A 65,530-nucleotide genomic window follows, 5' to 3' on the forward strand; every position below is an offset into this window, starting at 1 on the left:
GTTTGCAACCTCACCGCTAGATGCTGCTAAAATTTACACATTAGCCTTGTCCAAATACCCCACACTTAACCACTTGTCTACTTACATGACGTATTTCCTGTATTTGGCTCAAGTGTTCGAGTGGGCGTGAAGTCCGCAAATGTGTGTAGAACTTTTGATTGATTGAAATTTTGATTTTTTTTTTAATTATTATTTTCAGTACTTTGCATTTTAAAATACACTTCTAAATGTCTGTTCAGTGGTCGCTATGTAACTAACAGAAGAGACTATTTTAAAAGTTGTGGTGCTTCAAGCGATAAACAGCAGTTGCAAATGTTGTACAAAATACACATGGCCTACTCATCTTTGCATCAATAAAATGCGCAACTCTTTATATTTTACTACCAAATTATATGTAATATACAATTAATTTAACTTACAGTCGAATGTTTTCCTTGATTTCAGGGCATGCGAGTTCCCGAACATAATGCACGCTTTACTTGAATTACCGCTCAGAAGCGGTATTCAAGATAATGTGGGTTTAGTGTGCATTAAGGGCACTGCACTTGGGCATTTTTAAGACATGGGACAGTCTTGTGCACTTCCTGTTGCGTGCACAAGCTCTCAAGTGGCCGAGACCGCAAGTGTGGGTATTTCGACAAGGAAAATGCATCTTTAAGCTAATTTTACCCCAATAAACTGTATTTTTATAAGTAAAATTTGCATTACATAATTGTAACATTACAAGTGACAAAAAAAAAAAAAAAAGTTCAGGAATCTCAGATCATTTTATTGACTCAGATCTTTAAGAATCGTTCAGCAATATGAATGAGGTAATTTCATTAATTTCGTTCACTTCAGCAGAACATAATTGAAATGTTAATAGACTAATTCTTCACCACATCAACTTATGAAAACGCTGATCTCATTTAGAATAAGAAATACTATAATGCAGCCAAATTGTGAGAAACAAATAATTCATTGCTTAGGGTCTTTCAACTATGCTGTGTTAGTTCACCTCACCTCCCAATCCGAGTCGTTCGTTCTTTTGTGAGGTCATATCCCCAAAGGCTGAAGCTATGCAGTGTGTACCCGAAACCAAAATGAGTAGTTTCCCCCTTGAGTCTTCGGGTCTGAGTCGTTTGACAGAAATCATGACAGAAATTCACAAATGTATAAACTGTAAGAAGTTTGAGACCAGAAATGAATCACGTAACTGTTTAAAAAAAAAAAAAAAACGATGCACTTGTTTGTAAAGACGGTTGGGTATTATTAACTAATGTCTGTATCAGATACGAATGAACGTTTTAGACCTAAAGAATCAAGAGATTAACTAATCATTTCTGTTTCCTGAACCTATGGGAAATGAACGAATCACTCGCTGAGACAACTCGTTGTTCCCAAGTCATGTTAAAGATTCGTTCAAAAAGAATGATTCGTTCCTGATCGACCTATCACTAGATGGCTGAGACATTACAAAAAGGTCAGAGGAATATCACTGGAAAAAGAAGGGTTATGATCAGGCAAGAGCTTTAGGACCCGGGTTAATTTTAGTTTAGCTTTCCAGTGCCGGAGAGACCCAAGCATGAAGGCCAGAATATGGATGCCAAGGTTGCGTTGTTTCTGCTCAATATGCAAGTAACACTGGCTTTGCTATGAAGCAATGAAGGGAAGGGGTGTGTTTTTTGGGGTTGATTTCAAATATCAACAGTGTTTCTCAGAAATCTCTTACTGCACCTTTAAGACTGGAAAGGAGAACGTTTTTTAACATTCAGAGTAGTGCTGTCAAATGATTAATCACATCCAAAATAAAAGTTTGTTAACATAATATGTTTGTGTACTGTGTATAATTAAAAAAAAAAAAAAAATATATATATATATATATATATATATATACATATACACACACACATGCATGTATACTATTTAAGAACAAAATGTTATATTTATATAGAAAATATTTATATATAATATAAATTATATATACACAGTACACACATGCAAATATTTCTTAAATATACATGTATGCATGTGTATTTACATATACACAATAAGTATACACAGTTCACATATATAATGTAAAAACAAACTTTTATTTTGAATGCAATAAATCATGATTAATCATTTGACAGCCCTAATTCAGAGCCACTCTTTTTCATTTTGTAAAAGTAATTTTGTTTATTATTATTATTATTATTATTATTATTATTTATTTTAGTAAACTAAAGTTAATTTACTGTGTTTATCCAACTGATTTGTCAAATGTAAAAACTTGTGAGAGGAAGTAAAAGGTTTTTTTTTTAACAGTGTGGCAAAAACCAAAACCCTGACAACTACACCAGTCACAGAAACTGTCTGCCACACCTTTAAGCATCAAAGACACGTTCAGGACAGTGTCACAGTGTTACTGTCTTTGCATTCACAGGCTTTTCTTTTCTGGGGCAGTATTCATGAGGGAAGGGTGAAAAGGGAAAGAGGCTATTTAAGAGACCTGAAACAGGGTTGATGAGTGAAAGCGTTCAGGTTTGGGGTCGCACTACCTTAAGTGCGCAACACAGCTTTGCTATGCCCACATGGCTGAGACAGACCACCACCACAACACTGTTCACAATAGTAAATATTACAATGAACTGTCAAATTTGAGAAGTAGGTAATTTTGTGCAGCAACTGATATTCCATGAAGAACAGTAAAGAATTGATTTCTCATGCTAAAAGTGAAGGTGTCATTATTCTATACAAATGTATCAAATCTGTTTCTTCTGTGTACCCAGATGGATACTGTCAAATCAGTAAAAATTAAAATAAACATTGAAGATCCAAACCTTTTGAGGGCGTTTTACATTAAATGAGATGCTCGAGATTCAATCATACATTCGGTTTTTAGACATCTGTATGCATGCAAAATCTGCTGTTTGTGCATGAACATACTTTTAGGATGAAATGAAGTTTCTCATGAAAACCCAGAACATTTTTTTTTTTTTTTTTTTACAAATTTAAAAAATTGTTATTTAAATTGTTACTCTAGGTACTTTAAAAGAAGTCCACAATGTCCATGTCTAAGGAAACACAAAGTACATTATTGATAGTATCATAATGTATTTTTGTAGAAAATATTTTTTTCCTCCTTTAAAAAAAGTATATCAATAATCCAGATACTTAAATCACATCCTAAGTTCTGCTGGCTACAACATGATAGTACATGCAGATCTGGCCCTTTAATGATTATTCACATGAAGGTTGTATAAATATGCAGTAGTTGGAATCTCTATGTAAACAAATAGGAGTGGGGGAAGGTAAGCCGCACTGTTTCTCAGAAGACCGTCTTGTGCACGTTAAGTCTACTAACACTGTGGCAAAAGGGTAGATGTGTCTCTCTGACCTCTCGCTCCCAATCACTTGACCTGGCTGTAAGTAAATATTGGATGACATAGCTCTGAGAGTGACAAGAATCTCAGGTATCTGATTGGTGTGACAAAGCCATCTAATCCTCAAGCCAATTAGACGTCACTCCCAGTGAAATGGGTCTGACATAATGCTGGATAAACCAGTCAGAAAGAGTGTGACAATGACTAACCTACTTTTCAAGTTAGACTATCCCTTTTGATTTTAAGAACCTATTATATGAAACATACAAAAGAAGCTTTTGCTTTTTATGCCATGTATGAACCAAACACCACATATACAGCTGAATGAAACTGCATGTGAGGACATTTGTGTAAATGAGCACCTACAAATTACAGCTGAATGTTAGAAACTACCTCAAAGAGTCTGCAAGCACTGAGACATACAATATGAATGCCTCTAGAATAATATTTTATTTCCATAATGTGGCACATTGCCATATGAAACATGATAATAAAGAAAACAGTTTAGGCTGAGACTTTTATCCATCAGGAATTAATTGTGAAAAGTGACAGGATGATATTATTATTATTTGTAATAATAATTATTATTACAGGAAATATTATCTGTAAATCTATGTTTGATTAAATATACAATTCTTTGGGTGGTCTATTAATGAACAAACTGAATTGTTGAAAAAAAAAAAAAAACTAAAATTGTCACACTGCTGTGAGGTTTTGCAAATTTGTACATATTAAAACGTAGGCTACTTTGTCACCCATGCATGCAATATAGAAACTTTATCTTTGTAGATAAAGTATCTCAGCATGTTCTGACGAAAGAGGGGAAGTCTATACACTTGTATTATCGCCCAAACAGACTCCAAAACTAACTTAAACCCGTTCTACTTAGAGAAAAAATATGGGAAATATTTCCCAACGTGTCAACAGCAGCATTGCGGAGCGTTTTCGCTCAAACAAACACACCTGCAGTCGCGCGCTTATAGCTGTGATCAAGCATACACAAACTGAATGTCTCATGAGTGTTTAGTAGTGCTATTCTAATCAATGTACATTACCATTTCGTCCTCGTCCCCGTCCCCTTCATTTTCTCCTTCATCTTGTTCATCCCCATTTCTTGCTTTTATGTCGTCGCTGCATTCATCAGAATCATTTCCTTTCACTTTTCCGTCTAGACCCACACAATCTGAGGAGTGACATTTAAATTCCTCAAATTGTAATTCGGGTTCATACGGCTCGGTTCGCGTCTCGCCTTCTGACAGCGTGTCGGAGCCTGATGAATTGTCTCCGCCGCCACCTCCAAATGTTTCTGACTGCTCACTCTCCATTGCCCTAAAACATCTCGTTAATTGTCTTAAACTAATGACATGCTGAAAAACAACTTATCTGAGCTCCAGCTAAGCGCCCGAGAGAACTTCCCTCACTGTGGTGCTGTAATTTTAACTGACATTAGTGTTAATCAGCCATTGAAAGTGAAGTTTGTAGTGCAGCACTGTAGCGCGTCCTGCTCAACTCATCGCTGCAGTGTCTTTAACTGAAGTCTGCGCTCATTGGCTAAGCAAGCCCCGCCTATCAGCCAATGAGGAAAGAGCGCGCTGGTCAAGTCCTTTTAAATCAGTGGCGCACTGCTGACCTTTGAGCTCTCAGAAAAAGGTTTGTCCAACATATGTCATTTACAGCGTCAGCGAGAACTTTTTATGAAAAAAGTGAAACTGTCACAGGCTACATCCGTTATCACATTGGAAGAAGAGGCGTGTCGACATGAAACTAATTACTTTCATAATTTTAAATTTAAATTTAAAATGTAATATGTAATTTTTGTACATATTTTACATATGTAATATGTAAATGTATTTTTTAGTTTTTCTCAATCGCTTTAGCTCATTATTATTAAAAAAAAAGAAAGAAAAGAAAAAGGGGGAAAAAAAAACATTTTTAACATTATCTAAATTATCTGTACTCAAATGTTTGGTTGGTCAACCTTGGAAATATATAATCTTTTTTAACACTGAGTGCTTACTATTATATACAATTAATATACTGAATGCTACTGTAAAAAAAAAAATCAAAAGTTGAGAAAACTTAAAAGTTTAAGACAACAAACTTCAGCAGATTTTTCAGTTTTCTCAACTTGTTTTTCTAGAAGATTTTTGAGTCACACTGAGCTTTTAGATACAGATTTCAATGGTAGGTAAAACTTTTGAAAAGTCAATAGTACAAAAAGAATGTTTAGAAGTTGTAAAGAGTGGCAACTTTACTCATAATTAACTCATCAGTTTTGATCAGCAAGCTATGTGCATTCAGTTATTGTGTAAATTGTATACAGTTGTATTAACTCTCTTGCACATATGCCACATGCAGTTTTTTGTTTGTTTGTTTGTTTTTTGTTTGAGCAAAAAGACAAAAAGTAACATACATAAGAGACAACAAAAAAAAAGAAGAAAACAAATAGTGACAGGTATATACGGAGAAGACATGAAGAGAGAGAGAGACAGAGAGTAGGCTAGACATATGGTTTTGGTAGTTTCAGCAGGTACAGGTACAGAGATAAGTTAAATCAACTTCATGAATTGCATTAGTAATTACTGTTTAGCTTTCCTTGCATTGTTGTAGGAAGGAAGAAAGAGAAAAAAAACTGGAAGTGACTGCACTAAGTGATATATAGACATTGATTCAATGTAATGCAACAACAATAATAATAAATAATAATAATAATAATGCCACATGCAGTTTGATTAAATTCATATCTGATGTAAAAGAATTGTTCAGTGATAGGAACTTAATGTTTTGAGAAAAGTGATTGAGAACTATTCTATGTAGCCTAGTCTCTAATTTTTAAAGGAGGTCACACACATTTGCATATTTTTGTATATATTTTTTTATATTATATGAGTTATGTAAGATATCAGTACAACATACAAATTAGTCTGAACAGATCTTGCCCACACACCACCCTATATAGCACATCCCACAGTGCCACAAGTATCTAAACATAAATAAACTAGTAAACTTTAATGACAAACTTTGATGTTGGCTTGACAAAGGCTTGTTGTCTGAAATAACTTTGAAAAGCTTGAACTTTGAAGATTTTACTCAGTCAATAAAATGTTATTTTTCTAACACATTGCTAACAAGTTGCTAACATGATTTAACATTGCTAGCATAATTTAGCACATTGCTAGCATGTTTTAAGATGTTGCCAACATGATTTAACACGTCAAGCCAACATAATTATACAAGAGGGCATAGATAATTAGATGAGGTTTATGTATTCTGTCCTGTTGTTACCCTACCCAGATAAGAGTACATATACTGTGGTCACTGCTTTATAAATGGAGTCTTGTGCTCTCAGATGATCATTTTTGTGATTATAACTACAAACCCGATTCCAAAAAAGTTGGGACACTGTACAAATTGTGAATAAAAACAGAATGCAATGATGTGGAAGTTTCAAATTTCAATTTTTTATTCAGAAAACATAGATGACATATCAAATGTTTAAACTGAGAAAATGTATCATTTTAAGGGAAAATAAGTTTTAAAGTTTTAAATAGATTTTAAATTTCATGGCATCAACACATCTCAAAAAAGTTGGGACAAGGCCCCCCCCCCTTTTTTATAACAGTCTGCAAACATCTGGGGACTGAGGAGACAAGTTGCTCAAGTTTAGGAATAGGAATGTTGTCCCATTCTTGTCTAATACAGGCTTCTAGTTGCTCAACTGTCTTAGGTCTTCTTTGTCTCATCTTCCTCTTTATGATGCGCCAAATGTTTTCTATGGGTGAAAGATCTGGACTGCAGGCTGGCTATTTCAGTACCCGGATCCCTCTTCTACGCAGCCATGATGTTGTAATTGATGCAGTATGTGGTCTGGCATTGTCATGTTGGAAAAAGGTCTTCCCTGAAAGAGACGACGTCTGGATGGGAGCATATGTTGTTCTAGAACTTGGATATACCTTTCAGCATTGATGGTGCCTTTCCAGATGTGTAAGCTGCCCATGCCACACGCACTCATGCAACCCCATACCATCAGAGATGCAGGCTTCTGAACTGAGCGCGGATAACAACTTGGGTTGTCTTTGTCCTCTTTAGTCCGGATGACATGGCGTCCCAGTTTTCCAAAAAGAACTTCAAATTTTGAAGAACATTTTTCTCAAAAACTTTGCCACAGTGCATTTTAAATGAGCCTTGGCGCAGAGAAAATGCCTGCGCTTCTGGATCATGTTTAGATATGGCCTCTTTTTTGACCTATTGTCACGGATTGCACAGAGACCAGAAGGTAAGATCAATGTGCAGCTTTAATGGGGTAATCCAGAAATGTAATCCACAAACAGGCAAGGGTCAAAATCCACAGAGACAGTCCATACAAAAAACAAGAAAAAGAAAACCAAAACGGAGAAAACCAGAAACATCCATGAAAACACCAGCTCTGGAGCGGACGCTCGGGCTGGAGCGGGCTCACGAGCTGGAGCGGACTCACTGGCTGGAGCGGACTCACTGGCTGGAGCGGACTCACTGGCTGGAGCGGACTCACTGGCTGGAGCGGACTCACTGGCTGGAGCGGACTCACTGGCTGGAGCGGACTCACTGGCTGGAGCGGACTCACTGGCTGGAGAGGGCTCACGGGCTGGAGAGGGCTCACGGGCTGGAGAGGGCTCACGGGCTGGAGAGGGCTCACGGGCTGGAGCGGACTCACTGGCTGGAGCGGACTCACAGGCTGGAGAGGGCTGACGGGCTGGAGCGGGCTCTGGAGCGGACTCCTTGGATTTCCTCTTTCTCCTCACCCTGTGCCTCCCAGTGGGATTTTGGAGACCAGTGTCTTGACTCATAGAGGGAAAGTCTCTAAGGTAGGGTTCTGATTGACCAGGTGTTGCCCACTTGCTTCTATGGTGGAGATATTTGACAAAGCCCCAAAAATCCAGGATCTGAAGCCCCTCCAACTCCCATTGAGGCAGAGGGTCATCCAGGCATTTATTAAAAATCTCCTTAAGAGTGACATCATTATAATTTAACCCCACCGCCATAGTCCAAAACGTCTGGGCGAAGCATCCTACCTCCCATCCCTCTTGATGTAGAGCCCTCAACGCCCGAAGTCGAGCCATTTGCTCCCTCGTGGTGGCTGGAGGAAGAATCCGGAGACTCATGCTGCTGGATCTATCGGTGATGGTGTTTTCTGTCACAGATTGCACAGAGACGAGAAGGTAAGATCCATGTGCAGCTTTAATGGGGTAATCCAGAAATGTAATCCACAAACAGGCAAGGGTCAAAATCCACAGAGACAGTCCATACAAAAAACAAGAAAACGCAAGAAAAAAACAAAAAACAAGAAAACCAGAAACATCCATGAAAACACCATAATAAAAGCAGAAACAAACCAGGTATAAATAGACAGACACTAATGAACAAACACAAAACAGCTGGGTGCAATGAACGGGATAATGAGTCCGGGAAGTGGGTTATGGGAATTGTAGTTCAAAAGTGTGGTGAGAAGTAGTCCGTGTTGGAGTGCCCTCAGGTGGCTAAACAGGGCACTCCAACTGGTGATCATGACACCTATAGAGATTTAGCTGGCAACGGCGAATGGCACGGTGGATTGTGTTTTCTGGAAGTATTCCTGAGCCCATGTTGTGATTTCCCTTACAGTAGCATTCCTGTATGTGATGCAGTGCCGTCTAAGGACCCGAAGATCACGGGCATCCAGTATGGTTTTCCGGCCTTGACCCTTACGCACAGAGATTGTTCCAGATTCTCTGAATCTTTGGACGATATTATGCACTGTAGATGATAATAACGTCAGACTCTTTGCAATTTTTCTCTGAGAAACTCCTTTCTGAAATTGCTCCACTATTTTTCACTGCAGCATTGGGGGAATTGGTGATCCTCTGCCCATCTTGACTTCTGAGAGACACTGCCACTCTGAGAGTCTCTTTTTATACCAATCATGTTGCCAACTGACCTAATAAGTTGCAAACTGGTCCTCTAGCTGTTCCTTATGTACATTTAACTTTTCCAGCCTCTTATTGCTACCTGTCCCAACTTTTTTGAAATGTGTAGCTCTCATGAAATCCAAAATGGGCCAATATCTGGCATGACATTTCAAAATGTCTTACTTTCAACATTTGATGTGTTATCTATATTATATTGTAAATAAAATAATATAGTAAATTATATAGTAAATTAATGCATTCCTTTTTTATTCACAATTTGTAAAGTGTCCCAACTTTTTTGGAATCGGGTTTGTAAAACCACAAGGTAATTGTAAAAAACAAATAAAAAAATGTAAAATTGTAGTCAAAACTTTTTTCATTTTTGCTCTATCATATCCTATCATCTTATTTGATTTAATATCCCCACAGTATTAAGAGAACCAAGTCCCTTGTACGTTTTAAAAAGCAATGGGAGGTGCTCTGCGATCTCTTAATCAGCAAGTGTTTGGTCTAATATTCATCAGGCAGCTGTACCACACCTGAAATTACTAACTAAAACTTATAAATCACTGAAAGATTTATAGATTCACTCTGTAGCTCTGTCAATCACATGCCAAGACATAAAACTCACATTTAAATACTTTATTTGGATTAAAATATATTTTAATACTTTATTTGGGTTCACAGTTAAAATCAGATAGTCATAATAGTATAAGAAAATAGGGACATTATAAAGGGCAAAAACTGCCAACATTATGCACATTAAATTCAAAGGATGCAACTGTATACTGTGACATTTTACACTACAAAAGTACAATAGCTAGTTAGTTACACTTACTTCACAACAGATGGCGCTCATCTACAATAGTTTGATTATATGACTGTAATGGCTTGTGCTATTCCAAATAATATGATCTAAAGTCCAACTTTTTGATAAGGATATAAAACACTGGGGGAAAACATTGAATTTACACAGTGGTGTGCAATTTAAATGATTTTTTTTTTTTTTTTTTTTTTTTTGCATTGGTTTAGGGTTTATTAAAAACAATTGATTTAACTTATGAGATATATCTGAAGCAGTTTGAGTGCACAGCATATTTACAGTGGATTCAGGAAGCTGTTAATGTTGATGCAGCCTTATGCTAAAATGCATAAAAAAAAAAAAAAAAAAAAAAAAAAAACTCAATCTACACTTCATACCCCATAATGACAAAGTAAAAACCACATTTTTGATAACTGCAGATTTACTGAAAATGTACTGGTCTGAATACTTTCAGAATTTTTTTCACTTTCATTATCATCTCACAATCATTGTACCATTCTGAAAAGATGTTGATTCAGCCTCGACCTTTACCAAAAACGAAATCAACTGAAATCAGCTAAACACACATCACAAAGAAAAAACAGCCCACACACTCTTATCTAAGACAGGGATCAAGACCATCGTCTTCCATTCGTCAGGTGATCAAAGAGATGAGTAGTAAAAATATAGATAAACATACAGGTGGGGGATTTTAAAACTGTGCTGTAAACCACTCTCAATATATGACCAGTTTCCTGTAAATGTCCCTTTGACTGAACTATATGTTTTTGTCAAGCACACTAACACAAATGGCTGACTCACATTTTGATGTTATACCAAGACGTCGGAACAAATTTGGAATATGTAAAGGAAATTTAATATTTCAATCTTGCTCACATCCATTTCTCAGAATGAAGTGTGCCATGTAAACAATATGAAAGGATGTTCATGGTTTCTACACATTTTTATCAAACTCCTTGATCATCGTGTGGTTGGCGTTGTTCGTGCTGTCACATGTTCCATGAGCTCTTAGCAACAAGTTGGGTAAAAACTCTCTTGACTCCTGTAATAGGTAACTTCTATATATAAACAACATTGCAGGCAGTTAGAAGTCCCCAACTTCTGCATAATGTATCTAACAGAAATTGTGAAACAGTGTAGATGTCATGGACATCAAGTTTTGCCTGGATGTCTTTTTGGTGTTAGTAACTGAAATGTGTAGATACTGTTAAGAAGTCACAAGCATTAAGTGTTACACTGCAATGTGTTTCCTACGCCGGGCCTCCCAACGTTGAAGTCTCTGAAGTGTGAACATGTCTCTTCCTGTATGTGTGTGTGTGTGTGTGTGTATGCATGTTGGAGAAAGAGAGATATTTAACATCTCACAGTTCCCACACCACATGTTCTCTAGTACAGTATCTAGTAACTGTATAACTGCCAAATGCATTATTTAGAAAGAACTGTTTGTTCATCCTGATTTTGTGCTGTTTTATAGACTGGATTTGTTTTTGTAAGAATATGTTCTTCTGATTTTAATTTGATTATTAATGATATTAACTGATATTAATAAGCTTGCAATAGGTCTATATTCACTTCACATATGCAGTTTTTTTTTTTTTTATAGAAACATTGCCTTTTAAATATAGAAAGGCATAAGATCTTTAGTCAACATTAGGATTTCTAACATCAAACTGAAAATGTTTCCTTGAAAGCTCTACAGAAGCAAAGAAGTGAACTTACTTCACAGTTCGTCTTAGATCTGTCATGTGAAACCGTTCACTCATTTCTCAAAAGGTTCAAGGGCCTTAGAGTAATCTAAGAAAAGTGCTTGTTCCCTTAAAAATACAAGTTCCCACCACACATTTTGCTCCCACCACACACTTGTTATGCTGCTTGTTCACAATGGTGAACATAGTAAACAACAACTGAACTTTTTCACAGAGATTATATATATAAATATGTCCCATTTAACTATTTAACAGAAGTATGTCCCATTTAACTATTTAATAGTCTCTACTTAGTGGTTATTTGGTGGGTACTGTAAAAAAAAAAAAGGGAACTATAAATGAAGGAACTATAAAAAGAAGTTCTGAAATAATGACGTTAATAGGTATATATTTGGCCCAGATCTGTAGTGATGGTTTCATGTTTCATGGGGACATTCCATAGGCATATTGAACAATCTATCTATCCCCTAACCATAAAGCTACCCATCACAGAAAACTTTCTGCATTTTTAAATTTTCAAGGACAAGGATTTTGGATAATACCATATTTGTGGGGACATCTTGTCCCCTTAACGTATGGTATACCTGAACCACACGTATGCACGCACGAACGCACACACACACACACACACACACAAACACACACACACACACAAACAGGCGCACCTATCTTAGTGGGGTCTCTCCATAGGCTTAATGGTTTTTATACTGTACAAACCGTACTTCCTATCCCCCTACCCTACCCCTATCCCTAAACCTAACCATCACAGGAAACATTCTGCATTTTTACATTTTCAAAAAAACATCTTTTAGTATGTTTATTAATCCATTTCCCTCGTGGGGACCGCTGGCTGGACCCCACAACGTAGGTGATCTCAGGTTTTTATTACATTGTGGGGCCACACAATGTAATATATGTCAGAACACACACACACAGACACACACAGACACACACACACACACACACACACACACACACACACACACACACACACACACACACACACACACACACACACACACACAGACTTAAAAGCAAATGTGTCACAACCCTCATCAGGTCTTCCCATACTGAAAAATCAGTCTGTACAATTCTGTACCTTTTGTTTCAAGTGATACCAGTCAACATTTTGTTATAAAAATGCTGTAAAATATGTTTTAGGGTTGACAAATCCACAGTTTAGTGAGAAAATTAAAGGGAAAGTGATTTCAAGTGTCAAGTTACATGCATCTAAAGTTCAAAATGTTACTTCTATTCTGAGTTTGCAGAAGTGAAACTGTTTTTCTGTAAAAGCTATATATGTCAAGAATATTTCAGACTTTTTTTGTAGAATTTCTCAGTGACTTTCATTGTGTGTGTATACATTATATATATATATATATATATATATATATATATATATATATATATATATATATATATATATATATATATATATATTTATTTATTTATTGATGACATTTATTCTGGTTCTGTGACGTACTTAAAAGAGCACATTAGCACGACCACATAAGCGGATGAACTTTGTGGTGAATCAGCTGAGGTTCTGCCGGGTGCCAGCATTGGGTTGGCGCCTATAATGACCAAAATTCCTCGCGCGTCTAAACGTTGTCAAGATATGCTGTCTAGGTAGGCAGTTCACTAGGTTCTAACTTCTGAAACAGCCTATGAGAGTTCAAGAGGACCTGTTGCGCTGCAGTTTCATGAGTGATGGGAATACCCCTCACTCTTCCGTGAGTTATGCGTGAGTACGATGAGCAGACTGTCAAGCGGCTCCGACAATGCGCAAGTGCTCAGCTACATTTTACTTCACTCTAGGTATGTGCTTTAGCTATATTTTCAAGCAAGTATTTATACGAAAATATGTCGTAGTATATAATTTAATTGATATCATTGCTAAAGTGATGTTATTTCAGTAGGTTTATTAATATTTCAGGTTTCATATATCTCTGTACAACCGAAGCGTCAACAGGTCAGTAAGTTGGACATTATTGCTGTGTGTTTATACTGGGTTTGAGTTCGAGACCACATTGATCCCACACATTGCTTTTTTTTTTCTGCTTAAACCTGTAAAAAAGAAACAACAACAACAATAACAACAAAAAAAACTACACATTCTGTTTTTAGAAATAAAACAGCGAAACGTTTTGACGTATAGATTCTGCAGTGTCAGTAATCAACAACATGTGAACTTTATACATAAGATCATTATATATATATATATATATATATATATATATATATATATATATATATATATATATATATATATATATTGTCTTGTTTCCATTTAAGCCCAATATGATCTTTAAAATATGATCTTTAAAACATTTAAAATCATTCTGGATTACACAAACATGTGGAGTGTGCAACATTAAAAAAAAAAAATCTGTGGAATTTCAAATATTCTCATTTATAGTCATTGTCCAGAAGATAAATAACAGCTTTTCATTTAAACTTAACAGGATCCTGTGACTGCCAAAACGTAAACTTATTGAAAGATAAATGTAACAACACAGAAGGTAAGAAATGACCATTTCCACAAATGATGTAAGCTATGTCTTGTTATTCAGTAGGCCTTCAGTATATTGGAGTAAACTAGAATACTTGTTCTTGGTATAACATAAATGTTACTTTATTTCTAATAAGTATACAATGACTCGTCGTTTGGTTTTATATCCCTGCTAAATTGTTGGAGAAAATGTTGTGAGTTTGGAAACATGGCAAAGCAAACATTTTAAAGGCCAGTGTTTCAATAAAACTTATTCAACTGTTCTTTGGATGAGTCATAGTTTAAGTTTCCACAATTGAAGGATCACTGTTTTCTTTTGTAGAGTGTCTGTTTACACTAAGGGCAAATAGCCTGTCTTGCTATTTACGCTAACTCCACACACCATTGTCTGATTGAGCCAGATGAAATTACAAAATAAACCCAAATGACAAATTTGACTGTTTTGTGGAGAGTATAAGGATGGTGGATATAGTTTTTGATGCGACAGAAGTTCGAATTTGCCTTTTTCTGATTCCATTCTTCTCCCCTTTTCCATTGCATATTAGCTTGGTGAAAATAAAGTGCCTAACAAGTATTTAATAGAGGAAATAAAATATCTACTGGGCATTTAATAGGCCTAAAGTAGAAATGCAAATAGCCTTTATAACATAAAATGAAACTAGTCCTTAACCTTAACTACCTTTATAGCTCAACATTCAGCTCAACATTCAGACCTGTTAATAGTTAAAAAAAAAAAAGTTCAAACAAATATTTTGATTTTAATCAATGGAAAACACAGGTGCTGGTCATTAGAATATCATCAAAAAGTTGATTTATTTTCATAATTCCATTAAAAAAGTGAAACTTGTATATTATATTCATTCATTACACAAAGATGGATATATTTCAAATGTTTATTTCTTTTAATTTTGATGATTATAACTGACAACTAAGGAAAATCCCAAATTCAGTATCTCAGAAAATTAGAATATTACTCAAGACCAATACAAAGAAAGGATTTTTAGAAATCTTGGCCAAATGAAAAGTATGAACATGAAAAGTATGAGCATGTACAGCACTCAATACTTAGTTGGGGCTCCTTTTGCCTGAATTACTGCAGCAATGCGGCGTGGCATGGAGTCGATCAGTCTGTGGCACTGCTCAGGTGTTATGAGAGCCCAGGTTGCTCTGATAGTGGCCTTCAGCTCTTCTGCATTGTTGGGTCTGGCATTAAGATCTTCCTCTTCACAATACCCCATAGATTTTCTATGGGGTTAAGGTCAGGCGAGTTTGCTGGCCAATTAAGAACAGGAATACCATGGTCCTTAAACCAGGTACTGGTAGCTTTGGCACTGTGTGCAGGTGCCAAATCCTGTTGGAAAATGAAATCTGCATCTCCATAAAGTTGGTAAGCAGCAGGAAGCATAAAGTGCTCTAAAACTTCCTTGTATATGGCTGCGTTGACCTTGGACCTCAGAAAACACAGTGGACCAACACCAGCAGATGACATGGCACCCCAAACCATCACTGACTGTGGAAACTTTACACTGGACCTCAAGCAACATGGATTGTGTGCCTCTCCTCTCTTCCTCCAGACTCTAGGACCCTGATTTCCAAAGAAAATGCAAAATTTACTTTTTTTTATCAGAGAACATAACTTTGGACCACTCAGCAGCAGTCCAGTCCTTTTTGTCTTTAGCCCAGGCGAGATGCTTCTGATGCTGTCTGTTGTTCAAGAGTGGCTTGACACAAGGAATGTGACAGCTGAAACCCATGTCTTGCATACGCCTGTGCGTAGTGGTTCTTGAAGCACTGACTCCAGCTGCAGTCTACTCTTTGTGAATCTCCCCACATATTTTAATGGGTTTTGTTTCACAATCCTCTCTAGGGTGCGGTTATCCCTATTGCTTGTACACTTTTTTTCTACCACATATTTTCCTTCCCTTCGCCTCTCTATTAATGTGCTTGGACACAGAGCTCTGTGAACAGCCAGCCTCTTTTGCAATGACCTTTTGTGTCTTGCCCTCCTTGTGCAATATTCTAATTTTCTGAGATACTGAATAAACATAAATCAATAAACATTTGAAATATATCAGTCTGTGTGTAATGAATTAATATAATATACAAGTTTCACTTTTTGAATGGAATTAGTGAAATAAATGGTGAAATTGATGATATTCTAATTATATGACCAGCACCTGTATAAGTAACTACAAACCAACATTTGTTGTCAATATAATTATCCTCTGTTGAGTTACAGTGTTTGTTTTGTTTTATTTTTTGGGGGGGAAATGCAAATCTAGAAAATGAATAGAAAATAAAACTACTGTTGGATGAACAATATTTTCCAAAAGTTAAGCACTTCTTTGTTTCATTTTTAAGAGTATCTGTTACACAAGTATCTGTAGAAAGTGACATTCATTTTTGTTTATATCAGTGAATATTTCTCATTTATTAGGAGTCTATGATTTGACATGCTTCATGAAACATACTAAATCTGATGGTGTGTACATCTGTGAATGGAAAAATGAAGGAAACATATCAACACTGTATGCACTACAGTAAGTGTATTTAAGAAGTGAGAAATAAGATGATTTCATCTTTATACTGTTTGCATTCTGAGGCATACTTGCTATTGTTACATACTTCCTAATATCAAATGTGAAAGTTAATGTACAACTTCTCCACTTGATAACCCACACTGTTTGTTTCTTTTGAAGGAGGAAATGTAGATGTGTAACTGTACATAAGAAGAATGCAACTGCATGGATTTCCGATACCTTTGATGCGATAGGTGGGAAATTAATAGCTTACGTAATTGCAAACACTGAAGATCAGAGCAGGTGCAGCTACAAATACTTCAGTGGAAATTCATCACAGATGAGTATGTTAATCAACAATATTAATATAAATAATTTTTAATTTATTAAGATTTTAAGTATTTCTAACTTCTGATCTTAAGTAGATTTGATTGATTGCGTAAAGTTACTCGGAAATTACTAGAAATGTTAATAGTAGTAAAAAACTGATTGACAATTCTGTTACCAGACAGAAATTTCCACAGGTTCGTATGTGATTCTGCATTAGAATATTTTATGTTTTCTTTCATTTCAGCAAGGTGCGGTCCTCCTTCAAAACAGAATGTAACTTTTAAAAGAAGCTCAGGCCATTTGTCTGTTGAAGTGGACTGGGGAGATGAAAGAACATATATTGAAAAATTCTCTGTAAAATATAGAGAATTCAGCGCTACAATGTGGAAAGAGGTCAGTAACAACTAACACAATCTTATGGCAATTTTACTGTTTTACATTTTGGTGAATTGGTGGCTAATCTGTTTACGCTCCAGTGATAGGTATGTTTAGGGGTGGGATTAGTGGTGGGCCTTCATGCTTACTTTTTTCTAATAATTGTGTGTTTTTGTATGAATTCATACAAAATCGACACCTATTTACATTTTCTCGTGAGATTGGTTTGATAATTGTACCCTGCCGTTTCAGAGTATTTCAGGATGCACTTTCTACAATCATTATGTCACTTTATTTTATCCTGCATATCCACATATTTAAAATAAGCTCATGTGCAACTTATTTTGTCAACTTAATAGCCCGGGGGAACAATATTCACATTGTGGAATTAATTTTCAGGGACATTTATTATTGTGACATCCATTTGTGTAAATTACTTGAAGTAAATTTTCATTATGAATAATTGTATATATATATATATATATATATATATATATATATATATATATATATATATATATATATATATATATATATATATAAAAAATCAAATCAATTACAATTGTATCTTAGCTATCACACATTAAATAATTGACCCGTCCTTATGTCAGATGGTGTAAAATGGTGATTTTTTTTTTGACCTCACACTTATGAATAACTTGGGTGTGTTTGTTCTCAGCACTGGTTAAGCCCTGATCCTGGAGATTACAGTAATAGAGTGTAGACCAGTGTAGAGCTGAGAAAGCACTGTATACTAGGGTGTGGTGTGGCTTTGTGGTTAAAGATCTGGGGCCACTTTTACAAACCTTTGTGTGGGTTTAAACCCCAAAAGAATGCGTAAGCACAAACTATACAATATGAGTATCTTATATTTTCTTTCATTTAGTTATAAGGATTATTACACCTGGATAAATTCTGATCTGAATTTATATTTATTTCCATCTATGAGCTACATTTGTATATTTATGAAATACCTCCACAACCTAATATATTTGACTACAACTTACAATGTAATGTGCTTTGCCTTCGTTTTAAGAGTGACGAATTAAATGAAATCTCTCATTATTCATGACTTGATTAGACTGCCACATTTTTGTATACTGTTTTTAGAAAATAGCATTCGGTATGTGTATTACTTGGTCACTGGAGTCACACACCTCAGTTGAAATGTGTGTATAGATAGTAATTTTATGCATAGAAAACATTTATACATTAGGCCCAAGGGCCTTCAGCTAGTACATTGCACATTCATCCATCCATCCATCATCCATCCATCCATACATCCATCCGACCTTTAAACCCTCAAACCTTTTACACTATATAGGGCTTATAGTAAAATTTGCTACTGTCAACTGACACTAGAGATGTAAATGCTTGTTTCTCCTAATTTTGTACTTCTGTTCTCTGCAGCAAGTGTCTAAAAACAACAGAGAATTTATTATATGGAATGTGACTTCTCTGTCCTACGAGTTGCAAATACATTGTGTTCACAATGCAAAGTGTGCACAGTGTCCTCTCAGTGAGGTCATCGTGGTCCCACAGGGTGAGTTGATGACAGGGGTTTACAAAGTGGCTAAATACAAATGTGTGTATTTACTGATTTCAGTATTTTATTGAAAATGTATACTTTTTGTAATAGTGAAATGTGTAATTTGGTTATGAAACAGATCAATTTACAAACACTTTTTCCATTCAAACACAAATCTTACATTGTTTAATTAAACAGGTAGAGCCACGCTAAACTCGCAGCATTAGTTGAGCCAGTGTTGTTCCCATCTGCTTCACTCAAACAAGCAATTCTGTTTTGTGCTGCTGGTGGCAGAGAAAATTGCATACTTTATCCTTTATATTTAATTGACCACTGTATTTTTAATGACTTTCCTCTCCAGAACTCACAGATGCACCATCAGTCAAATGGGAAATTCAAGACGATATACTAAACCATTTAATATCTGCAGGACAGAGAAAAGTGGTCGTGATGTGGGAGGTACTAAGATATTTAATTTCCCAAGGTCATCTATGGTGTCAATGTATATTTTAGATGCTGGTCAAACAGCTTTTTTTGTTTGTTTGTTTTTTCAAATTGCCTAATGTGTGACAAGATATTTTTGCTCTCAAGAAGACGATCAACTCAAGAAGATGATCAAAAAAACTTTTAATGAATACCAGGGAAAACAAAGAACTACACACTGTCACATAATGTTAACAATAGAAAAGGGACTAAGGAAAATGCATGCAACTATCCATTGTATAATTAGAGCCAATTACTATCCAAAGTTAGTAAATAGTTCTATAACAGAACTGATACAATGTACTAATAATTAACAACTTACCCAAATCATAAGTCTACTATTATATTATGTAAGTGGTTAAATATTAATTGAAGTACTGGTTAAAATTTTAATCTGTCCTCTATGTTATTGATTAGTTTCACATTAATTATGAAAGTGTTTATAGTTTCTTAGTAGTTCTCGGGTAGGTATGAAAAAGTAGTTACTGGTTAGCTGGTAGTGAACTACTGCATAAAACAGTGCTATTACTATTATTTTTTACAAATGCTTGGACCCAAAGGTTTTCACCTAACAAACACACTTTGACAAAAACAATAGCATTACACAACTAGACATGTATATTTTCTGAAGAAAATTTGAGAGGTGCTTGCAAAATTCTGCACTAGGCAGTTACTAGGATCTTTGCGTGATTGCTAGAAATCTAACTCCCAAGTCTGTGCAATGTTCTGATGCTGAGATATGGTATGTTTATGTTGCTAGATGGTTGCTAGCTTGCTCTAAGTGGTTGCTATGGTGTGACTATGCAGTTACTATTGGGATACCTACAGATTGGTTTACAACCATGCTTCCATACAGTTGCTAGCTATTTACAGTGCTGTAAATGGTTGCTAGAGTGTGCCTAGATTGTTACAAGGTTAAAAGTAATAGAATGGATGTGTGTCTGAATGAAAAAAGCCAATCCCTGTGTCTGTATGAGGTTCTGGTGCTAAGACATAGCTTATTCATGCTGCCATACAGTTGCCATGGTGCTCTAAATGTTTGCTACGGTGTGGCTAGAAAGTTTCCAGGGTGATATTTAAAGACTACTTGCCAGTCTGTGTGAAAAGAGGTCACCCAGTTGTCTCTATGATGTTCTGATCCACAGATAACCCTCACCCCTTTTCAATCGAAGTCTATGTGGTGGTTGCTTGGGTGCTGTAACTGGTTGTCAGGGCGTGGCTATGTAATTTTATATGTCACTGCTTATTGGCTGCTTGCTTGGTAAATGACTCCACCTACAAGTCTCTATGAAATTCTGATGTGGAGATAGAATTAACATTGTACAGAAGTTCCTGACATCCTATGTGATTTTTCGCCCACTGGATGAACATTATACGCCTGATTGCTTATAAGTCATAGCAGCGTTGTCCCCAATAAGCAGCATGATTTCACACCTCATTCATGGTCTGCGACAAACAGTGCAGGATGAGTTAGATGCCATAATATGTACGGAAGAACAAGAAGAATAAAAAGAAGTACATGAGATAATAATAGTGATGCTTGCTATACAAGCTCCACTAATTATTTCTGTTTTTGTAAAAATTTATTTACAAAACAAGAATGACACCTGTCTACAGTTTATCAGAAATCACTTAAGAATATGTTACATTAACATTGCAGAACAAAATTATTCCTGCTACCTGTTGTTAGTGTTTTTAGTGTCTTTAGGGATAAAGTGTGATTGTTGGGTGGGGAAAAAAGTGTGATTGTTGTTATGGAGGAGTTGAAGTGTTTTGGTAGTTTTAGTGTCTTTTGAATGTGAAATGCATTGCTGTGCCAAGCTGAAAGAAAACTGTACTAAAGAGAACTGTGAGAAGAGTTTTGGTGGTGTTCGTGTCTGAGTGAGAAATGACGTCATGCCATTTGAAATGCATTTTGTGCCAAAGATGAATGATAAATTACCCACAGTTTAGCTCACATATACTGCTGTTGTGCCGTGTGAAGAGTTTTGAAAAAGTAACCCAAGTTTTGAGAAATGTGTTCTAGAAATTGTAAAAGCAAACAAATGAATAAATAAATAAATAACTAATCAAGAGTTTCTTGTTTGTTAATATTAGTTGTTAGAATGAATAGGTGTAGCTTGACATTTGAGTCGATTTGGTCAGTCATACTTTTAAATACATTTTATTTTTTCTATAGTAAACGTACAAATTCATACTCTGTTCCATTCAAGTGGCTTTACTGATTGCATAGAGCAACAGCAAGCGCAAGGTTGTCGTGGCAACCAGATACATCGCACATGAATTACTTGCGCTATGTCTATTTTTTGCAGGGCTAGCAATAAACATGTCGAAAATAATGCATTATAAACATGTTTGTCAGCAGAATCTCAAAGTAGGCTTTTATGAAGCAAATTAAGTAGTGAATTTCTCACCCACTGCTTTAAAACAGATATCTGTTGGGCATGATTAAAGTTAAACTCACAATAGAAGGGACACAAATTCTTCATATTTAGTAAATCTTACTGAAAATGGCTGATTAAGCAGTTTATATTCTAAAATGTTTGAGGTTACTCATGTAACCCTGGTTCCCTGAGATAACAGGAACGGGCATTGCGGCAGTACACTGACGCTATGGGGAAAACTATGGGGAAAGTTGCCAGAAAAGGCAAGGTCGACTGCCTATAAAAGTCAAGCAGAGGTGCCATATCTTCAGAATCTTTCGAATGAAGAGTGGCTAGAATGACTCATTGTGCAGTGTAGTAGCATAGCAATAGCGGGGAGAATTCATCCTCCTAGCCCCTCTGAGAAACTTAATAACCAGGTCGTGTTTTCCAATCGATTGGCCAGCAATCAGGGCATGATTCACCACAATGGCTGCCACATACACCTCGGTTGGGGGTGCCAAATTGTCCTTCTCGCCTGGGAGAGAAGGTCTCTCTCGGTATGGGCCTTGGGGCTGCTGACAGCAGCTAGACCATTTTCTGGGAACCAAGGTGGCCAAGTGTGGTGCCACCAGAAGAACTGAACATACGTCTTCCCTGATCCGACTGATAACCTGTGGGAGCAGGGCTACAGGTGGTGCAGGGCTACAGGAGATGCATTAAGGCGCAGATGAGGCCACTTCTGGTCCATTTCCTTTGAAAACTATATCTGAAAGCGGGAGATATTACTTCCATCGTGAAGAGCTCCACATCTGTCTGACCATGTTGACCGCCTGGGGGTGGAGTCTCCATTCCCTGGGGGCGGTCAGCCACATGACAGCATGTCTGCCCCTATGTTTGAGGAGCCCAGCACCTGAACCCCTCTCACTGAGCGGAGGTTCATCTGTGCCCATAGGAGAAGACAGTTTGCCAGTCTGTGCAGAGGGCAAGACCTGAGATCTCCTTGGTGGTTTATAAAAGCAATCCCCATCCTGTTGTCTGAGGGGACTGGGACATAATTATCCCTGAGTTCCTACTGGAACTCCTTGAAGGCCAGAATCACTGTGATAATTTCTAGGTGGTTGATGTGCCATTCCAACATGAGGCGTCCCAGCCCATTTTGGAGGTATATGTCATGACCATCGAACCCAGCGTTATCCTGTTCTGATAAAAGCAGTGTGATTTCCAAAGGACCAAAGCCTTGACGCAGCCATGGGTCATCTTGAGAATGCCTTGGCCTGCGCACCACGCACGAGGTGGGACACGGACCTTGAACCATAGCTGCAGTGTTGGCATGTGGAGCAGGCCCAGTGGAATGACTGAAGAAGCTGCCGTCATGAGGTCCAACAGTTCCTGAAACCTGTTGAAGGGGAGAAGAGACCCTGCCTCAAACGAGGCCACCATGCTTCTGATTCTCAAGGCGCTCTCCTGAGAGAGCCAAACCTCCAGTCGAAAACTGCCCCCAAGAACGAAATTTGTTGGTTGGGGAGCAGTGAGATATTGCCAAAGTTGACCCTGAATCCCAAGTTCTCCAGATGGCTGAGGAGCAGGTACCTGTGGGTGCATAGCTCTCATTCAGATTGGGCTATAAGCTGTCAATCGTCAATGTAGTTGAGTATGCAGATTCCCATCTCAGTGCGGAAAGAGAAACATACATAGATCTACACACTTCGTTAAAGTATGCGGTGCTAGAGAGAGTCCGAATGGAAGGACTGTATATTGGTACGTTACCCCCTCAAATGCGAATCTCAAGAACAGTCTGTTATATGGGGGCTATCTGGATATGAAAGTAAGCGTCTTTCAGATCCACTGATATAAACCAATCCCTGGGGCATATTCTGCACGAGGATTTGTTTTATAGTTAGCATCCTGAAAAGATGTCTCATGAGGGCACGATTCAGATTGAGGATGGGCATGAAGCCGCCATCCTTCTTGGGGACAAGGAAATAGCAGCTGTAAAAGCCTGACTTGTTGCATTCTGTGGGAACTCTCTCCACAAAGCCTTTTTCCTGCAGAGACTCAACTTTGGCTCTTCTCAGCTGTTGGCTGAGACTGAAGTGTGAATCACACTCCTGAAGCCGGGTGGTCTGTGAGCGAAATTAGAGCTAGTAGCCTTGTTCTGTTATCACCAAAATCCAGGTTGACACTCTGGGAATGGGCTCCCACGCCTGGAGTTGAGTGGCAAATGGTTGAAGTACTACAGGCTGTGCCTTGCGCTGAAACAGAAGAACGGTGCCTGTTATAGCATTAAGAGGAGGAGAAATTTTGTTTGGTTCACTATAATAGTGAAAAGGGATTTGGATGTACAGACTGATGGGGCGGGCCCGGAACCGGCTAGATCGTCTGAGCTGAAGAGGGGACTGGAAGACAGGCACAATTTGAGGGTAGTTCGGCCTCTGTAGGACTTAACAGCTTCCTCCTCTGTCCTGAGGCATCAGGACTGCTTGTCCAGTCTTGGCTGAGCGGAGGCATGGCTTGACTTCGGCCTCCACTTTCAACTAGGGTGGGATGGGTGCTGAGGCTGGCGTGGGTTGCAGTTGAGTCAACTGGGACACCTTAAAGTGACTGGAGGCAGTGAAGTAGCTGGCTCTCTTCACCTGTCAGCATTCTTAATCTCAGTGATGGCTTTGGTAGGGTTGTAGGGTCAGGTCCAGACTCATCCATGTCATGGAGAAGCTTAGCCTGATGAACTTGAAGCACTGCTATTTTATGTAGTGCTGAGGCAGCCTTAGAGAAAGCGGTCCGCAAGCAATGTGAGGCAAAACTGTGGCATTTTGAAACAAACTCTGGTGAAAAGATGCTCTTGAAATATGCTATGCTATTAGTGTCACCTGAGAGTCACAAGGGAAAAGCGTCATTCTCAGCTGCAGAGCTGTCAGTGCAGTTATTGTTCTCAGTGCGAGCAGGTGGTCTCAGTGAGCGCAGCCACGGTGTGGGTGCTTCACCGCAAGTGATGTACTCGGGGTGCTCGTCCGAGCTACAGTCAGGACACAAAATTTTGCATCAAGCGTCGCTTCTCTTTTAGACAGAAATTGCTCTTTCTGAGCTTTCGCTGTTAAGCTGCAGGGGAGAGTCAGCTGTGAGACTTTCTCAGTTAGTCCGCTGCAGTAAAAAGGCTTCTGTGTTGTCTTCGTAGTCAGCGAGGAGATGATCTTTTTGGGCTGAAGGAGAAAGATTCTGATGATATGGCATTTCTGCATGACTTTTATAGGCAGTCAACCCTGTCTTTTCTGGTGGTCTGAAATGCCATTTGTCTGTGCAGTTGCACAGATGTGAACCAATCAGGCTTTAGGATTCAGAGAAAAAAGTTTTCCCCATAGCGTCAGCGAACTGACGCAGTGCAAGTGAACAGTATCGAAAGGGAATCTATTTTTAAGTTTTGTACTGTGCAAATTAAATTGCATTTACATGTAAATGGTCCTCTTCCTGACATAAATGCAAGAGCCGCTACATCAAAACATTCTTTATGAGATTGTCCAGTGTAACGAAATGTAGCGGTTATTAACCAATTTATGGATGAAATATGAATATTATAATTCATAAGATTATGCATAAATTATGATTCATATATCGACCCAACTGGGAATTAAACATATATTGTGAATCAATTACAACGAATTATAATCAATTACATATATGATTAGTTCTGGTTTAATAATTATTTAGAGAAACTGTTCGTTTGTCCAGCAAACTAAGTCCCTCACAGAATATTATAAACAGAGTTATTATCTGGCCATGAAAATAACTTGCTATTATAACATCAAAGCATAAAGCGATCGAAAAACGTTAAAGTGACTTGGTTTTCAGCTGAAAGAACAAACAGAACAATCGAGCCTGAATAACGTTTTAATATATATGCAAACTACAAATACAGAGGTTAAACATCTAAATATATATACAAGAAAATACACACCTATGTACAAGAGTGGAAGTAGAGAAGGAAAGAGAGAAGGCAAGTAGCAAACTCACAACCAGTCCTAAGCCAGCACGGAAATCAGTTTCATCATCTAAGATTGAGAAACGGCAGTATACTTGCATTGGTTGCGTGTGTCGAATTTCAGGTTAGCGCTGGTGCAGTTCGTTGACTTCCTCCGTTCCGCGGGAAAGTTTAAACTGAGGACTTGAGAGTGAGTTTCGCTGAAAGATGGCGGTCCCAGAGCTGAGCGCGATGGCAGCGCGTGGTCACCGGACATGTCCGGGAAAAACGTGCACGAGATGCTCGTGAGACAATCGGGAGAGAACACACAAGGAAATTGTGCGTCTTTGCTTTTATGACAGATAAGCCGACACACCTCCTTGAGGTGGGGTAGCCAATAACATGGGTGCAAAGTTGGCGGGAAAGCTTTCCCTTTGTTTGGCCTCACGACTTAATCCAATGATTTATGACTATCAGATCAGATCTCCAAAGGGAGTGTGTTCTTCACAGTATCATTAAACACATAGAAAAATGCATTTGTCAGCTGTGTGACATATCTCAGTGAATAGCTCGTGTCCGAAGCTTTACGGAGAGACCAAACTCGATAGGTCAGAAAGGCATAGGAGAGAAGTTATGGTTTACAGACTAAATTATATCGTTAAAATGCACACTAGCACAAATACACTCATTTAAACACTAGGAAACATGCATAGGCCCTAAAATATATGAAATATATATTTCAGCATAGTGGTAGTTTACAAATACAGTTCAAAATGTATGATTGTGGGTTTCTGTGTGTGTGTTTTTGTGTGTCCCTGTGTGTGGGGGGTGTTGGAATGTGGATCTGGTCAGTCTCTGGGGGGGGGTGTGCTCCTTTTGAAGTCACCAAAGTGAGGAAGTTGCCGTTTTCTGTTTACTCTCTCAGGTCCACAAACCTGCCGAAAGTCACAGTCGTCCGGAGCCGAGTTAGTGATTAACAAACAAAGTTCATCAGGTTAAAAGCGTTCTGAAAACTCCAAAGTTTGATTATCCTGATACGTGTGCATACGCTACACCAGTGGCATGAGCATTGGCATCTTCATCTGACTTTATTTTGGTTAGGAAGTCGGTTTTGATTTATTTTATTTATTTATTTTTTTACAAAACAACAATTTAAAATTTATTAAAATAACTACATTATATGCATATTTAATTCAGAGTTGAAAATATTATTAAAAAATATTAAGTAAAATACAAGCCCATGTTAGAATGTTGATAATGCTTACACATTTGTTCCTGTGCAGTTACTCATTAATAATGGAACTAAATTCTAAAGTTTTACCAAGATCCTTTAAGATTGGTTCCAAAAAAAAAAAAAACAACTTCCCATATGGAATCCTGTACATATAATGATTTTTTGTCAAGGGTGATCATCTTTTCTTCCAGTATGCAAACAGTGAGGCTGTGGCTGACTACAATGTGACAGTAAGGAAAGTATCCGGGGAACCCATTAATCAGAACAGTTTCAACATTAAAGATACATCTCTCAACCTGATCCTGTCTCACTCCGCATACAGCATCAGTGTCAAGGCTTTAAACAGTGCTGGATCGTCTCCCATTTCCAGCATAGCCATTGAGAAAATGGATGAATGGAGAGGTACATTGCTTTCATATTTTGTTGCATGCTACTCTGGTTAAGTTTACTCTATGTCCAATGAGTAAATGCTGTATATTTGAATATTTTATGAGGGTATTTGCCAAGCTGCTGAAAATGCTGTGTATTATTTACCTTTTTTTCTTTTCTTTTTTTAGATTCATTTGGAATGCTCAGTGTTAACATAACCAGAAACAACAGTTTCAGTCTCTCCTGGAGCAGCTCTGTCTCTAGCGTGTGTTATTCTGTGGAGTGGTGGGCCAAAGGACAGATACCAGCTTTCCGACCATTCTATGAGAAGCGGGCGCACAGAGAAATAACTGACATAACTGAGAGCAGTACTGTTCCCTTTTACTCTCCTATAAATAGGGTGAAATAACTTTATAACAGTATATTTGTATAATAGGACACTAAGGATGTCCAAAATTATGAAAAAAGTTCTTAGGAATGTAATCTTAGTTTTTATGTTGTAATCACTGATTTGAAAACTCTAAAACGTGCTATGGTATAAACAAAAGTGTATAAATATCTTGTAAAAAGTAATCAATATTTTAATACAAGATACTGTATATTTCTTAATCATTATCTTCGTAAATTTCCAAATATATTTCTCAAGGTTAAAAAGTGTTTTTAATTATTAATTCAAGATCATTTTGACCTAAACTTGTCTTTCTTACAGTCAATTTTTTATATTTGTAAAAGACTTGCTGACTTTGACACACAGTCATGATTATCTACAGGATTTCTTACCTCAAAATGTAAAACACAATGTACATAACTTTTTCAGTTTATATACCATTACATTGGAGCCTAGATATAACATTTTATAAATTTGTAATCCAACAGTCCCCCCCTTGAGAATTCTAATAACTCTCACAAAATACAAATTTAGACATTTATTTATTTCTTCTGTGACAGTTGGGTCTAGTTGTCTTTTAGAGGTTGTGGCTTCATATTCAGGTGAGGGGGTCAGTGTGTATGGGTCTCGGGACAGCCATCAAGTGGTATCTGCATAGAGTAAGAAAGAAAACAAAAGACAACAGAGCAGTATTTGTTGTAAGAGACTGCAAACACTAGGGATGTATCTTTTGTTCGATCTGAGTCTGCTATTGTTGTTCCTTCTTTCCCTATTTCTTAATTCCTGTGACACCTAAAGAGCAGTGAGGTAAGGATGGACAAGTGGATGGGGAAAGCCTATGAGGGAGTCTTCCCCGCAAGGTTGGCCCCTGAAGCCTGTTGCACTCGGTTCTTCCCTGGGCTCCTCACTTGTCCATGTGTCCTATCCTATCATTGTAGGTGGTGGAACAACTTTACAGTGTGACACATGAGTCCAGGTTTTCCTTCCCTGACACAGCACTGCAGCTGCTGTAATCAACATCACTTGATGTGGTCCGTGCCAATTATTTATATTTCCCCTTTTGAGCTAATAAATATCATTACATATGGCAGCAGTAATTCTGGAGCGACATACTTTCCCCCTTTGGTCCAGCAGCCAGATGAATCCACTGTGGCTCCTTTGTCTAACCAAGTCCATGCTTCATATAGAGCAGTGGTTTTCAACCTGTGGTCCGCAGCCCACTAGGGGGCCTCAGTGATCCTCCAGGTGGGCCGCGAGATAACTTAATGTTAATTTAAATATATTAATATAATTAATTAATTTTAATATTAATATGTTACATTAGAATAGATAAATTAAATAAATTAAAAAATACATTTAAAACAAACCTCCACCTCTCTCGTATGTATTTTGCAATTGTTTCGGATCAATCCAGGCCGTTTTTTTTAAAAATTTTTACTGCTGTGAAACTGACTGAATGGTGGCTCAGAACGCAAACTAAACTCTCTCAGTTGGAAAAATAAAACCAGTGTCGCTAAAAGGTTTTGATGGATGGCGGTTGTAAAGACGATTACAGTTTGACATACAGCAGTCGTACTTTGTGTGTGCTAGTCCGTTATTATTGATGAGCAAACAAACCGCACATTTGCGTTCTTGACTCACTGATCGCTATAACATCATATTTCTGTATGAACACAGTTCAATATATTCACGTAGTTTTCTAAATTAATGTACTAACGTGAGTGTTTTATAACGGATGCTCGCCGAACAAGCATGTTCTGGAGAAATGTGTGAGGATCAGTGGTGTTTATGTGCAGACGGACATCAGACGTGATTGCTTGTTCTGACAGAGGAACTATTCACTGATGACATCGAACCACCTTCAGATCGCTGTTCCCATGCATTTATAAAGTTTTTATTTTTCATTTGTATTTTGGTTTATTAATTTTGAGTGAATCCGTATAGTATCTAAATGCAGTTCTCTTGCATCTTGCTGTGGTCTTGTTTGGTATGGCATGTTGACTTGTGCTTATTTAAGTTACCGTATAACTGAGCAAAGTACATTTACATTTACATTTAGTCATTAAGCAGACGTTTTTCTCCATAGCGACTTACAAATGAGAATAGTAGAAGCAATCAAATCAACATGAGAACAACAATATGTAAGTGCTGTGTGAAGTCACAGTTTCGTCAGTAAAGTGCCACTGCTGATGAAAAAGATAAGTGTTTAGCATTTTTTGAAAATGGCTAAAGACTCAGCTGGTCGGATAGAGCGTGGCAGGTCATTCCACCAGCCAGGAACAGACCTGGAGAAGGTCTGTGAGAGTGATTTTGTGCCCCTTTGTGATAGCACCACAAGGCGCCGTTCACTTTCAGAACGCAAGTTTCTGGAGGGCGCATGAGTCTGATGTAGTGAGTTAAGGTATAGCGGTACCACAGCAAAATCTGTTGGAACTATTTTACTATTTTATATAGCCTATTTTAAAAACATTAAATATGATTTGGAGTGTGTGTGTTTGTGTGTGTGTATATAGGCTACCTCAATGAAATAAATTTTGAAATATAAAAAATAAATAAATAAATAAATGCTCAAACATCCATTGTGTACTGTTGAAAAAAAACAGCATATGCTGGTAAGGTAGGTTTTGAAGCTGTATGCTGGTCAAGTGCTGGTCCTAAACTGGTCCTGCTGGTCCATGCTAGTCGTAAGCTGGTCCTGGACCAGCATAAAACCAGCTCAAACCAGCATACCAGCTTCAAAACCTACTTTACCAGCATATGCTTGTTTTTTCAACATAGGTAACAGACGTGCGTGTTTATTTTAGCTATTTCGTCACTGAAACAACACACTACAGCCTGTAAAACTGAAATAAATATAGGTAGCCTAAATAATGGTAACCTAAATAATAAGAAAGCTAAATATTATTTCAAAAAGCATTAGTTTTTTTTTATTTCCACACAAAGATGCGTCATATAGCCAAAGTCTCGTTATTATAGTCTTTGATACAACCTACCGCTCTGAGCTTTGAGAGGGATGTGGTACACGAGCAGGAGAGAGCCCATTTCTCTTTAATAATATCTTCATGTTATCTCCTGATGTTACAAGCAACTGACACTTGTTGTAAAAGGTCTGAAGAGCGAGTTTTATCTTCAGACATTCAGGCTATGTTTGATTTTGCGCTGCCAGACAAAGCGAAAGTAAAAATCCCTAGCGTGTGTGAATTGCGCTATACAAATAAACTTGATGCGCTTTATAAAGTCTAATAACAAGTGCAAACTGTGTTAAATAGAAATTGACGTGCAAGCAAAAAGGTTTCTGCCTTACGGTGATAACTTTACCACGGTAGCCTAAAGAATGCAAATAGCCTATAATAGGCCTAAATGCGAACAAAAGAAAGAAATGTTTAAATCCCCTGCATGAGTGAAGATTTGGGAAAAGAAACAGATTCCATGTTCAGTGGAATAACTAATGGAATATTGTTAAATTCTCTGCTAATCGGGTGACCAGATCGCGATTCGCAAAACAGAATACAATGCTTAAATTTATGGACTCTCTCTTATTTGGCATGAACCAAAATGTTTCCATGGCTGCGATGTCACATTTAATTTCTAACCTATTATTTCTTTTGTAAACACAGCTTTGTGCTTCACTCGTGTCATATTCACGTAAATACTGCCACAGTCCTATCAGTGGGTACCGAATATACCCGGATTCTCTGTACTACCGGTACTACAGAAATGCTGGTATCGTCACATTTTCAAAATTTCAGTACCGACTTGGTACCGAAGTACCGGTACTTTTGACAACACTATGGTGCAGAGCCAGCAGTCGTTCTGTAGGCGAACATCAGAGCCTTGAATTGGATGCGACCAGCTATTGGCAGCCAATGCAGACTGATGAAGAGAGGAGTGACGTGTGCTGTCTTCGGTTCGTTGAAGACCTTGCTGCAGCATTCTGGATCAGTTGTAGAGGCTTGACAGTGCATGCTGGAAGGCCAGCCAAGAGAGCATAACAATAGTCCAGTCTGGATAGAACAAGAGCTTGGACAAGAATTTGTGTGGAATGCTCCGATAGGAAGGGTCTAATTTTCCTGATGTTGTACAAGGCAAATCTGCAGGACCGGGCCGTTGTAGCAATATGATCTGTGAAGCTTAAACAATCATCCATCACCACTCCAAGGTTCCTGGCTGTCCTGGAAGCAGTAAGCATTGACGACCCAAGTTGAATTGAAAGGCTATTATGAAGTGTTGGGCTGGAACAGACCACAAGCAATTCAGTTTTTGCAAGGTTGAGTTGAAGGTGGTGGTCCTTCATCCAGGCAGAAATGGCTGTCAGGCACACTGCGATGCGACCAGCAACCATCAGATCATCTGGTTGGAATGAGAGGTAGAGTTGTGTGTCATCAGCATAACAGTGATAGGAGAAACCATGTTCCTGAATGACAGATCCAAGTGATGACATGTAGATGGAGAAGAGAAGTGGTCCAAGCATGGAGCCCTGAGGTACCCCACTAGCAAAATGATATGACTTGGACACCTCACCTCTCCAAGATACCCTGAAGGACCTACCTGAGAGGTAAGACTTGAACCACTGGAGTGAAGTTCCCGAGATGCCCTTCAACATGTGGACAGCAGGTTGACAGGGTGATCTGGTGGTTAATGGTGTTAAAAGCAGCAGACAGATCCAGTAGTTTTAAGTTGGTAAGAATGTCTGCAAAGTATGTTTGAAAAAAACAGTGAGGGTTTAAATCTATCTTAATTTTCTTCTTTAAAAAAATGGGGGTTGAGGGGGTTGGTGGGTCTTGCAGTGTTGATTCAGAGAGAAAGTGGGCCTTGGCCTAAAAAAGGTTGGTAACCACTGATATAGAGGAACGTATTTGTACAGATCACACTTGTACAGTTGCAGAGGAACAAGCTTGTTTAGCAGCTACATCAGCGAGAGCATTACCTTTAGCTTCCATAGTATTAGTTTTGAGATGCTTTCACTTTGATCATCATTAATAATACGCTTCATGGCAAACATTAGATCTTTTACTAATCCAGGATGCTTAATGGGGGATCCAGCAGAAGTTAGAAACTGTCTACTTTGCCAAATGACACCAAAATCATGAATCACCCCAAAGGCATACCTGGAATCAGTGCAGATTTTTGCAACCAATCATGAAGCTAACGTGCATGCTCTAGTTAAGGCAACTAGTTCTGCAGCTTGAGCTGAACGACCTGAAGCTACCACTTCAGTGGTGGAAGTGACTGCATAACCTTCTCATCTGTTACCTTCAGTGATTTGAGCTGAACCATCAACAAACAACTCAAATTCTGTATTCTCTATGGGAGATTATGTTACTTCACTCGTAGGTGCGTATGTAAGTGTAACACAATCGTGAGTCTTTTCTCCATCTTCTAACACAACTTCAGGCATTGCAGACATCATACATTAGGATGGGTTCGTGACTGATGCATGCTGTAAAACAATATTCGGGGCTGTGAGGGTTGTTAACCAATTTCCCCAACATGAGGAGGTGTCATAAGTGAATTGATTCATTAATGCGGACACTGCATGAGGGCATCTCACGTTTACAGTCTGTCCTAACACCATTCCTGATGAAGCCTGAAGAGCTAGATGAACTTCCTGCACTGCTCTAAGACATGGGCCCATACCTTGAGTGACTGTCAAGTTTACCAGAATAGTAATAAATTGGCCTTAAGTGTTCATGGACATAAAGCACAAAAGGCCTATCAGATTGTGCAATTCCTAATGCTGGTACTTGACATAGTGCTCTCTTCAAATCATTAAAAGCTTTGAGAATAATTTCTTCCATACAAACAGTATCAGAATCTTTAACCTAGCCTCAACAAGTCATAGAGCGACTGAGCAATTGAGGCATAGTTTTCAGTCTAAGGTCCACAGTAACCTGCTGTTCCTAAAATGATCGGAGTGTTTTAATGTTAGCAGGCAGAGGTATGGATTGGACTGAAGCAGCTCGCTCCTGTGTAGCTAACCTGTCTAGGTTACTTCTGAGAGTTATGTTAGACCAAGTTAGATCTAGGAATGGTAAGGCTTTTCTGTACTCAGCTACAAGGCCATCTGACCAGATGCGGACTAGGGGTCCCTTGTCATCTTGCACACTTTCAGGATGATCAACTATTCCACTGTAAGTTACAGCTGACTGACAAAACCTTTCAGTGTATTCCCTCAAAGTTTCTTCTTTCATTTGCACACAGTTAGTGATTCTGGACCAGAATATTTTGGGTCCCATGATATTGTTTAGAATTTTCAAAACACCTTCACTCAAATCACCTTTACTGGCATGTTTTAATTCAGTTACTTTAATTAAGTAACGGCAGACTCAAAACTGTTGAATTCAGATTCAGTTTGAATTTGCGACATCAGCTATGTGACTTCTGCTAACGATATGTCGTAGTGATGCATTTTGCTGATCAGTGCTCTTCTAAATTCACAAAAATGTGTGTGTGCTGAGGGTAAGCTCTGGGATAAGCTCTCTATATCTTTAGGTCCTAGCGTTTTGGCAACAGTTTGTACTTGGACAACAGAAGAGTTGGGAGAATCACTTTCAATTACCTCAATTCCCTGAGATCTTCTCCTAGCACCACATTCCTTTGCTGAATCTACAGGCACATCAGTTACTGATTGTATGGCTGTTTCGAACTGTTTCAAAGAATGCTTGTAAGTCAGGATAAGTGTTATCAGGCTGACCAACTTCATCCACATCAGTTTTTGCTGCAGCTTTGATGCAGTTCAATTTCTCAGTCAAAGAGGATACTCTAGCACAGAGCTCTTTGTCTGTTCCTCTAGCTCTGAGTTACACTGAGACTGTTGTGTAGCTAGCACTAAACCAAATTCTCTGTGGCAGCAGATAATGCCTTTCACATTGTTCTTGCAATAACATGCTCCTAGTACCTTTTTACACCCATCTACAGACCAAGTCTTCTCTGGATGGATCTCATATTTCTGATTTAATTCTTGTCTAACTTTCTCAGTGACTATCAGGGTGATTTGCACTCCTTACAGTGATTTGAATTCGCTAACTGACCTCAAAGGAGCCGCAAGACCAACTTTTTTGGTTGTGGGTATCAATCTAGCATTCTTCCTAAACATTTAGTGAGTTTCTTTGTTACCATACAATCAAAACACTAACACTTCTCTTATCAACAGTGGGTACACTTATCACAGATCAACTATTGTTAACCTTCCTTGGTAAAGCAGAGGATAACACAAATTACTAGTACTTTACGCTTCCCTGCCGAAACAGAGCCAATTCTTCTCTGCAGAAACAGAGGGTAATGTTAATCTTCCCTGCCTGAACAGAGGATAACAAATATTGGCATGTAATGCTAATCTTCCCTGCCTGAACAGAGGATAACCTTCATCTCTAAAAGAAAATTTATTAGAGGATAACTTAGTTAACCAAACCCTACAGCTGTAAGTTAACTCTTCTCTGACAGCGCAGAGGACAACAAATTTGTACTGGCCTTAAAGGCTTTCTTCTTTTGGATAAAGTGGGACTCACCAACCCTTGGTTGTATAGAAAAATTCTGTCTGGAAGAAGTAAGATCTTTGTTGAGCTTGAAGTTTCAGTCTTGATTCAGGTGAGGAGCTCTATCCGGGTCACAGCACCAAAACTGTAGGAACCTTTTTCCACATCGAAGCAGAGACCAGGAGACGTTAAGCTCTTTCTTACAGAAATTACTCTTCATTGAGGACTCGGTGTGCGTCACTGTAGTCATCCAAGTCTGACTATAACTCAGCACAGTAGACTTTATACCTTTCAAGGGGGAGGGATACATAGAGGTTGAGACAATCCAAACAAAGCATGCAAATGCAGTACAGGAATCAACCCGTTACCGGAATTTCTCAAGCCCTGATCTCATCAGCATAACAATGTCATTCAAATGCATAGGTGCTAATCCAATCAGCCTGACAGTATCGCCCATACATTTACATTATCATAGAGACAAAGGCACAGCTGTGCCTTGAGCTTAGCATTCCCCTTTAACTTGGGAACCTGCCCAATGGTCAGAAAGTGCATAAAGACAAATGGTTAATGTCTCAGATACCTGGGCTGCCTGACTTGATCTCCTTAGAATGTCATCATCTTTACCTCAAAATGTAAAACAAAATGTACATAATTTTTTCAGTTTATATACTACATCGGAACCTAGATATAACATTTTATATTTTTATTATTATATGTTCAGTCTATAGGCACAGTTTACCCATAAATGTACAAGATATTGAGTGCTAAAATAAGGCACAGGTGGGAAGGATCAATCAACTAATAAGACACCATAGCAACCAAGGACACAGAGGCCCTTTCCCAAATGGCGCACTTCATGTGGACTTTCGGTCTCGTGGACTTAAATTGCGCGTGCTCGCCGAGTCTACAAGTCCGTAGGCCGTCCCATTCTGCATTTTAATGCCATGAAGTGTGCTCAGCAGCGCCCCCTTTGTACCCTTGATGCAGGCTCCGCACACTTTAACTACCCAGGAATCCTTGTGAAATGCCAATCAGACAATGGATGGGAGGAGATTTCGCTCAAGAAACTGATGACATGGCTGAGAAGAAAATATTTAAGTGTTACGGTTTTTATAACCTAGGTGTACATTTTACCAGTTGTTACCTACAGTTTATACAAACAATATGGTCATCGACCAGTGGTTCATATCTCAAACATAATAATAGCACATTGAATAATATGATCACATTATGATTCATTAAATAAATAGAACCGAATGTCAGGGCTTTACTGAGTCATATGTAAACCTAGTATTTATATTTAAACCTGTAAATTCATCTAAAACTCACACACATGTTTATTATGTTTGTAATCTTGTAATCTTAGTTCGAATGGAACATTATGTATTATCACAAGTATTCATTATTTAAATAAGCATGTATATATTGTCTAATGCCCAGGTGGCATAAGCAAAAGCAGGCGGTGTAGTTGACAAGGAGATAATATTTTGCAAAAGAAAAGAAACCTGTTCTCGATGCTAAATATTATAATATTTGTATAAGATATTTGTGATATTTTGTCACAGACACGTCCGGTTCCACCTCACTCCCTTACCCACGCACCCAATCACCGGAATACTGATCACCGCCACCTGGAGCTCATCATCACAGTCATCAACCTCACTACAAAAACCCCACACTCACACACACACATTGTCCGGTCTCGTTCGTTATACAACCTGTTGTATGCTTACCTCAAGGACTCCCAAAGTGATACTTACCTGCCTTCATCATCTCCTTAGTCTCCATCGTCTCCAGTTCTCCTCGTGTTCCCACCTGCCTGTGTGTGTGAGTGTTCCTGTCTGCCATCTCCAGCGTCTTCTTCCACCATTACCTGCAGCACAAGAAAAGGACAGTATTATCTTACATTCATCTCCAAGATCATCTTCATCACCATTCACTTACCTGTTGCTCTGCTGATCACCTCAATAAACATCCAAACTGCTTTTATCTCTGCTTCCTGTGTCTCTGTCGTAACAGAAGACCAGACCATAACAGCTATCCATCAGCATGAGCAACCGTGACCCGTTTCAAGAGCTCGTGGACGCAATGCGCCGAGCACTCACTCCTCAACACCCAGCACCGTCACCAGCACCCACCGCCGCTGCCGCTTCCGCATCCACTGTCACCGCTGCTTCACCTGTTTACACCGCCAGTCCCATGGCCAAACCGGCGCCCTACTCTGGATCGGCGGAGGACTGCAGCGGATTCCTCCTTCAGTGTGAGTTTGTCCTGGAGATGCAGCCGCACCTCTATCCCACCAACACGGCGAAAATAGCGTTCGTAATTTCCCAGTTGCAAGGTAAGGCCCTTCAATGGGCGGATTCCCTCTGGACTCAAAAAGGCTCAGTCATACGATCTTATTCTGCATTCGTATCCCACTTCAGAGAAGTCTTCGGAAAACCCTTGGCTGATTCTTCAACTGGTGATAAATTGTATAATTTAAAACAAGGAAACAGTACTGTTAACGATTATGCCTTGCAGTTCACAGCCCTCCAGAACCAGCCACCGAGTCAATGCAAGTGGATAACTCCCGTTTGTCTCCAGCAGAAAGACAGAGAAGGCTGACCCTGAATCTTTGCTTATATTGTGGATCCCCTGGGCATGTCATCTCCACATGCCCAACCCGTCCTCCTCAGCCCGTGGTGAGTGCTATCATTCCCTCTATACTTCCCTGCTTCAAGCTTCTTCGTGGCCAAGAAGGACGGAGGCTTGCGGCCTTGCATCGATTATTGCTCCTTGAACAAAATCACAGTAAAATTCAGGTATCCACTTCCCATCGTCCCGGCGGCCCTGGAACATCTCCGCGGTGCCACTGTGTTCACCAAGCTGGACCTCCGCAGCGCGTATAACCTCATCCGGATACGCGAGGGGGACGAGTGGAAGACCGCCTTCGTCACGCCCACCGGCCACTATGAATACCTCGTGATGCCGTATGGCCTGGTCAATGCCCCCTCCGTATTCCAGGATTTCATCCACGATGTGCTCCGGGAGTTTCTCCACAAGTTCGTGCTGGTATATATTGATGACATCATCTACTCCCGGAGCTTGGCCGAACATTGCCACCACGTTGCGGAGGTCCTCAAGCGCTTGCGGTAGTTCCATCTCTTCCTGAAAGCAGAGAAGTGCTCTTTCCACCAGCCCTCTGTCCATTTCCTTGGATACGTGATTGACCACAGTGGCATCCGGATGGACGAGGGGAAGGTCTCTGCAATCCAGAACTGGCCTACTCCAAGTACCATAAAAGAACTCCAACGTTTCCTCGGCTTCTCCAATTTCTACCGTCGTTTCATCAAGAATTACAGCACCATAGTCAGTCCACTCACCAACCTACTCCGTAAGCAGCCCTGCCTGCCACAGAAGCTTTTGAGACCCTCAAGAAAGCCTTCACCACCGCTCCCCTCCTCGTCCACCCTAACCCGGACCTGTCATTTGTCGTGGAGGTGGACGCCTCCACCACCGGAGTGGGAGCGGTCCTCTCACAGCAGCAGGGGAATCCAAGTAGGCTCCATCCATGCGCCTTCTCTCGCAAGCTCAACCCGGCAGAGGTGAATTACGACATCGGGGACCGTGAACTCCTGGCTGTCAAGCTCGCCCTTGAAGAATGGAGGCATTGGTTGGAGGGAGCAAACCACGCTTTCCAAGTTCTCACAGACCATAAAAACCTTGAATATCTGAAAGCTGCCAAACGACTCAACCCACGCCAAGCCAGATGGGCAAGGTTCTTTTCAAGATTTAACTTCTCCATTTCATACCTCTGTCGTAACATATTTATCTAATAAAGGGACTTTTCTACTAGAGGTCGGAGCGCAAAAATATGATTTCTCTGAATGGCAAGCCATCTCGCAAACACAATTGTAAAAACAACAACAATAGGCAGCATATTCCCCGAACCTGCAGCTCCTGTCAAAAACAACCAGACCGTTATTTCCGGTGTGACGATCGAGTCTGTCCCAAAAATATCTCTCAATGTGCCCTCGTGGACTCGCGCCAAGGGCCTTATAGGTCTGCACTACATGACGTCACCAAAGTGTGGACTCTGAGGAAGTCCACAAGTCCGGAGTGTGCCATTTGGGACAAGGCCAGAGACTAAAAACAGGTAAAGAAACTTAACTCTAAAGCCCCCGAACACACCAAGCCGACGCAGACGAACCAGTGGCGACGAAAGCAGACTGCGGGGTTGGCTAACGTCGGCAGTGTCTGGATCCAAAATTGCCCTGACACACCAAACTGACGCTCAACACCCGACAGCCAAGTAGCACGTCCGTTCTGTACCTGCGTAAGAAGAAATGCCTTTTCGTACCAGCAGGTGGCAGTAGCTGAACAGTCAATCAGAATGATCAGACAGCCCGACTGACCGACGAGCTCCGACGCCGATTTAACATGTCGAATTAGTCGAAAAAAGCAGTCAAGGACCAACTTCAGCTGACGGTGTGGAACATCGGTGTGTTCTGGGCTAAAGACAATACCAAAGTGACTTTGATTTTGTCAGGGGACCTATGAGGGCGGTTTATTGACAAGACAATATGTTAGACAAGATATTGAGGGAGAGGTAGTGAACAGTCCAAACAGTAGGTAGGGATGAGGCACGCTGAGACAGGCAGGCTGAGAGAGAGCGGCCGCTGAGCCCAACCCAGGATGACCGTGGTTGGGGACAGTGTTGCCAACTGGTTTCAATTAAAAGCAGCTAAAACTGGTAGCTAAATGTCACTAGATGACATCAGAATGGCAAATTGATCTACATTGGTCTATATAAATATGAAGATCAGTGGGCAAAATAAGAATCTAGATAAGGTTTGTCCAAGAAGTTGCTAGATTTGTCCCTAGAGTTTTGAAAAAAAAAAGTCTCAAAGGGGCGGGGAAGTCACTAAATCTATTGACAAAAATCGCTAAATTGGCAACACTGGTTGGGGAGCAGAGATGGTTAGGAAGTGCAAGACTGGAGAGAAACAACCTAGCCCAGGCGGGAACACACAGCTCAAGATAGTCAATGACGTGATTGATGACGTTCGAAGCCTCACTTCTGCCTGACTCAAAATGTGTGGTTTTAGAATAATAATATTGCCCCTCCTGCCTATTATGCCCAAAGAATTTGTTTACACACATTTGATAGCCCCATTCATTTGAAGCCAATACGTTTATCACACAGTTAAGTTATATAATCATTATATACAACCAGAAAATAGACATTACATTCAAATAAATATATTAGTCTATGTGGAAAATGATTTTTTCTTTGTTATTTCTAAGCCTTAGCTAGCGCAAAATACAGTGTATCATGTGATCACATCAGGACATCTGTAATGTATCTGCTTGTTTTACACTCTTTGACCACCAGGTGGTATTGTGAGCAAATGAAGCCTCGAGAAATTAACCCTTTTGTGAACCACTTGGCTGAAAAGCTTCAATGCTTCATGAGGCTTCATCTCACCATCACTAGCAGCAAGGCTTGGCAATAGAGAGTATGCATCGACGTCACTTTCCCGCCGGAAGGCGCTCCCTCAGCTGGACTGAGTGGTAAAAGAACCTGCTGCATGACTGGATTTAATAGGGGAACATGCAAAACCTCGAGTAAAACTAACAATTACACTAAAGGTTGGACTCGAAAGTGTTATTTACAACTTGTCAAATAAACCTAATCCATGGATATTGACATGCAGCCAGGAATCATGTTTCCTGACAGTTATATGTGCCTGATTTCGACGCTGGGGAAATATATAAAACAAATCTGCCTGTGAATATTTTATATAACTACAATATAGGTAGATTTAAATCCGTGTAAATCACTTATATCAGTGTTATATATATCGTCATATTGTCCAGCCCTAAAACTTGTATAGTTTTTGTCAGTGTTTATTTAAAAACACCAAATTATGCAGAATATAAGATGGTAAATATTTAATTGAGTTGTCAACACAATATATAGCAATACAATATATACGGTATGATTTTACCTCAGAATCCAACAATTTGACACAAATTGATAACTGCAAATACACGTTTCTCTGCTAGAGTCCAGCTGTTTCTGTGAATTGCAGAGATCCATTTGCTTCTTTTTTTCTGTAGCTTTCGGCAGACTTTAAATATATACCTCAGGTGTTGTGTCAAATTTGTACAGTCAAACACAAAGCTCTTTCCCGTTTTGGATGTGTTTTGTGTGTTTTTCGCAGCATTCCAATGCTGCCGCTCAGTCTTTTTGCCACTCAGTGGGCGTGACCGCAGTCATAAGGATCGATGGTGACATCACATGCATACCCTCTATTGGAAACAAGGAAGCAGGAACAGAGGAGCACATGGCCAAAACAAACACAGACAGGGACATGTGCTCAAGCACAACACAAACAAAGATAGGACTAGCAGAACTGTCAGAGGAGAAGATTTGGTGACAGATTGGGTGAAAAAATAAATCAAATATTAATATCTAAGAAAAAAATTGATTTGTTAAAATAACAGCATCATCATCATCATCATCATCAACAATAATAATAGTAATAATTATAAAATAATAAAAAACTGATTATGCTAAACTACATAAGTCTTTTCCCCCAAGATATTATAAGCCCTAAAAATAACATAAAAAAAATATTTTATTCCTTATAGAAGAGATTTAACATTAATTCATAAGTATTATTATTTTTTTAATAAATGTATTGGTCTGGACACAAATGAGTGTTGCAACGTATACAGCAGTGGTCAGAAGTGATGTCCGGAGGGGATATTTGTTTTTTATGACCCTGATTATACCAATCAAAATACTTTAATATAAGCATTTTTTTTTTTTAATGTGAAGAAAAAACAAAACACTAAACTTGGTTAAAGTATTTATCTGACAAAATTATTTGGCAAAAAACAAACAAACAAAAAAATGCATAAAAAAAGTAAAACGTCTCGGGTTATGAGTGTAACCCTTGTTCCCTGAGTAAGGGAACGAGACGCTACGTTGGATGACGTGATGGGAACCCTCTGTATTTTGTGTTCGTGAAGCACCTCTGTATCCAACCAATGAAAAGACGCGACGTCAGAGGCGGGTGACGTCACGGATCAGGAAGCTATAAAGCACACCTAAACACAAAGCACGCCAGCTTCTGTAGGTTGTCTGAAGCAAGCGCACCAGGTATGCAGGAGATACGGCCACGTGACGTAGCGTCTTGTTCCCTTACTCAGGGAACAAGGGTTACACTCGTAACCCGAGACGTCCCCTTTCGTGGGAACTATCGACGCTACGTCGGATGACATGATGGGAACGCAATCCCAACTACGCCGTCTCTCCAAGTGCCTGGCTGCTATCTTGTAGCACCCTGGCCCCCGGAGTGATATTAAGGTGAAGATTGTAAAATCTGATAAAGGTGTGCTGGAATGACCATCCAGCCGCACCACAAATATCGTCCATAGAGACACCAAATAGAAGAGCTCTGGACGTGGCCATACCTCTTGTGGAGTGAGCCCACACCATCAAAGGACACCGGCGCCCCACCATCTCATACGCAAGTGAGATGGCCTCGACCACCCACTTGCTCATCCGCTGTTTAGATGCTGGGCCCTCCTTCTTAGGGGACCCATAACACACAAACAATTGTTCTGTTTTTCTCCACAGGGCAGCTCTGTGGACATACGCATCTAATGCTCTTACAGGGCAAAGCAGATTCTTCCTTTCCTGATCCAAGTTTGCGAAAGGAGGCGGGCAGAAAGCCTCAAGTACAATGGGGCCTGGGACCCTCGTTGGAACCTTTGGAACATAGCCCAGCCTGGTATGCAGAAAGGCTTTCACCATACCAGGCGCAAACTCAAGACAAGATGGAGCGACTGACAGCGCTTGTAAATCACCAATTCTCTTCAAAGAAGAGACGGCCAAGAGAAAGATAGTTTTTGACACCTCCTCTATTGGCTCGAAGGGAGCCTCAGCCAGCCCTTGGAGCACAATAGTGAGGTCCCAGGTCGGGGTCTTTGTGCGCACCACAGGCCTCAACCTGAGTGCACCACGGAGGAAGCGTACTACTAGGGGGTCTCGACCCAGCGAGGAGCCCCCTACAGGAATATGATGAGCCGAAAAAACGGCCACATATACTTTTCGCGTGGAAGGGGTTAAACCTTCAGAGAACTTTTCCTGAAGGGACCGAAGCACGTATGAGACTGAAGAATGGACCGGGTCCAAATTATGCTGTTCACACCACACAGAGAACAATTTCCATTTGTATAAGTACAACTTCCTCGTGGAGGGAGCTCTGGAATGAAGGATGGTCTCCACAACCTCGGTTGGGAGACCAGTTCCTATGAGCCTTGCCCCCTCAGGGGCCAGGCCCACAATTTCCACATTTCTGGGCGGGGATGGAGAATCGTGCCATCCACTTGAGACAGGAGATCCTGCCTGAGGGGAAGCTCTAAGGGAGAGCCGTGCAGTAGAGACATTATGTCCGAAAACCATATTCTGGTCGGCCAGTAAGGGGCCACCAATATTAGGTCGACCTTCTCCTGGCGAACCTTTTCCAGAACTCCCGGGAGCATTGAGACTGGGGGGAATGCATACAGACGTAGCCTCGGCCACGTCTGTAGCATGGCATCCAGCCCTAGAGGTGCTGAGTGCTGAAGTGAGTACCACAGAGGGCACTGAGCTGACTCCTCTGTGGCAAAAAGATCGACTTGAGCTCGACCGAAAGTTTTCCATATCAACTCCACCACCTCGGTGTGGAGTTTCCATTCCCCTGGTCTCGCGCCCTGCCTCGACAGGGCGTCCGCTCCCACATTCAACCGCCCGGGGATGTAAGCTGCTCTCAGCGAGAGGAGCTTTCCCTGGGACCAGAGGAGGATGCGACTGGCCAACTTTGATAATGGGCGAGACCGCAAACCCCCCTGATGGTTGATATACGAGACCACCGTAGTGTTGTCTGTACGGACCAGCACGTGATGGTCTCAGGTCGGGGAGGAAGTGTTTTAGTGCAAGAAACACCACCATCAACTCCAGCCAATTTATGTGCCAGGAGCGCTGATGGTCCTCTCACAGACCCTGAGCTGAGCGGCCACTCATGACCGCTCCCCAGCCCGTGAGGGAAGCATCTGTCGTAAGCATTACACGACGACCAGAAGTCCCCAGCACGGGTCCCTGGGTTAGGAACCAAGGCTTCTTCCACATGACCAGAGCACGAAGGCATCGCCGCGTGACTTTGATCATGCGAAAAGGATTTCCCCTCGGGGAAAACCCCTTGGTCCTGAGCTACCACTGTAGGGGTCTCATGTGCAGAAGGCCAAAAGTAATAACGTTGGACGCAGCTGCCATCAGACCCACCAGTCTCTGAAACTGTTTTACAGTGAGTGACTGGCCTAACTTCACCCCTTTCACGGCCCCGAGAATGGAACTCACAAGAGCAGGGGACAACTGCGCCTGCATCGTGGTGGAATCCCAGATTACACCTAAGTAGTTTGCAACCTGACTCGGGACCAGCACACTCTTTTTGGCGTTGAGCCTCAGCCCAAGCCTCTTCATGTGTGACAGAACAACATCTCGATGTTGAACTGCCAATTGTTCAGTTTGAGCTAATATCAATCAATCGTCGATATAGTTCAGCACGTGGATGCCCTGGAGTCTCAGCGGAGCCAGCGCTGCATCCACACACTTCGTGAACGTGCGGGGTGAGAGGGATAGGCCGAACGGAAGAACCCTGTATTGGTAAGCTTCGCCCTCGAAAGCAAACCTGAGGAACTTCTTGTGTGAAGGATGGATGGATACATGAAAGTATGCGTCTTTCAGATCTATCGTTACAAACCAGTCCTCGGACCTGATCTGAGGGATGATCTGTCTGAGTGTAAGCATTTTGAACTTCAGCTTCTTTACGGATCGATTTAGCACACGTAAATCTATGATCGGACGCAACCCTCCATCCTTCTTCGGAACAATGAAGTAGCGGCTGTAAAAGCCCGACATTTTGCTGGGAGGGGAAACCCTTTCTATAGCCCCTTTTTGCAAAAGCGTCCTTACTTCTTGCTCCATCACCAGAGACTGCTCTGAGGTTACCACCGTAGGAAGCACCCCGTTGAACCTGGGTGGTCGTGAACCGAACTGAATTCTGTAGCCCTGTTCTATCATGAGCAGCACCCACTTCGAAACATTCGGGAGATTCTTCCACTCTTCCAAATATTCTACTAAGGGAACCAGTCTCTCGAGACTGGTCTCTGGTGTCTTAAGGGACGACGCGGTCTCGGGCGAGAGATAGCTCGCAAGCGTCTCCTCTACCCGAGGCATCGCCCCATAGCCATGATTTTTTAGGCCAACAATATTGCTGTACAGCGATGTCTGCGGGCTGTACAGCCGATACTGCATGGGTCTCTTCCACGACCTCGACACCTCGGCATGGAGGTCGGGAAAGAACGGGAGACCCCGGCGCTGAGGCAGTGACCAAGGGGGAAGAAAGCGTTCATCCAGTTTGCTTTTAACTCTGGACTCGGCTTTCTCCGCAGGCCATTCGATGTTTACAAGATATATTGAGCATCGGTGCCTCTCTTTGGGGGGAAGAAACCGCTACGCGTGCTTCCGCCACCAAAGGAGAGACACTGGGTCTAGCGGGTAAGGGAAGCGATAAGGCAGAGCCCGTCTCTTCCCCCTCCGCTAGATCCATCTGTGAACCCCACGAGTGCAGCCTGCGCTGTGCCTCAGCAGCAGCGGGACCGGACCCGCGGGGAACACTCGCCTCGGCGCCCTCCTCGAAGAGCGCTCGACGCGATCGCAGCACTCTGAGGGTGAGCCGCTCACAGTGCACACAGACGGCTCCCTCGAGAGCCGCCTGTGCGTGCTCAACCCCCAGGCATTTAACACACATATCGTGTGTATCCCCTTCCACAATGAAGCATGGGCAGGGAGGAACACACTTTCTGAACTGCTGCTTTTCCGCCATAATATATATGTCTTTTTATATTGTGCTTTGAAACTCTTGTCCTCGGACGAAGAGATCACTGTGTGAATGTATCAGACAGACAACAATAAATAAGACAAACAAGATACAGAGAGCGCTTAATGAAGACAACAGAAGCTGGCGTGCTTTGTGTTCAGGTGTGCTTTATAGCTTCCTGATCCGTGACATCACCCGTCTCTGACGTCGCGTCTTTTCATTGGTTGGATACAGAGGTGCTTCATGAACACAAAATACAGAGGGTTCCCATCACGTCATCCGACGTAACGTCGATAGTTCCCACGAAAGGGAACCATACATTTACTACAACATGATAGCCTTGACCAAAAATTATGTCCGCACAATTTGTCATGTTTAAGGAAGAGGATTAGGGCAATAATAAAAAAACAAAACCATCTTGAGATTAAAGTTGTTAAATTTCGAGAAAAAAGTCAAGATGAAATGTTGAGAATAAACTCGTTAAATTACGAGAACAAATTCGTTAAATTATGAGAAAAATGTCGTAAAATTGAGAAAAAAAGTCGAGATAAAATGTTGAAAATAAAGTCATTAAATTAACAAATTTATTCTCGTAATTTAACGACTTTTTTCTCATAATTTACCTAATTTGTTCTCGTAATTTAACAACTTTTTTCTCATAATTTAATTACTTTATTCTCGACATTTTATCTCGACTTGTCGTTAAATTGAGAAAAAGAGATAAATGTTTATCGAGATAAAATGTTGAGAATAAAGTCATTAAGTTAACAAATTTATTCTCGTAATTTAACTAAATTGTTCTCGTAATTTAACGAGTTTTTACCAACTTTAATCTCAAGATGGCTTTATTTTTTTTATTATTGCTTAGCCATAATCCGCTTCCATACATGTTTCATTGCGTTTTCACAAATAAAACAATTGACTCCAAGCACAACTATATAATATGATTACAAAATCTTTAACAAATTTATAATAATGTTTAAATAGAGGGTGAAGATGTCAATTTTCCTAGGCCTGACATCACTTTTGGCAACTACCAGCATATTAGATATTTTCATATTTGTTTTACCTTGATTATAGACAAGGTGAATAAGAGCTTTATTTTTTAACAGCATTACAAATTGCAACAATGTTCTTAATTTGTATTATTTTTTGTCTTTCTTTGAATGTAGTTTTTCAGCCCTATACGAGATATTATTTCTTCCTGCACACCAGACCAGATGCGGACACCTGCAACATGAAGAATGTGAACAACAGTGAGATGACATATGGCACAGCCCAAGCTTATTTGAGTGAAGGAAGTGAGTCTAAATATTCATAAAACTACTAATATATAGAACTGCTAATACTTATCCAGCCTGATATATACTGGTTAGGGCTGGTAGTGTAGTTGATTGACCAGGATGTCTGTGCTGTTCACTAGCAAAACATCCCTATTAATCTGATTGACAAAGGACTTTGTGCTGGTTATGCTAATTAAAAGGTCATGAAACCCCCCGTTTCAGCAGCAGTCACTTCTCACCACAGTTTTGAAAAATGCTACAGAAGTGGGCGTGGTTAAGCTGCAGAGTGGAGGGGGATAAGGGGAGACTGACAACACAGCAACGGCTTCTGATTCAGACAGTTTTATTTCGCTCTCATTAAAAGCATCAAAGCTTCTCACAAATGCATGCTGCAAATTACCATTACATGCAACACAATATACACATGCTTTCTGCTATAATTTAATGCACTAATAAATGCATTCGCATTTTGTTCTCTGCATCGAATACATACATGAACACGCTGTTGCATCTTTGATAAGTTTTGTGACTTATTTTGCAGCGTTTTCATAAGCCGTTTGATCAGTTAAAGAGCCATAAAGACCGGTTACACTCACAGTGTGGATGAATCGCATTTGTGTCGAAGACAGATATTGAAGAAAACTTATGTGATACAGAAACTCTTAAAAAGCTAAAACACTCGTTTTTGATCCATTAATGCACCTCATGCTTATTGTATGTGATCTCACTGTTAGAAGCCTGTCAGAGGAAATCAACATGTGCTGTCATGAATAATTAAGCGTGCGCTGTTGTGACTTATCTTCTTATAGGATAAGGATACGCAGTCTCATGAATAGTTATGACACTGATGAGTCATGACTGTATTGGTACAAGAAAACGTCACATTTTGTGGAAGTTGAGAATAACACAAAAAGGTTTAAAATTAACTCGTTTTCTCCTAAATTCGAAACTAACGGATAGGTACACAGGTAACTCTGTTAAAACCTCAGAAAATTTGGTTTAGGGTTTCATGACCCTTTAAGAAGCTAACATCTAAAAAGCAATAATATTGTTTATTTGAAAAGCATTAATCTGTAGTCTAAAAGAAGTCAGTGAATTCTCTGGCTGAGAAATATGTGCTACCGAAATATGTGCAAGCTAAAAATTAAGCTAAAATGCTGAAAATTCACAGCATAATATCTACATTTTTAACTGGTCTGCTCTAGATAACAGATGTATCTTTATGTCTAACTGAACTGAAGCACTTTGGGCTTTCAGGTCCTATTAGTGCTCCTGGGAATGTGAGCATTTTGAATATTACCCAGCATTCCTCAGTGATCACATGGAGTCCTGTGTCTGAGGAAGACTTGCAAGGATTCTTATTAGGCTACTACATCTACTACACAGAGGACAATAATGAAATACGTGAGTAGAAGTCAGCTTTATAAAATTCACCATCATAAAATGCTTATCTGAGATTCTTGGGAACTTGTTCACAAGTTTGCCTGCCTATTCAGTCTGAATGGTTAATGGCAGAGATGGAAACTCGAGTCTGTGACAATAAATGACTTGCGACTTGACTTGGACTCGTGAACAAATACCCGAGACTTGACTTGGACTTGAAGACAGAGACTTGTGAAAAATACAGTCTTTTGGCGTGACATTCCCGATTACGTTCTCTATTTACTACCCCACACGATAGCATGAAACGCCACATTTTACTATCCATTCATTCCCAAATATGTGCTGCAGCAGCGAATATCACAAATCATATCTAAACACACCAAGCCATCGAGCATGTGACGCATCTCAAGGCACGCAAATTCATCACCCATTAGAAAACTTGTTAAATTAGCAACAAATAACAACAATATAAGCCTTCCCAGACAGCAAAATACACTCGGGCCAGTTCCTGTTAGATTCTCGCCTGCCGGAGACTTATCACTCGGCCCGTTTCTTTCTGCTGCGATCGGGCCGGATGCCTGTGTGCCCTCATGCATAACCTGATATTGCTGAGTTCAACATGTTCCTGGGTCAACTTTTTTGTTGATCCTGGAACAACATTTAAATCAACCAATCAGATTTGAGGGACAAGTTTTCAGATTATGTCGAGTTTAGGCTTAAAATTATGAATTGGTGCTTCTACATCAGAATTGTTCATCTATCATTTCCCTCTGATTTTTGGGATAACTTATGGGTAGGGTTAGGTTTAGGGGTAGGAATAGGGTTAAGACTAAATTTTCAGGCTAGAATGTTTTTCCAGGATCAACAAAATATGTTGACCCAGGAACATATCTAACTCAGCAATATCAGGACGTGTGTGTACTCACTGCCTGATTCCGACAGACGCGGCAGTCGTTACCATGCTAACACTGCCGCAATCAAGCCAGTATCGGGCCGTCGCAAATGCACAGAGCGCGCCAGAAACGGCCCAGCCCTGTTTATATATCTACCATACTGTTCATTCATTTTCATTTAAATTTGATACCCAGCCAAAACGCTTACTTACATTTTAATTATATAAATTATAATACATAAATAACATTACTTAAATCTATACAAACATCACATTATTATGAAAAGCAATTATATGTCCATTTGTAAAGAACTCACTTGATCTGGTTGGCATGAAAAGATTTTATTTACAAAACAATTACAAAACTATATTACATCAAATAACAGCAGTTGTTATACAATTATTGTAAATATTTACCACATTTTGAAAAATTATACACTGGTATTTACTCATTCAATTTTACACTCTGTGTATAAGTATAGACAAACTTAAAATGTTTTAAACACATTGGTAAATGGAAAAAGTTTTGCTGTTATACTTAGCAAAATAATTAGCTGAAGAACTTAGCTGAACTCGGCAGGCAGGTAGATCTCCAGGAACAGGATCTAGTCTTTTATTATAAAACTGAAGATCATCTTCTATCACAACTGCAGTGCTTGATGAACTTGTGCTTTCGTTGACCACAATGTCAAAATCCGTTATGTCTGGCTCTCCCAACGCCTCCTGAAATAAGCATAGAGGGTCCAACTGTAAGTTTCACTCAGTAGACTAAAAGTAGACAGACACATTCACTAAAACTAGCAATTCTGTTAATGCATTGAATACTTACATTTCAAGTCTTGAAGAATTGCGGGTCCTCCTCACACAGGTACAATGAGGAACATGGAGGGCTACATTTCATGTTGACATCATGCACACCCTTCAGAGTCAAGCAAAAATGAACATGTTAAACAAGCAAGCCAACTTAATTGTATATACAGTGAAGACAGTGATGGAGAAAGTTAGTGTTGACAAATTTCAACTCACCTGAAGATCATAAACATTTAAAATGTCACGCAGAGTCTCTGAAATTTCGTTGATGCGTGCCGTTTTCAGTGATATGGTGTAACTTTGCATAAACTTAGAAAACCAAAAACACACAAGTGTATAACCAACAATGGATGTAGAAAAGAGAAAGTCAAGTCTGAGTGCATTTATCTGAGGAGACATCACGCAACTTGCATTTCAACTCAATTGAAGTTACCATATCCTTACAAAAATCAAATAAGAAAAGGAAAAAAAAAAAGAAAATGTTTTGCTTTACTAACATTTTAAGTTGGCTCCAGACACTTGCGAATATCTGCAATGCTGAAAGGATTCTTCAGGTAACATCGTTTAGAGCAATGATGTGATGTGGATGACAGCAGTTTACATCGCTCAGTAAACTTATAATAATTAAAGTAGCGGCATTTACTCAGGTTTACATTCCACCTGTAAAGAGCAAATAGTATACAAGTATCTATTAATAAAGGTTACATGGTCTAACTGAATGTGTCAAACTTTACTTGAACTTACCAGCTTTCTCATTGACTCCAACATCTCCTTGCTAGTTCAGTCAGAGAAGATGATGTCCATGGTGTTATTGCACTGTTCGGTGTCTGAGGATTAAAATCTGCCATTTCTTCAGTGATGATAACACTCTTGATTACTACAAAACAGAGAAATATTAATAGCAATTCATGGCATGTTATGAGAAATAATCACTAATTCCTGTGCGTCTTAACATTCTGAGTGAAGAAGCAGCTAGTGGCAACAAAAGCTGTGACTGTGTTTGTGTTGTCCATGTTTTAGCAGTCATGAGCATCTGTAAATGTAAAATCCGCTTACATTTAGCATCTGAAGATGATCTAAGACATACTAATGCACAGGATTGCAGTACATTCTCATCATAACAAAAAAATCAGTGAAGCTAGCTTATGTAACTAGCTTTTGAATTTAGTTAATTGAGGTTATTTGAAAACAATGATCTTCTCTGACTGTATAAACATCCTCTTCACTCACCTTCTTGATGAAACATGGAATAAAACAACTGTTGCTTATTAAAATTGCATTTATATAAATATATGAGGATGGAAACTAAAAACAAACAAACCTGCTCTTTATCCTCGTGAATGCAGGACCACCATCATCCTCTTCCTCAGCTCTTTGTTTGCAGATTGGAGTGTTGCTCGTCAAAGTTTAGTGCAGCGTAAACACTCAAGATCCACATAATAATGCTTGGATCAAAGATGAAAGCGATTTTGTCTGTTTATTAGCTGAAGTGGCATACCGAAAGTTTTCAGGCAAGCCAAGAAAGCCCAATCGTGGCAGTCACGTGAAGTTAACTTTAGCAAGTTCCCTTTTAAGCGTCTTGCTAAGTAAAATACTAAATGTAAATGTGCGTCAATGCTTACCAGAATGTTGTCGAAATTACCTCAAACATTAATATATCTTGGTAAATAATCCATTGTTTTGCTCGCGTCCAATCCAAACCGCAAAAACATGGCGGATATCACCCACTACCACAGGTACGAGACCAGTGGTGTAGTCGGGGCCATACGTACGCATACGCCGTATGCTTATTTTTTGCTCAGGGCTGTTTGCGTATTACGACTTGTAAGGATCAGTATTTGCGTATACCAATTTGTTTTTTGCTGTCCATACAATATTCTCCTGTTAGCTTCCCCCTTAACTGTGCGTCCAATGCTGTTGTGTAAACTCGCAATTCTTTGTTGTAATTGGTGCATGAGCACTTCTGTCATTTGCCCGCTCATCATTGTCGGCTAAAAAAGGCTTCACAGTGCGTGTTCGCGCTGCAGTGAGAGAACTCCGATCAAAGCCACTCGGTGTTTTGAGCCTTGCATTGAGCACAGATCTCTCACTGCAGCGGTCACGGCGTGAGAAATATGGTGAATAAATAAGACTTAATTAATTATATAGCCTACATCATGCGTTCGGTGCTTTTAAGCGCTAAGTTCCCGTACAAAAGACCATCAGTGCAACTGAAGCTTGTTTATTTAATGCATGAGTGGTGCGGGAATCATAAACATAGGCAACTCTGAATCTGATCACGCTCCAAAAGTGTGATAAGATTTCCACGAGCCATCCCGACACTGATGATAAAATGTGCGATCCATTTGAATATATATTGAGAGTGAAACACTTTAAAACGCTATAGAGAAAGTCAAACGCGATCTAGACTGATGGACAAAATGAACAGAAGTCTGAAAAGAGGACAAACATCACATTGCGCCAACATTTATTAGGAAGCTTTTTAAACTATTCATCACCCACCCTTACTAGAATTTATATCGTTTAATTGTAGTATTTATGGTAAATTTGGCTAACTTGTAGAATTTATAATCTATTAAGGGAATATTTTCACTAGATTTATATTACACCTGTGACATGTTCTGTTGTTTCTATTGGCTATGTGTAGGTTGCTATTATTCATAATAAATGCTATGATAATGGAAAATTATATAGTTTGACTTCTTATGACACAATGAAGTAGAAAATTCAGTCAAACTGATAAGCTTACGTGTGCATAAATAATATAAAACTGAGTTTAAAGAGGTTTCCGGGGAAACAGCTCCATTTCTGCTGTTCCATAAGCGCCACCTACTGACAGAGAGTGGATTAAATTTCCATTCAGCCTGACTACTGTTTTTGTTTGTTTGTGACCACATTTTTATACTGTTAATAAATTAGATTTTGAATAATTTGCTTTTTTTATACCCTTTTGAATAAAATGAAACTTTAATTTCAGATATATCACTTTTCACAGTGAATATAATTCCAAAGCAACATGTTTAAATAAGTCAAACTGTAAAACATTAAAAATGTCAACCAATTTTAGAATGCACTGTATTTATTTGTATTTAATTAAACATGTTACTAGTGAACAACAACATAAAACATATTTACATATGTTTTTGTTGTTGTTGTTGTTGTTTTTTTTTGGGGGGGGGGGGGGGGGTAATAGCACACCACTTATTTTTTTAGGACTACACCACTGTACGAGACCCCTCCCACCACCACGCAAGTGAACATGAATGAATCACCTGAGTGCGCACAGTGAAGTGTGTTTGAAAGCGTATAAAATAATGAATTGCTACATTGCTTATAAATAGATTTGATATTATACATATTAGAGAATTTTCTGTCTTATATGGCACTTTTATTATTCAGTTTCAGTTTCAGTTTAATTTATTTATATAGCACATTTAATATCGACAGAGTCGACCAAAGTGCAGCACAGAGAAATAAAATTATACTATTATCATTATATTATCATTATATCATTATATTAGGTTTTACCGCAGATATGTTGTTATTGACAAATTTGCTACATTAAATGTGTAACGTTAGTTAATTCATATCAGATACTACCAGGAAACGAAGTCAATTTTAAGACAATTTTAATTATTGCTTGTGTAACCATCTGTGAGTGAATATAAGCAGAGTCATTGCCAGAAGTGGCACAGATCTCTATCTCTCTATAGTTGGGCCAGTTACAGTGAACAGGAATCGGCCCAGCGCTTTACAGTCGTAACAAATATACACGTGCCAGTGCGAACTGCGGGCCACAATCGCCCCCCCTGTTAACAGGTGCCGATGCCGATTCTGAGCTCGGGCCGATTACTACATGCTATCTGGGTTACCTTGTGATAAACTTTGTCATTTCATTTGAAAAGTTATCACTTAATCCGAAGGGAAGCTGCGGTGTTGCACAGCTGCAGAGGCTTGCTTGTGGTCCATTTTCAAGAAGTACATGTCCTTTTAATTTTTTAAATTTAACTTTTTTAGAGTGTGTTGTAGCCATCAAAATCAAAATTTGTTTATATTTGCAAAATACAATTAAGTTGGTCCTGTCTGAAATGCTGCGATCTCAACCGCGTCGCTTCTATTATGAGCACGCTAGCCTAAATTACAGTAAAAGCACTCGCACAAGTCGCGAGCATCGGTTTAAACCACAGAAACGCGTCCAGTGCTACCAATAAATGTTATAGATGCTCAAACAGCATCTTGGACAAATGTAGCTCAGCTGTGCAAGCAAAAGCGCTGCAGGTGTCTGGAAAGAAAATAGAATAGTGTACAAATGTATTCAGGGATTACATTTGTTCAGTACAGTGTTGTTCAGTGCAAGATTTTGATGTTATTTAAGCTAAAATAATGTAAGGGAAAATATTTGCACAAACTGTTAAAAACTAATCCTGTATGTAACAATGAGAGAGACACTGCTGTTTACATTTAGTATTGTAAATGTAAACAGCAGTTTAAGTATCGTATAGGTATAAAAATACTTTAGTAGGCCTAATGAAATTTGAAGTAAATGAGAAATAATGCAAAGGAAAGTAAATTTTCAGAAAATTTGTGCTTTCTTGCGCTTGAATGATAAAATGGCCCTCCTATGAGATGTCGATCACAGAAACGCCCCCCAGCCAATTTGAGTCTGAGACCCCTGGTTTAAGGGAATGAACAAATCACAGATTCTTTATTTTATTGCATTTTACAAAATGTCCCAACCTTTCTGGAAATGGGGATGTAGTATGCTATTATTTTTGTAAGAAACACCGATATGGTTGCAGCGATTCCAAAGTTAACAGCTCACTGATAATCATGGGATGATTTTCATTTTTGGGTGAACTATCCCAATAATATGGTTAAAAATGTTATAAAAAAAAAACAAAAAAAACTGCAGTCTGTTTTTTGCCTGTTTTCTATCCCATTTAACTTTTTCAGCCTTGGAAGTGGATCCCAGCATAAACAGATTTGAGCTGCTGAATCTTGAAAGCAACAGAGCGTACCGCGTGCAGCTGTCTGCATTTACAGCAGCTGGAGAAGGACAGCGCAGTGATTTCAAACACTTTGAAACAAACCCGCCGGGTGAATATTTTTCATGAGATATTGTGTCTGTCATTGAGCTGCTGTTCAAAGTTTATCTGCCTTACATCTGTTCAGTAAATGTGTCTGAGAATGTGTCTGTCTGTCAGTAGGTTTGTTTTCTAATTAAATAGATTAAAATAGTCACATATGTATTGATAAAATGCCTTATTTCGACAGAATTCATGGCTTTGAGCAGCATTATAGCTGCGGTGATTGTAGGAATAATCATTCTTTTACTAGCGGTTCACCTCAGCTGTCGGCTTCTGCACAGGTAAAGATGCATGCATTTCGCTTAATGAAAGACTGTGACTGTATAACAAATCACTAATGTAGAACTCAATGTGCATTTTTACAGAGCCAAGAAACTGATGTGGCCCAGCATACCAAATCCTGAGAACAGCAATGCTGTTCAGAAAATTGAAATTGCCTATGAATTGGTAAGCAAGAAACAATATAATGATGAAACAATACTTTTTGATATTTTACGGTCTTGGAAAAGAACATACAAAAATAATAGAGTATACAAAATCTACTGAGGCAGTACCATAGTACAGTGATGACCTCGGATGGTAGTACTATGGTATATGGTATGCCAAGGTACTTCAGAGAATGTTTTACCATGATGCATTTCCAAACAAATGAGTATTTTATTTATGTTGTTTCAAGATTTTGAAAAACTTTTATAAATGAAAAGTTTAAAATGTAATGACACTAAAAACATAATTTAGTGTAATCATAAAGAATGACAGTAATAACATATTTCCTTTAGCTATACATTGTACATGAACACATCTTAATGATTGTTTTCAAAAAAGGTTTTATAATTATTTTTCAAAAACTCAAAAAGTAATTTTTAATTATATTATTAAATTAACCTTTTCATTAAAAAGGTTTAATAAAAAAATTTGATCTTAAAGGAACACTCCGCTTTTTTGAAAATAGGCTCATTTTCCAACTCCCCTAGAGTTAAACAGTTGATTTTTACCGTTTTCGAACGGTAAACCATTCACCATTCTACTGATCTCCGGGTCTGGCGGCATAGCTTAGCATAGTTCATTGAATTGGATTAGACCGTTAGCATCTGATTAGACCAAAGAGTTTTGATATTATGCTATTACGCATGCGTATGATATTACGTAGCGTCTCTCACAAATATCTCCATGGTTGCAAGGCACGCTCCCCATGTATGCAGGGGGTAACAGGCACTGTGTAATATCATTGCGTCTGCTGCATCCATGGTACGGCAGCAAAGTTCCTTGATTACTATGCTGGAATGAGAGAATAGTTCCTAGCCATATCGGCCTAGAAAATCGCATCTTTTAATTTTCCGTTGGTCTAAGAACACGATGTCACTACAGAAGAGTCAAGTTTTAAATAGGAAAAATATCAAAACTCTTTGGTCATTTTTGAGCAAGATGCTATTGGTCTCATCAGATTTAATGAACTATGCTAAAAGTGGTACCACCAGACGCAGAGACCGGCTGAATGGATTCGAAAATGGTAAAACTCAACTATTTAACTCTAGGGGAGTTGGAAAATGAGCCTATTTTTTTTTTTTTAAAGTGGAGTGTTCCTTTAACACAGATATGTTTAAATAAGCTGTGAAGCAGTTTTGTTAAAATATGTATACTCAAGGATTATGCCAAACTACTTTTAATGGCAATAATTTCATTCATTTAAAGAGAAAAAAAGTCTTTTATACTCACCAAGGCTGCATTTTTTTTTTTTTTTTGATAAAATATAGTAAAACCAGCAATATTTTGAAAAAAAAGTTTTTCTATTTTATTCCATCACATGATCCTTCATAAATTATTTAAATACTGATATGGTGCTCAAAAAAACATTTATTAATAAAAGAATTGTGCTGCTTAATAGTTTTGTGGAACCTGTGAAACCTTTTCCCCCAGAATTCTTTGATGAACAAAGTTAAACAGATTTTTTTGTAACAATGTAAAAGATTTTACTGTCACTTTTGAACAAATTAATGTATTTTTTCTGAATAAAAGTAAATCAAATCTTACTGTTTGAACAGTGCAAGTCATATTGATCCTTTGGTCACTTTCTCCTGTTTTTTCCCTGCAGGGTATCCTGGAGCCACTGAACAGACAGAGGTTAGAGGAGAGTGAAGGATGTGATTCCAGTACAGTGTGTGTTGTTGAGAGCAAAAGGGAAGCGACTCCTATCAGCAGTCCTCCCATTTCTCAGACTAGTGTTAAGCCCACCATCCTCCTCCTCAGTGAAGATGAGGACATCCTAGACGAGATCACACCCCTAGACACCCCAATACAACTCCCGACCAGAGAGTCTGTTTCGACAGAGGCCTTTCCTATGGACTTCATTAAGACAGACTTAACTCTGAGCACTTCTGTTAACAATGACATCACAAGCTTAGAAAGCAAAGACCCTGGACTGACCATTTCCAACATGACACGATCAGACTTCATCCAAGCATCCCAACCTGCTGTTGTTTTCATGAGTGATTACACCACCATGGAGATCTTTCAGCAGGTCACTATGACTGGGATTCAGAGTCCATCCATCCAAACAGTGAATCAAGAATTTGTTCCTGTACATCCAGAGAAGGATTATATTCGGCAGTCCTGTTTTGCAAGAAATAGACAGTCTAATAACCCATCAGGGGCATGTAATGGTGCTGAAGTTTTGAACCCAGAAATCACAGTGCTCTGAAATGCTTTTATCCAGTGATTTACAGAACAGTTACAAAGACAATCACTCTGGTGCAACCCGAGTTGCGAAGCTGCGTTTAAGGGTACAACGTTCATTGTCCTGTTCCTGACTTTAGCCACTACTCAACGCCTCCAATAAAAGATGGAGTTTGTCACTTTTAATGGCAGTGGATTGGACCCAAGGCTTTTAATTCTGAAACACAAGTGTTCATGACAAACACTCCTACATCAATGACACAGCCCTAGCTGTACCTTAAAAGGACTGTTCCATCTAAGGCTAGATTCACACTGTCAGTCCAAATCCTTTTATTTGTGTATCCAATTGGAATCTGATCTAAATGATTGACTGTCCACACTGTGTATTGCAACTGTTCAGATCCTATTTGCAGTGCTGGGTAGTAACTGATCATTTGTAATCTGGATTACATAATCAGATTCCAAAAATTAAATACTTGTAATTAGATTATATTACTTTTACTATATTACTACAGTTACTTTTTATTGATTACATCATATTTACAAAATGTCAATAAATTATTCATAATTTATCGATTCTCCCATTTTTTTTAAAATCTTTTAAAGGGTTAGTTCACCCAAAAATGAAATTTCTGTCATTAATTAATCGCCCCCATGTCATTCCACACCTGTAAGACCTCCATTTATCTTTGGAACACAAATTAAGATATTTTTGATGAAATTCGAGGGTGATCTGATCAAAATATAGGCAGCAACGTCATTGCACCTTTTGACGTCCAGAAAGGTAGTTAAAAACATGGTTAAAATAGTCAATGTGACTGCAGTGGTTCAATCTTAATGTTATGAAGTGACGAGAATACATTTTGTGCACAAAAACAAAACAACTTTATTCAACAATTTGAACCGTTGTCATACGTAGTGAACTAGTGTAGGCTTCTTTGTTTATGTCCGAACGCCAACTCAGTATTGACCAAAGCTGAATGTGATGCTGACACAGAATCCAGCCAATAATGGACTGTAAACAAGGAAGCCTGCACTGAGTTTACTATGTATGACAATGGTACAAATTGTTGAATAAAGTTGTTACTTTTGTTTTGTTTTTGCGCACAAAAAGTATTCTCGTCGCTTCATAACATTAAGGTTGAACCACTGTAGACACAATGACTATTTTTTTTTTTTTATTATTTTAAAATTAAATTTTTTTAAATTTTTGTAATATTAATTATTAGCTTTATCATTTACAAACCCCCCTACAGTTCCTCACAAACCCCAGTTTGGAAAACCCTGATGAAATATCTTATGCACTTCATGTTGTTGATAAAGAATGGAATACATTTTCTTTCTCTTTGCATTTTTATATTAATATGGAACAAGATTAGCCTATTCAAATCAATGATTAAAGAGATGGGCCAAAAAGTAATCTAAAAGTAATCAGATTATATTACTTTAAATGTGTAATCCCAGGTGAAAAAAAGTACATTTCTATAATGTACTTAAAGTGCTCTATTTTCGTGCACTAATTTTGTACTTATACTAAAAATTCTTCTTTAGTACTTCTTAAGAACATCTAAGTGTACTCAACTGTGCTGTTTTGAGACACCATGAAATATGAACTTAAATGTGCTTTTAATATTCTATTTCTGTATTTTTTAAAAAATGTATTTAGTTACCACTTGTAGTACACTATGGGTTCAAATGTACTATAAGAAGTATTTAAATACATTTTTTTAAATACAGAGATAGTATATTAAAAGCACATTTTAGTTCATATTTCATGCTGTCTCAAAACAGCACAGTTGAGCACACTTAGATGTTCTTAAGATTATCTTAAGCAGTACTTAAGAAGAATTTTTAGTATATTAAGTACAAAATTAGTGCACGAAAATAGAGCACATTATAGAAATGCACTTTTTCTCACCTGGGATGTAATAGGTTAAGTTATTAACTACAATTTCCCATGTAATTTGCATTCAGTAACTGACTACAATTTGTAATCTACACAGCACTGCCTATTTGTGTCCCGTGGTGACCTTTCGTTTTCCGGGAATATCTGCTTTGGTGTATATGCGTTGGTAGACCTACAGCAAAAAAACAATAGCAACATTGAGGGGTTTTCAATACAGAAAACTTACATGACAATGTGTAGCCGCAGGGCTAAACTACTACTACTTATGAGGCAGCAGCAGAAATGTAGCGGCTTTATTCCCTGCTACTGACTCCGCCAGTTTAAAAGGGTCTAGGGGCCTACACCAGGCCGACTAGCAGTATATATTTTTCCACTCGACCTGCACTTCGCAACAATGCAACATTATTTCTGCAACGACTTTCAGTGTATTTCATACAACAAAATCTGACATAGGCTACTGCATTAATGTGGCGTGAGAAAGTGACATAGGCCTAAGCAAAAAAAAAAAAAAAAAAAATTAAATATACGAATTACGTAAAAATGTGAATTACGTAAAAATGTGATTTTTTTTTTTTTTGTTTTACTGACAGTCTAAACGAGGCTCAAATTATTCCACCTCAAAAATCTACATTTGACATATATTTTGAGTAATGTCTTAGCTATTCTTTCTCATAGAGAGCAAGTGAATGGGGCCTGAAAGTGTGAAACTTCAAAATGCCAAAAAGCACTATAAAAGCAGTTCATACTGCAGTACTTGTGCATTATATTTTAAGTGTTCTGAAGCCATATGATCAGTTTAAAAAAAAACTTATAGTTATATCAAATAAACTTTCCCTCCACAATACCTCTCAAAACTTGTGTTTGTAGACTGTTTGTAGCTGCGTTATTCAAACACTGGGTCTTGTTTTAAACATCAGCGATGTGAACATTTTTTAGTGAATAAAGTTGCAATGTAACGGAAGCAGTGACAGTTCATCTGTATTGTGAATTTGTGACACATCAAGTGTAGCAGATTATTGTAAAGAAAAAAATGCAGGATGAGGTTGTTGGTTGTTGATTGGATTTAGGCAATTTAGCAAACAAGTGGTATGGACCACTTTTATGGCACTTTTTAGAGCATAAAATCCGTTCTCATTTACTTTCACTGTATATATGAAGAGTTTGGTTCCAAAACGCAATAAGTCAATTTTGATTAATTTGAGTAAAAAGGTGTTTTCTTTACCAAGAAAGTGGCAAGATGAAAACCACTATTTTCTGTTTCAAACTTTCACATAGCATCTTTTGGTTATAAAAACATTAAAAATTCAAATATACATTTTTATTTTAAAAAGTTTATTATAAAAACTTATTATTTTTTTCCCAAAATGCAATAAATCCATGACATTTTTTTTTCCAAAATGCAATTAATCCATCAATATAAAAGTTATTTTTCAAATTGAAAATACACAACAAAGCAAGTTAATTCACATATATGACAGAGTCTAAACTTTGCCAATATTTATTTTATATACAGGCATTTTACTAAAAATACATTTCAGCCGTTGCTCCCAAAATGAATTCAACGGATCATCTTGTTAATGTTATAAATTATTTGTCATCACCGATTAACGAGTATCTGGCGCCACCGCACGGTTAAATAAACACATTTGCAGAGTACATTGGTATTAAAACGGCTTTTTAAAAAAGCCTTCAATGTTTACAGTGGGTGGAATGGTGCGCTGTGATTGGTTGAGCGGATATATCACGTTCTGCAGAAAAAGGAGACTGGCGTTTGTCGCGTTTTGGAAAGAAAGGGAGAAAACATGACAGAATAACATGACGGATATCACATTTTGCGCAAAATTAATAAATGACTTTTCAATACAGACCAGATACTATACTGATTTTGGCGGAAACTCAATTTTTTTGAAAATGGCGTTTATCGCGTTTTGGAACCAAACTCTTCATATATTTTTTCTTTTATTTCCTGTGAATGTATAATAAACATATTTTTACAATATATCATTCTCTGCATTCACGTTTTTCATGTTTTATATTTTAAATTCATAAGGACTGTTACACATACTTAAAGGGTTAGTTCACCCCAAAATTTGTGTCATGAATTATTCACCTTCATGTCGTTGCACACCCGTAGGACCTTTGTTCATTTTCGGAACACAAATTAAGATATTTTTGATGAAATCCAAGAGTTTTTTTTTATTTTTTTTATTTTTTTTATCCCGCATAGAAAGCTACATAATTACCACATTCAAGGTCCAGAAAAGTAGTAAAGACATTATTAAAATAGTTCATAACTTTAAGGATGCACCACTGTAGTCACGTTTACTATTTTAACAAGGTCTTTATTACTTTTCTGGACCTTGAATTTGGTAATTATGTTGCATTCTATGGGAGATTAAAAAAAAACAAACAAACGAAAAAAACTCAGATTTCATCAAAAATATCTGAAAGGGGTGGTTCATTATGATTTCACTTTTTTAACTTGTGTTAGTGTGTAATGTTGCTGTTAGAGCACAAACAACATCTGCAAAGTTATGATGCTCAAAGTTCAAAGCAAAGGGGGACATTTTTTTTTAGAAATTCTTTTAAGAATTCTGTTTAAGGACTACAACAAACAGCGGGAAGGGACTACAACAAGCTTCTTCCCGGGTTGGTGACATCACTAACCCTAAAATTTATATAAACCAAGGCCATTATTGCAATACAGTACATAACAAAAATGCAATAGCATTTCATAAAAGCAAGATGTCAACATAAGTTATAATAACCGTAATTACACTAAACTACCTGTTCTATCTTCATGCAGTAAAGTATATATTCTCTGGCTCTGTAAGCATCTTACAACAGTTCCCACAGGAGCGATTTATACATTATCATGACGAAATATGCTAATCAATGACTTTAAGACAGCGATTCTCGCGCCCCACTGGTGGGGAATAGAGACATAACGGTAACACTTTACAATACGGTTCATTAGTTAACTACATTAGTTAACATGAACTAATAATGAACTGCACTTATAAGGCATTTATTAATCTTTGTTAATGTTAATTTCAACATTTACTATTACATTATTAAAAGCTTGTTAACATTAGTTAATGTACTGTGAACTAACATGAACAAAGAATGAACAACTGTATTCTCATTAACTAACACAAACGAAGATTAGTAAATACAGTAACAAATGTATTGCTCATTGTTAGTTCATGTTAGTTAATCCATTAACTAATGTTTAACAAATGAACCGTATTGTAAAGTGTTACCGACATAACGAGTGGGGCGCGACAAACGGAAGGAAATTTGGTCATTTTTGTGCCCATCTCTATTAAACTTTTAAACAGTACGGTCCCACCAGAGCCGTTAAATATGAGAAGCACTGCTTTAAAGCCGGGCACACATTTAACGACTGTAAGGCCGATTATGAATATAATTTGATACTTACGACTGATCATGTCCAATCGGCTCGAGTCAGAGCCAGTTGCGTTCAGTCGGTGTTTACAGTTGGTGCTTAAAATCGTGCAGTGTGCTGCGTCTAACGATTCTAGTCTTAGAATTTTAGAAACAGTCATTGCCAGTCCTCCTCACAAAGATTCGTCTCAAATTTGATAATTCCCACTTCTGAAGTAGTGATTATGAGCAAATCGCATTCAAGTTTCGTTCAATTTTTTTTCAAGGAAAGTCATCTTTACAATAGCACTGAGAGCACGTGAAGGCAGCATAATATTTGCGACCGATGACGTCTCCGTTTCCTTGGAGACTGTGTCAGGCGATTGTAAACAAGCGGCGAAATGGCGTCAAAAAACGTTTGAAACATAAAAACACATTGGACAACCGGTATGGAAGAAAAACTGGTTGAACTCTGGCAAGAGTACGAATGTCTATACAACATATCTTCGAATGAATACCATAATAGAAGTGATAAGGAAAGAAGCTGGGCTGCTATTGCGGAAGCTTTGAACGTGTCAGGTAATGTACAGGGCCGGATTATCCATAGAAGGGATTGGGCGAGTGTCCTGGAGCACCAGCCAATAGAGTGCCCCAGGGATGACGCATTTTTGTAGGCAAAACCCGGAAGCGAGTTAGCATTTTAGGACTTCCGGTTCCAACGCCGTAAAGTCTATGGGTTTTTTTAATGGGTTTTTGCTAAATCGCATGAAATAAGGTCTGTGGTTAACAAAGCATCTAAATACTTTCACGTTTTGATCTATGACATAAAACACACCAGTTATAACCCGCGTGTGATTTTTTAAAACTTTTACTGTGTCTTAAAATTGGCGGTTGCTAACAAATTGCTAAAAGGGACTACTTCCTTTGGCGGGGACTTTAGACGTCATCATGACAAACAGGACATTTGGACAGCATTTCTCATGAAAAAGTGGATAAGTACTCATACACAGCGCAGATCATAATCAGTGAGCATGTTTTTAAATAGAGTTGTTTTCTAAATAAAGTTTGAGGAAGCTTGGTGGTGATGACGTTGATCCGTGACCATGGTGTGCTGTAGTCCGTTTATAGCCTACTGTTAGCCTTTTATATCTGACGACTTTATTTAGGCTTCAAAATCTATAAATGTTGTGTTAACTTGTAAAGATTATCTTTATAGACAAAACGTGTAAGTGTCATAACCCTTTGTTAAACACAGAGCTTATTTTCTGCGATTTTCCAAAAGTCTATGGGGAAAATGCATAGGCTTTCAGTCGAGGGAACCCGTGCGCTGCTAACTTCCGGCTTGGCCTACAAAAACGCGTCATCCCTGGGGCACTCTATAGGGAGGCAACAAATGATAAAGATAACGTTACTTTTTTTTTTTATCATGTTTTTTACATATATTATTTATCTGATACGGATACAAAATTAACAGTTGATACAATTTATACAGAGAGAATATAAAGAGCCCTGCCCCTTTGATCGCAAAAGTGAAAGTGCCCTTTGAGGTCGCATTGTGGTAACTTACTTCTGTGGTAATTTAATGGTCTGTACAGTGCCGTTTCAAGTCGAACAAGCTTCATTGAGGATTGCAGCTTATCGTTGCTTAACGGCCGACACCACCGGAGTGCAAGACCTAAAAATAGATTTAACAAAGTTTACTCACCTCAAATTTTCTCTGTAGAGAACAAATCCATGTTGCCTCTCCAGCCAGGACCTCACACATATCCTGCGCGTTTTTCCTCTTTTTTTAGTTATTTTCCGCACAAATATAGCTGCAGATGAAGAGCGCGAGCTGTTTGTTTACATCCATTTTCAAGATCCCG

General features: G+C 38.8%; 2 protein-coding genes across 5 annotated transcripts in view; one reads left to right on the plus strand and one right to left on the minus strand.

Moving 5' to 3' along the window:
• The window catches only part of mast4 (microtubule associated serine/threonine kinase family member 4), a 142,159-nt gene extending 137,308 nt beyond the window's left edge, over positions 1-4,851 (minus strand). For all 3 annotated transcript variants that reach the window (XM_067407846.1, XM_067407845.1, XM_067407844.1), the window contains exon 1: positions 4,400-4,851. In XM_067407846.1, the coding sequence (XP_067263947.1) occupies positions 4,400-4,669 (270 nt within the window). In that variant the 5' untranslated portion in view covers positions 4,670-4,851. The remainder of the gene's footprint in view (positions 1-4,399) is intronic.
• An 8,511-nt stretch (positions 4,852-13,362) lies between these two features.
• LOC137035085 (interleukin-31 receptor subunit alpha) lies at positions 13,363-59,941 on the plus strand. Of its 2 annotated transcripts, none has more exons than XM_067408353.1 (16): positions 13,363-13,615; positions 13,734-13,769; positions 14,263-14,319; positions 16,747-16,849; positions 17,009-17,172; positions 17,403-17,551; positions 18,944-19,076; positions 19,423-19,520; positions 27,288-27,498; positions 27,654-27,833; positions 47,417-47,545; positions 48,785-48,931; positions 55,566-55,709; positions 55,887-55,980; positions 56,065-56,146; positions 57,792-59,941. In XM_067408353.1, the coding sequence occupies exons 1-16, from the start codon at positions 13,579-13,581 to the stop codon at positions 58,395-58,397; spliced, it is 2,370 nt and encodes a 789-aa protein (XP_067264454.1). In that variant the 5' UTR covers positions 13,363-13,578; the 3' UTR covers positions 58,398-59,941. The 2 variants fall into 2 exon arrangements, with proteins under 2 accessions (XP_067264454.1, XP_067264455.1); XM_067408354.1 differs by having other exon boundaries at positions 13,364-13,615; positions 13,734-13,773; positions 57,792-59,940.
• The last annotated feature ends 5,589 nt before the right edge of the window (positions 59,942-65,530 follow it).

Source organism: Chanodichthys erythropterus, chromosome 13, assembly GCF_024489055.1.
Source record: "Chanodichthys erythropterus isolate Z2021 chromosome 13, ASM2448905v1, whole genome shotgun sequence".
Classification (NCBI taxonomy): Eukaryota; Metazoa; Chordata; class Actinopteri; order Cypriniformes; family Xenocyprididae; genus Chanodichthys; species Chanodichthys erythropterus.

Excerpts from the sequence above, each read along its gene's own strand:
- LOC137035085 (XM_067408353.1), top strand. The coding sequence starts at position 13,579 with ATGCGCAAGTGCTCAGCTACATTTTACTTCACTCTAG. Across the intron at positions 13,616-13,733 it reads TACATTTTACTTCACTCTAG|GTTTCATATATCTCTGTACA; the intron begins GTATGTGCTTTA and ends TTAATATTTCAG. Across the intron at positions 55,981-56,064 it reads AGCTGTCGGCTTCTGCACAG|AGCCAAGAAACTGATGTGGC; the intron begins GTAAAGATGCAT and ends GCATTTTTACAG.